This window comes from Saccostrea echinata, unplaced genomic scaffold (genome assembly GCF_033153115.1).
Source record: "Saccostrea echinata isolate AGI-Se365-2 ecotype Australia unplaced genomic scaffold, CSIRO_AGI_Sech_v1 ptg000001l, whole genome shotgun sequence".
Classification (NCBI taxonomy): Eukaryota; Metazoa; Mollusca; class Bivalvia; order Ostreida; family Ostreidae; genus Saccostrea; species Saccostrea echinata.
This window is the reverse complement of record NW_026889750.1, coordinates 33,423,699-33,495,787: the sequence shown is the minus strand read 5'-3', so window position 1 is coordinate 33,495,787 and position 72,089 is coordinate 33,423,699. Positions and strand designations below refer to the sequence as shown.

General features: G+C 34.5%; 3 protein-coding genes and 2 long non-coding RNA genes across 5 annotated transcripts in view; 4 read left to right on the top strand and 1 right to left on the bottom strand.

Annotated features, from left to right (window-relative positions):
* The first annotated feature begins 17,311 nt into the window (after window positions 1-17,311).
* LOC133178477 (uncharacterized) lies at window positions 17,312-20,894 on the top strand. The gene is made up of 3 exons (XR_009719982.1): window positions 17,312-17,364; window positions 19,240-19,327; window positions 20,786-20,894. It is a non-coding gene; the product is annotated as an uncharacterized LOC133178477 (long non-coding RNA).
* A 7,699-nt stretch (window positions 20,895-28,593) lies between these two features.
* LOC133178465 (beta-lactamase domain-containing protein 2-like) lies at window positions 28,594-32,918 on the top strand. The gene is made up of 8 exons (XM_061313164.1): window positions 28,594-28,743; window positions 29,128-29,319; window positions 29,680-29,779; window positions 29,891-29,996; window positions 30,151-30,273; window positions 31,182-31,378; window positions 31,575-31,826; window positions 32,557-32,918. The coding sequence occupies exons 1-8, from the start codon at window positions 28,601-28,603 to the stop codon at window positions 32,743-32,745; spliced, it is 1,302 nt and encodes a 433-aa protein (XP_061169148.1). The 5' UTR covers window positions 28,594-28,600; the 3' UTR covers window positions 32,746-32,918.
* A 2,357-nt stretch (window positions 32,919-35,275) lies between these two features.
* Window positions 35,276-61,606, top strand: LOC133190165 (beta-lactamase domain-containing protein 2-like). The gene is made up of 8 exons (XM_061325649.1): window positions 35,276-35,421; window positions 54,740-54,931; window positions 56,129-56,228; window positions 56,485-56,590; window positions 58,243-58,365; window positions 58,561-58,760; window positions 59,041-59,286; window positions 61,115-61,606. The coding sequence occupies exons 1-8, from the start codon at window positions 35,276-35,278 to the stop codon at window positions 61,301-61,303; spliced, it is 1,302 nt and encodes a 433-aa protein (XP_061181633.1). The 3' UTR covers window positions 61,304-61,606.
* Window positions 61,607-65,393: 3,787 nt separating this feature from the next.
* On the top strand, window positions 65,394-66,983 carry LOC133190155 (cholecystokinin receptor type A-like). Its single transcript, XM_061325637.1, has one exon. It carries the CDS (start codon window positions 65,492-65,494, stop codon window positions 66,950-66,952), a length of 1,461 nt encoding a protein of 486 aa, XP_061181621.1. The 5' UTR covers window positions 65,394-65,491; the 3' UTR covers window positions 66,953-66,983.
* Window positions 66,984-70,826: 3,843 nt separating this feature from the next.
* LOC133178459 (uncharacterized) overlaps window positions 70,827-72,089 on the bottom strand; it is a 1,777-nt gene continuing 514 nt past the window's right edge. Inside the window, exons 2-4 of the long non-coding RNA XR_009719981.1 lie at window positions 71,719-71,814; window positions 71,299-71,366; window positions 70,827-70,887 (exon numbers count right to left, since the gene is read on the bottom strand). This is a non-coding gene — a long non-coding RNA (uncharacterized LOC133178459). The remainder of the gene's footprint in view (window positions 70,888-71,298; window positions 71,367-71,718; window positions 71,815-72,089) is intronic.

Sequence of the window (72,089 nt, the reverse complement as noted above, 5' to 3'; positions counted from 1 at the left end):
AAAACGTGATGGAATTTTCACTTATTTTTAATCATACTATGTAATAAATCAAAGAACTGACGTCAAGAAAGTGGAAATAAAGAAAGATTTTATTTTATTTAAATTATTTTTTAACAAAGTTTTGTTATAAATATGCCACTTCAACAACAAAATGATTTGATTGTGGCATTTAACAATGAAGAAAACGATATTGATGTTTGTTTCTGTCAGATATTTGTAATGATACTTGGACAAAGAAGTGGTGAGTACCCTGACATAAGGCACTGAAGTCAATATCAAATTATTTCGATGATTTCGATTTTATGATTTGTGTAATTTTTTAATAAAAAAAAATTATATACTTCTGTTTTAAATATTTTGTAAAGTATTCACATTATATTATTCGATATGTTAAAAAAATATATTCTTCTTAGAAACAGTTTTCAAAGATTCTCAGTTCTAAAAGTCTGACCAATTCAAAGATGTTCACATCGTTGGACTGATCAGAATAAAGTTGCAATGATGCGTTAATTTGATCAGATTGAAGTCGTAATGTTGTTTACTTTCAGTTGAGGTTGTCCTCCCGGAGTAACAAGAGTTTTTTGCACTATAAATCCATGTAATACACCGAACAGGTGAACAAATATTCCAAGAGCCAGATGTCGGTAAGACATTATCCAATACTAATTCTCATCACCCATTTTTCTCTCATCTTTTCTTATGAAGGTATTGACATGTATACCATATTTAATTCTTCAATTAATCCCAGATGCAATGAATAGTAACAAATATTAATTTTAATCACATTTAGTGTAAAACAATGATTACATTTTGTGGCAACTATTTGTCACAATCTATTTATACATAGATGTAAATACCCCGGCGGAACCCAGGGAATCACTACCTGCCTATCGGGATGACCTCCCTAGATCCTTGGCGCGATAGCGCCCCCACAGGTGACTGTAGTATGAACAGACCTCTTGGTACCAACAAGAGTGAGTGCCACATCAAATGAATGAATTCAAGTTCTGACTCGGGCCCTAACTCTACACCTGCCTTCCCTGCAATACAACAACAACATGGGGACAATACCCCCAGGGGTAGGCCCCACAACTTGCCTTTGGTACCCACAAAGACCAAGCTGGTCCCTCAGGTACCGCTGAGGTAACCCCAAATTAATCCTCCCAAGTACTGAGGATAGATTACCCAGAGTTTTGAGCAAGCCTAGGCATGAGAGAACTCTTCATTTGTGGTAATCCCCGAATTCCGCCGCCCCCATCCCAGATTGTGACTTGAGAAACTTTACCATAATCCTAAGCCTAGAAAATTTCAATATATGTTTACAAGCTATTCTTGCTTGCGATCCTTATTAAAAGTAACACTGTACAGTAACACTGTACGCAAACACATAATCATCAATATTCACCAATGTCACTGAAGTACTGATTATGTATCACACCTTAGAAATGTCCAAATAAAACTCAGGATTGAATCTTTTACATTTGTTTCAACAGAAAATGCCCAATAAACACCAAATGGTCCCACCATATACATAATGACCACATCCTTCCATTGCTAATGATTCCATGCAACCGCTAGGGTGTTCCACATACACATCACTTTCCATTTAAGAATAGGCTTCTGTCACTGAGAAGAGAAAGCAGCAAAAATCTGTACACATATTTTAGGGAAGTTATTTTGCAACATGTCTGCCCTTCTAGCTTTTTCGGTAGATTAAGAAAATCGGGATCATAAGGTGCTTGATTATATTGCGTCATCTATTTAAAACTCATAGTCTCAATAATGTTTAAACACTACCAAGAACGCACGAGTTATCGTCCTTGCACTGATATGAAAAGCATTTATCACAATATGGTGATAAATGCAATTATTTTCATATAATTTGCTATTTTTCCCACAGGGCTTCAATTGTATCTCTTGATCTCCTCCTATTCTTTTTTTTTCAATTTATATCATTGAAGTTTCCAGCAGGACTACATTTCAAAGAATATGAAGAATCAGAACACACGCAAAAAAAATTCGTTGTAGTTGATCAATATCTAGGCACGGTTGCGTTTGCTTGTAATTTAAAAGTTTGGATTCAACATTTAGAGAGCATCAACGGAAAACACAGAGTATAAACTTCAATTTATAGTATATGGTAAACTGCAAGACTAAATTTTTCATGATTAAATTTGTAACTAATGTTACGGCATTTATACCTTTGCAAATTTCATGTCTAAGGGGCCGACGAAGTGATTAAGAATTGTTTTCCTCTGGTACACATGGCAATTTAAAGAGCCAGTGATGGGTACCATCCATAATCACACAAAATCTCGCCTGTATTCTGTTGTCGATGAACCCAAGTATGAACTTGCGTTAGCGTCTTCGAATAGTCCATTTGAAAATGCAAAGGAACAGAGTAAAGTTCTGTGCAAAAGTGATGTAGAACTGTTTATTGACATAAGCTAAAATCGAATTAAATGAGTAATCACATACTATAATCAATGACTATGGCTTCGCCTACGTTTTTGTGCATTGTAAAAGAGTCTAATGACATTCACTCTTGCTTGAAAGATTTCTCACATATTAATATGGTCATTGCTACTATATATAGAATGCATTCCCCCAGTTTTCGATCCGGTTTCTTCTCGTTATTAACGGAATAGAACACTGAAAGAACGGATGATTTTTTCTCCACAATTCTAATCCTTATGGAAATGATCTGCAAAATTAAAATATGTATATAAATGTTGATGGCCTTTCAAACCCATTTCTAGAAATTAACATCATGCAGTAAACCTTCGTTCCGACAAAAATGAGGTTACAAAGATTGCATTTGATTCGATAATGAGCAGCCAAAAAAGGAAGAGAGATATGTTAAAAGAAAAGACATTTATTTACATTGTATATCTGACTATATTGTCAATAAATATTTTGCGCATATCAAAATGATTATTTACTTGATATTTTTAAGTTGACATTCAGTTAAAGGTTACATTAGCACCTGTAGATTGGGACGGAACTTTGTGTCAAGAAAAATTATGTAAAACGATTTTGTTCATTTTACCAGAGAACCTTATAAAAAGAAGTGAAGCATTTATAATATTTTTAAAAATTAACAATATAAATATAACATATATAAAAAACACATGTATATTCATTTATATATAAACACGAAAATTACAGCATTAAGAATAATTGAATATACAAATCAAATTTAGTCTAAAAGAGTCATGATTGTAAATATCATCACTGATCGTGTTTTCTATCAGATTTTGCGTTCACCGAGACCGTTGTTCATTATATTTTGCGTTTATGACTGAGATTTGTTTTCGGATTTAGCCTTAATTTGAAGACCGTGTTTCTTAATGTACAAACCTAACGTTTAAGGTGTTTTTGCTATCCGGGACAGAGAAGGGGGAGGGGGTCATGTAAAGAATAATGTTAAAAGTATTGTAATTATCATTAATACATGTAATCAAGTATGAAATTTAATCTGATATATGTTGCAGTATTTAAGAAAAAAAAAATCAAATGAGCTGAAAGTTTTTCATAAAACCGAATTATCAAACGTTATCCTAAAAAAATCTTTGTAGAATTAATATTCAAAATGAATAAATAAATTAATCAATTAATGTGTTAGTCCGCGTCAATTTCACTTAGAATTAAATACAAATATGGAATAATCAAGTATTTGTTATGACTAAGTGTTTGTAAGGTTGAAATACATGTATTTCCAAGTTTATTTCCGATCAACTGACAGATCAATGCATAAGATTTTTTTCTCTTGTTGTGATTTTTAATATCTGATTTTGCGCTATAACTTTTATAAAATGATGATCATTTACTACGGTAATATCAAAGTTTGCACTGATTTAGGTATCAGTGAAATAATAAGGTAAATATCATTATCCTTTATTAAAAAAACAAATTCTAAAACAAGAAAATTACTATATCAAACATACGTACGCTTTCCCCAATCAGTACCTTTAAATTTTCACTAACAATAGTTTGGATGATTTAAAGCTATATGCAGTGGCTGAAAAAATACCTAAAAAAGAAAATTAAAACAAAGTTCGTCCTTTGGAATGCAACTTCTCATTCTTAAAGATCATAAAGATAAATATCCATCAATAATTTATACCTCCATATAATAATTATAACTAAGAATGTGTTTTCCTGTCAAAATGGTCCATTCACTATAAACTTTCACTTTGATTAAATAAAATAGATTTTCTTATTTTCAATAATTGATAGCAATTCCTTGATAAAAGTCCATTACCATATCACAAAACAAAAGACTCTGCACTTTTGATTTATCAAACATAACGGATTTTATCGCTTATTTACATTAACACAATGTTATAAATCAAACGATTGACGTAAAAACATGTAAATTTAGAAATTTTTTTTTCAGAAAACAGTATTATAAAAGCATTAGACGAGAAAATTATCTATATTTTGACATTTAACAATGAAGCAAATAATATTGACATTATTTGCCAGTCAGCTGGTCTGTTTCTTGGACAAGGGAGTAGTGTCATGATGTAATAAACTGAAATCTACATCATTTATTCTAAATACATTTTTCTAGATACTATCTACAGGTTTTTGTTAATATACTGTTGAATTTAAATTTTAAAGTACATGTACTCGTATTTTTATAATATTCCACTCTCTGTAATAAATATACAATTTTGATGCTAATTTCTAAAATTCCTGTTGTTCATACACTGTGTACTTTTGGTTTGACTAGATATAAATTGTACTATTATATTTTGAATAAAAAAATGTTCTCCCAGGATAACAAAAGTCAACTGCTTTAATTTGTAAATCTAGTGATATCCCTTACAGGTGTTCAAACACTTGAGGAGCTAGATATCGGTAATTCTCATCGCCTTTTTGCCCACGTAAGGTTCTTCCTTGATCGCTTTCTTTTTTTATTGTTTTGTTTTGTTTTTACATTATTGCTGTCCTTTATGCTATAGCAAATTCTTTCCCTGCAGTTTGTTCCTTATGAAAATATTCTTGCCAATATATTATTTCTGATCTTTCTCTCACGTGATTCCCTCCCGATTGCCAGTTTTTGTGGACTTACTAATTATGTTCTCCCAATGATCAAAATTCGAGTGACATGATTATATGATTTTTCTCAATCATATTAATTTTGTTGGTTCTTTTGATTATCTATTTTTATTCGAGATCTTTAAAAACCTAATACGAAAAAGATACGAAATCGCTTACAGATATTCATTCATTCTACAATAACACAACAAATCAAAGAGAAAATTTTCATTTAAAGAAAAACTGGAACAAATTAAAGTTTTTTAAAAACATGAAATGTTTTCAAGCAACGCTTATCGTTAAATTCTTTTCCGTACGTACTACTGGTGAGATTGTTACTCTTATTTGGTCTGATTAACGTTGCAAGGTAGTGTAGAGTAAGTGAAGCAGATTTCTTAAAAAAATTAATGCTTAAATGTACTTGATAATATTCATTAATTCATTGATTTGACGGGTCAAGTACGAAATAAGACAAAAATAGTCCCATCCAGATAGTTAAAAAGGTTTTGAAAAACAACGATTATTATTCAAAGGATTTTAAGGATCCAGTATTAAAGACGGCCCATTACAATAATTTTTTGAATTCTTAACAAATATCCAATCTTTTTTTCCTTTCTGATTTCAGCTTCGAAAGACAAAAAGTATGGGCCAAGGGGTGCGAATTGGATATCTTAATTGAGTTTAAGGGGTCTGAAAGTTCGTAGAATTGCAGATTTTCTGTTGTATTTCATGGAAGAGCTTTTTCCTTTAAAAATAAGAAATTATGACATAAAATGTGGGTATACTTTAAGTTTTTAACCCATAGAATGTGTACTTTCGGTTTAATGACTCTTTAAAGAATAAAGAATTCTTCAAAAGAATTTCCCATTTACTTCAATGTTAAATTGGGGTGTTCGTATCGTGATCGTGAGGCCCGAGTTCGATTATAGTTCGCCCCGCCGAGTCAATCCTAAGAAGTAAATATAGGTAGTGACTGTTCCTTTGCCAAGCGCCCGGCACTAGAAGTGAAAGTCACGGGTCTTTCGGATGAGACCTTAAAAAACAAGGTCCCGGCTCAAGTTGGCATTGTCACGATAAAAAAACCCTCACTGCTCAATGGCCCCAAGTGCTGAGTTTAGGTCTAAATTTAGAGCCCTTCACCGGTATATGGTTACGTCTCTGTATGAGTGAAAAATTCTCGAATGGGGCGTGAAACAATATACAATAAATCAATGTTAAATTGTGGGCATCTGTGCTCAGTTTTCTCATGTAGATTAAAATTATGTTTGATGCTCCAGAGAACGACAATATACTGACGTTGAAAGGGTTTCTAAGAAAATAACCACCGGAAGAAAATGACAGACTGTTCGGGTCTTGAAAAAACTGTTCACTTGAAAAATATCTCAAACTTTTTCATTCAGCAGCCAGATTTAAGTAAATACTTTAAGACATTTATGTTATAAGGTAAAGAATCTGATTAATTTTGACGTAAAAAAATGAAGATATTTTTGCAAAGACAAAAAAAAAAATATAAAAAGTTAATTAAGTAAAATGAGAATTTATTTTTTCTTAATTGAAAATCTTAGCATGTGTTGATAAGGTCAGTGTCTAATTAAGTATTTTAAAAAGGGTAAAATTGTGATGATTAAAATGTAAAACGACGTAAATAATTGGCCTAGAAAATGTACGAAAAAGAACATTAAACTTCTGGAGACAATATTATCTTTACAAGTGCGTGTTTTAAATTCAAAAACATTTATTAAACCAAAGTAGACTGCCCTAATGTAACCAAAAAAAGGTATTGGGGTCATGATAAATTGATTAATGTTAATGTTTTCCGCGTTCAGTAATGACAGTACCAGTGATAAATTAACTGATTTGTGTAAACGATTTATGGGAAATTCACTTAGGATTTTATAAAATGCACAGGTATAAAAAGCGAAACAACATGATAATTGGTCGTCTATTAAACAATGAAGCCAACAATTGTGATAATCGTCATTCTTCAATCAGCAGCACTGGTAATTGGTCAAAATTGTAAGTAAAAATATTGTATTGCTATTGACAGTACAAAATTTAAAGGATTCCTTTTAGGAAACAAAAGTCTCATAAAATGCTTTGAAAAGTTGGGAAAATTGACAGAGGATAGAGAAACTTTCAGGTAACTTATTTTCGTAATTATCTGTACTTTTGTTTTAATGTTTGATGTTTATTTCGATGTAATTGACAAAAAGTATTTTTTTAAGCAGGACACAATTTTGTCAAATCATAACTCACTTTCATTGGTATTTTGTTTAATATGTCCATTAGGGCTGGTTTTCTCCAGAAAAGGTTGGTACCTCTTAGAAATCTGTTAAAACAAAATTAGTTTTAGCAATATGTGAGCTAAAACCAGGCCTTTAAGCTTGGGTTAAAGATACATTTCAATTCTGATTTGATATCTGTTAGGACCATTTTTTTATTCTAACAAATATTTTCATGCAATATAAGATGTTACATCAAAAATTATTTCGTTTAATATATTAGAAGAACGCATTGAACTTATGAAGAATTACATTGATTATAAAAGTCTTATTCATCGTTTGACAATAGACAGATTTGTAAACGACGACAAAGAAACATTAAATTGAAACATAATTCAAAACACATTGCTTTAGGACAATAACCACTCTACCTGTGTATCACATAAAGAATCGTCATTTAATTATCTACTAGGGATTTTCCTTCAACTAATTCTGATATACATGTAATAAGCTTGCGACAGTGATCGAGATCTGATGCACTGAGTTTGGTGCGATAAAGCAAGGATATTGTTGAGTTGATACTTCTAAGAATGACCATTTTGGAAACTCTTAGAATTTCCCTTTCTTTCTTGCTAAACAAACTATTACATTTCTATAGTCTTACATGTAAATCACAATCTAAAACGGCTACATTAAATCGAAAATTAAAGAGTTTAAAAGGAGAAAAATGAACGCAGTAGCTGAACACGACTCGTAAATAGGCATACGCCATTTTCGATATTACTTTCTACGATATCAGCACCGGGGTATACTTTTCGCATTGTTACACCTGACTGCTTTATTGTCACGGGTATCGGCGTGGAATGGCGATTCGTGTTCGTAATGGTTATCTTGCATTACCTTTTTTACATTTTATTGCAGTATGTGTATTTGTGTTTGTTTGTATACTGCACTGACCTGTGCAACTGTTGTAAGTTTCAATGGTATCTTACACTCCTGCATTAGAAGAAGTACATAGTTATTTTTTGTCGCTACCGAGTGCTGTATAAGCATATGTACGTCCACACCGGTGACAATTGACTACGATGAACAGTGACTAAGTGAGCGGCTTTATACAGGGGTCCTCAGATATAGCGAGAGACCAATCGAATATGGCGAACACATTCATTTTACGAATTGTGTTCAGCTTTAAGATTTCCTCTTAAAGCTCCTTTTGTCTTTGATATACATGTATGTCAAATCTGCATTGTTGATATTTTTGGGTTGGGTGGATGGGGGGTAAGGGGTTTGGGGCAGTTTTATTATAACGAAGTTTAGCAGTCCTTACAATCTAATAAGTGAGATGTATTGTTTTTGTATTACAGTATGCCCTCCTTGGATTCCAGTAGCTAATTGCCTCGTAGATCCATGCAGCAATCCTGGTTGTACTAACATCCCTTATGCTACATGTCGGTAAGATATTAAGAATAATTTTAAAAAATTGTTAACCAAGTTGTATAACACTATAGTAATACGTCATATAAATTGTATTATAAGGCTAAGCTCATTTTATAAGACATACCCTAGCATATGCAAAGTTGTCAAATTAAGATCTACAACATAGTGTTGAACCAGTAGTAATTGAATATAAATACAGTGTCGTCATTTTTGTTGTATTTCATAGTAAAGTAATATTCTAGTAATGTGATACTGAACAGTACCTCTACTTGTACATTTTATGTGGTTGTGTTAATATTACGTATATTATTATGTAGTCGGAAAATAGCTCTTAAGAACTTATATTTGTGTTAAAAAGAACCCCGATCTTTAATAAAGATTATCTTATTGATCTTTATCTTATTGAAAATAGCCATTTCAAATCTTAAATGTATTTATATAAAATATTTTTTTTTTCAGTTCAAACTACTGCGGAGGTTGTAACAGGGATTACTATATAGGACGATTCAATGTAAATCGCTGGTGTATCCCAAGAGAGCCGGGGTCTCCTTTCCGATAGCCGGGGTCGTCTTCCTCATAACCAAGAGTTTTTATTCATGTATATATTTTTCTGATCAGAGATTGTCGACGATTTTACGAGAAAGCGAATTCGAGGTGTGCTATTTTAATAAACAAATGATAAAAGTTAAGAAGCCTTTGTAATTTATCAAAAAGAATTTCAAATTCTGTGTTCAAGAGTGTATTCCCGAAAAATCGGTAACGAAATTCGGCCTATTGTGATTTTTAGAAACAAGTTTCTCTGCTATTTGTCATGTCTCTAAATGTAGCTATATGTGATTAAGAATGGTCAGAAAATCAAATCTTGCCAACTAATTAATGTAATATTAAAGATACCCTGAAATCACTTTTTTGTAGAGATTTAATTTTCGTTGTTTTCGTGGTATAAAGGGACTTACGAATCCATGCCCCCCCCACCCCCCCAACGAAACGTTAAAATGTTATACCGTATCGAAATCATAATCTACAGCCATCTTTAGCGATCAGTCTCGTCAGGTATCGTCAGTCGGGAGAAAGAAAATTCAAAACATGTGAATTTATTTGTCTATAGAAAAGACTATAATAAAGGGTTAGGAGAAGGATAAAATATACAAGTAGGTAATACAATATGTCTAGAATTAAGGAATGAAAGGTAATTGATTGACCAATGCTGGAAAGTGAAGAAATACATCCCCCAACCGTGCGCAGAAAATCTTGCTCCATAAATTGCATTTCATTTACATTACGGGATCTGTAGAGTTATAGTCTACGTCTATAATATAAAACCATGACGCTACAGTTCTGTAGCTAATATTTTTCCTGAAAACATAAAAAAACTTGACCCCACGAAAATAATTGATTTCACAATATTGGTAAGATTCTCTCTCTCTCTCTCTCTCTCTTTTGTATGAATTATTTGAAGCACAAGAGAGGGTATTACCGCCATGTGATTTTATAGAGAAAAATATGCCAATTGATGGATAAACTGTACGACAAACGGGCAGTCTTTAGCCTTTCAATCGTCAAATTCCCTCTATTTAATTATTTCCCTTCATTACGTAGTAATATTCCAACTTCACCTGCATAAGATGTTTACATGTATGTCTTCCAACTGATTCGAAAAGCAAGAGCATACTCTGAGTATGATCATTTTTTTAACCGAGGCAAGCTATTGGCAAATAAATTGATGTTACAAGGATTTCAACAACCCCGTTTAAAGTCAGCTTTTCGCAAATTCAAAATTCGTTATAATGACCTTGTTTGTAAATGCAACCTAACGTTGGATCTTTTCTTTTCTGACAAGTTTGATAAAATTTGTTCGGTCTGACATTGATTTTATACTTAATTTGACTACGGAGTACTCCATATATCTGATCAATACATAGGGCTTACAGCGGGTTTAACTGGTCAACAGGAGATATTTACTCCTCCTATGCACCAGATCCCACCTCTGGTTTTTCAAGGGGTACGTGTTTTTGTCCTAATCACAATTCGTTTTGTTTTCCGGATTTATGAGATTGGTCACTTTTCGTTATCTTCACATTTTACATATTACATGCATTCTCGATCTGTAAGCATGGCTTGGAAAGGGCATGTCTCCGAATTTAGTGAAAGGACTATATTCGGTAAGGACCAATATTTGCCCCCAAAATCAAACTTTGACGGAGTAATATACACTTATGTTCTAAAACAGGGGGATATCTGCAGACCTCAAATCACTGAATATTTTCATAAGCCATGACGCTATATGTTAGATATGACGTCAGAAAAATGACGTAAATTCAAACTTTCCATGATTTATACAGAAAAAGGTGTATATTACGTCGATATTTTGAGTAAAAGTCACCGAGCGCAGGTCTGCTCCAATCAATATTTTGATATAATGTGTAGAATGATAATATCCATGAAATATGTAAATATCGTTCTGGAGCAAGCCTGCACTCTATAAATTGTATAGTAAAAATTGAACAAATTTTGTCCATTTTTGCCTCTTTCTGAAAAATAACACAAAATACGAATAGTATGTGACGTCATAGAAACAAAAATTGCCAATAACCTACTTTGAAACTATTATATTTTTTGTTAATTTAGATTTGTCAAACAATATATACAATTCAGCACATTTCAAGAAATTTTCAAAATATGACTTTTGTCGGGGTAAAAATATGCATATACCGCATATAGTTCTTTGTACCAAAGGTGTGTCTCTTTATTGAAAGGAGAAATGTTAATATTGCTTCATTTAAAAAAACAAATGTAGTGATTTAGCTTTCTTTTCTTATTCAGAATGATTTAAATCCGGGGCGATACAGCTCTACACAGACAGTTCGGGAGCTGATGGCTTCGGTTGGGGTGTTACTTCCCCATTTTGCACACATTTGAAATCAGGTATTTAAAAAAAATGCAAAAAATTTTTTGAAAAAAATGTTCAGGCAAGATAATAAGTACAAGTAATATACATAGTCCGCATCTTATTGAATTGGAGAAAGGTGAACTTTGGGAAAGAGTACTGTAATATATTTTTCAATTGTTTTACTTAATATGTGTTCTGAAACTTCTATATCATAGAAATTATTTATTTATCATCAATTTATTGTATATTTATCTGTTAAATGAAGAACATGTTAGTTCAAACTTAAATATTCAATAATTTTTCTTAACAATACATAGAGGTAGAATGCAGACTATAACGCTATCCACGCCTTTTATACTATACCTAATTATAAAATATGTGCAAAACGGGAACACGCCATTACTTCAAAAAAATAATGACATGTTTCATACTGATTGTTAATTTATTGTGTTTATACTAAATTTCACTACGGATCACCCCCTCTCCCCCGTCTACCTGATTAATACATAGGGCTATTGGCTGGTGTGACAGGTCGACTGGGGATGCTTACTCCCCATAAGCACCCGATTCCACCTCTATTGTTTCCAGAGGTCCTTAGTTTTGTCCTACTCACGATTTATTTACAGTTCGTTATCTTCACCTTGATATGTTACGATTTCTACTGCAGATTGGGAAAGTCAGGATATCATTACAGTGATTAAGGATTAAGAATCATATGTCATTCTTAATTATTTGATTCATGAAATATAAAAATAACGAACAGTAATCAAGCTCAAAAGACCATTGAAACAATAAAAAATTGGGAGCAGAGCAAACATGAACCTTTAAAACGTCAGAGGTAGTATCAGGTGCCAAGGAGAAGTAAGCATCCCCTGTCGACCGGTCACACCCGCCGTCTACTCCTTGTCATGATCAGGCAAACGGAAAAAGCGCTCTGAAAGTGCTGTTTAATTATTTCGAAGATAAAGAAGAGAAGAATACGAATATACTAAATGCCCAAATTTTTTGTGAATGAAAGTTTTTCGGTTTGATTTTCTTAAACATATTCATCTTTAGCATTATCTAACCGCCACCGCCAATGGTTCTTAAAAAGTTTTTCACAAACACCTGAAGCGGCAGCAGAGGTAGCGCCACCCGGTCTCAAACTGTGTACACCAAATTTACACTTGTCTAAACCAGTATTTTCAAGTGAGTCCAATATGATTTCCCTTGTCCTTGTATAAGAAATCGGACGATTATCCGATCTAAGTTTATACATGTAAGCATTGGATTTTTTACAAAACGACAGAGATCTAAACAAGTATTGAAAAGAATGCATGTCAGCGTTTGACAATTTTAAGAACTTTTCCAACATATTTACAGGACATGTGTTACAAAATGCTCTAGCAATACAAACTTTATGACCAGTTTTATAAACATCTGTTTTACTTTTAACGATGTTAATTTCTACACAATTAATCTGTATATCTGAATAACGAATGTTGACTATTTCTGAGAATCTCGAACATCCTGCAAAACCTAATAAACACATACACAATGTTCTTAAATTATATAAATTTTTATTCTCTCCAGTTGTAGAAACCACAGTCTTCAAATGTTCAGGCGTTATATATTGGCTCTTTTTGAATCACTGGCTTTGATGTCTCCCCAGTTACCCCTTCCTTAATAGTTTTTACAAGAGCAGAGTCACAAGGATCTATATAACCTGCTAGGTTATGAGCCCAACTGATGGCATGTATAGTTGAATTAATGCATTTTGCCAGACGATTTAAATTGCTTTGCTAAATGGATGATATACAGTGCAATGTTATTTTCCGAAGCAGGAGGAAATTGAATCTCAGGATTTAACTGCTGCACCATTTGCAAAAGGTGTTAAAAGCGTACCTGTACTGCTTTGCTGTATTCTCGGCTTTAGATGTTACACAATATCGGGGAAGTTCAGACGCAAGTTCCGCTAGACAATGATCCTGTAATCCACAAGTAATTCCAGTCCATCTGCTCACTTTAAATATATCTGAAAAATGTGTTTATTAAAGCAAAAAATTAGCATCTTCTAAAATTCAAATTACATATCGTATGCATATATATGGTGTATCAGGACCTTCATCATCTGCAATAAACCCTCTCTGATGTACCAGGACCACTTGTCGTCTGCAATACATCAATTACATTTGCCACAGCTTGGCAACAATATTGTTCAAGGTATACCAGGACCTAAACCATCTGCAACACACCATCATAAATTACAGATTTGTAGCATCTAATTAAGCATACCACGAGTATTCCAGAACCAAAATATATAGAACCAAATAGACGGTTCTTCTTCTGACCGTGAATGAGTATCTCCCTTGTATCTTTAAGCAATAATACGTCTTTAAAATAAACCTTATAATAAAAATCTACATCGAATAACATTGGCCAAAAACAGCTGAGGGCCAGTTTGGTACTATCAAAATACCGTTACGGTAGTCTTTGCAATCTAGTAAATGTTTTATAGAAGAAACTATCAAATGAATGGGAGGTACTAGCCAATTGTTTTCGCTTAACTAATTCTGTGTAAAGCAATCTACAGCTTCTGATTCAAGGTTAAAATATTTTGAGTTATATCTAACAAGAATATCAAGGGAAATTTTATTTTCGGCACACATTTTGAAAATATTATATGCTAAAACTTGTAATGATGCTTCATACTACCGAAATGTACTATTTTCGCACAACTTTTATTATCTGTAAATCAATTTACTGTCATATTTCGTAGTATTTCTTTCTTGAAAGAAGCTAACGCCAATTCTATGGCCTTCAACTCTCTCCATGTAGAACTCATACTTTTCACATGTTCTTTCCACATGGAATGGAACACCTTAGAATTAACTTCCACTGTATATGCACTTGATGCTGAATTACTTGCACCTGAATAAATGATAACATTTTTTCTTTTAATAGAATGTAGAAATCTTGTATTATCACAACGAATACATTCTATCCAAAGTTTTAGTCCTTCAAGCACTTGATCTTGATACTTGAAAAATAACTTAGAATCCCATGATTCCTTCACAGCAATTTCCATAGAAGAAAAACCTAGTCAAAATATTGCATATGTTACCCATTACTGGAGTCAAAGAAATGATCTTCCCCATTACTTTTGCAAGTTCCCTCTCTGTTATGTAGGAAAAACGAGTGATATTTTTTCTGCAGACAACAGACAGCATCCTTTATTTGTCTGTCCGGACCTTAAATAGAAAATAAATTTGAATTCCATGTTAAACCTAACCATTCAATGACTTCAGTTGGTATAAAATGTGATTATTCAACATTGTCCACCAAACCAGTTTCTGACGTTTTGTGAATAATTTAGAATCTAAAAGACATTGACTCTCAGTTGAAGCAAATGCCAAACCATCATCTAAATATAATACAATCATAATGCCATTTTTTCTCAAGAATTGGGTCTTGAACATTTAGTAAAAATAAATGGAGCTAACGAAAGACCGAAAGGAAGAACTAGATAGCAGTAATACTTGTTATCCCACTGGAATTCTAAATCTCAGCTATATCTATGTGATGATATCCTAATTTCAGATCTAATTTGATACAATTAAAACCCTTTTCGAAATAATCTAAAGCCGTCTTCCAGTCTTCAAATTTTATTTTTTTTTTCATACTTCACATATTCATTTAGCCTACTGAGATCAAGGATCAACCTGTTCTTGTTTTTATTTTCTGCAACGCTCAGTGGACTACACACAAATGGCTGAAAAGGAACTTCTAAAATACGTTTGTTTTCTATCAACTCTAAAATTTGTGAAGCAACAAATTCAACACTGTTAATAGCAGACTTATCATTTCGAAAACACATAGGAGGATTTAGACAAAAGGATTTCAAAGTCAGAGTCAATAGCTTTCAAAATAAATGAATTTGAACCAATTTCCTTCCATTTACCAACATTTCTCAGCAAACTATGCTTTTTTAATGACATTTGTTTTAATTCATTTTTCTGAAGGCATTGTGTAATCTGTATACTTATCATTGACTTTGTGGCTTGTTTTTGAGACAGTTGGTTTTCCAGTGCCCGTGGAAAAGCTGTTGAAACAAACATCACTGGTATGCCACGAAAGGGCTGCTGCTGGTATGTAAATGGTTGAAGATGCAGAAGTAAGTTGGACAGTCGAACCTGCCGCTGCCGCGGCTGGAAAGGTTCTGTAGGTGCCATACGGGTGAAAACGCTTGTTCTGCGCTTGCTTTTGCTGCCTGAGCTGAGAGCGCGGCTTTCAACTCTTCTAATTTTCTTCTCATTGTCAGAGTTGTCAGCAATTTCTCTGGATTGTTTCTCGTTTACTGTTTTCCACCTTGCGGGAGAGGAATCGACGATTCGAATGTGTTTCTAGCACGTTTTCAGTGTTTTTCCGCAATTCGCCTATAATTGACACCAGTCTGACTCAGTATCTTTATTTTCGAAAGCTCTTACTTCTAGTTTTTCTAGACCCTTGAGAATTTCAGCATTAAAATCGTACTGAGCACGATTCCCTTCACCTTCAATCTTTAGAATAGAGTTTTCTTTCAGTTTTCTAGCAATGGACTCCGGCTGTTCTGCTTTAAGCTGACCTGAAAGGTTTTGAAGTTGAGACTGCAAAACTTCCGTAAGAAGCTTCACCACGTCCGAAATATTCAACGGGGGATTGCCAGCAGTTTTCTTTGGAATTCACTTACTTTGGTTGGTTTCTAACAAAATTCCGTCTCCAGAATCGCCCATGACAAAATATTGAGAAAGACGAAAACGTGTGTGGACTGCACGAAACAGAGCTTTCGAATGGCTTTCTCTAAATAAAATTTCTTTCATGGTCACTAATAGCCCGTGCTGTGAATAATTGTTACCTGGCTAGGTGACAATTCTAACGGCCAATAGATGACGAGAAAAAACAAACACGAACAGGTATTTGGGTAACTTTAATAAATACGTAACAATTTGTATGAAAAAAAACATCAGTCATGCAACAGTTTGTATTTGCTGACAAGGTCATTGTATCGACCATAGAACTTGCAAAATGTTGACTTTAAATGAGACAGTTGATATCCATAAATAAGGAAAGTTGACTATAGAAAAGTTGATGTCATCACGTTATCATCAAGTGCTGATGTTAGGTAACCATTGACATCTTTTTTCAGTATAACATCCAAATATTTTAGTGAGGAGTAAAAACAGAGGCTTGATAGAACATATAAAGGAACCCGCTATATATCTTTTTTGCAAATAAAACAATTACTGTGATATTCTTCTTCTGATTCTATTTTTATTTATTCTTGTTTCAAGATAGTTTTTTCAATATTGTCAATTAAATAGAGAATTTATTTATTCCCCTATTGAAAATCTTAGCATGTGTTGATATGCAAATGTTTATACAAAAATGTTGATTATTAAAAAATAAAAACAAAAGAAGACATTGATTGGCATTTTAAACGGTAAATAAGATTACAATTCATCAGAAAACATTCAAGTAACAAATGCGTGTTTAAAAATCATAAATATTTATCAAACCAAAATATGAGTCATGGAAATTAATTTATTCAATGTTATCCTTATTCAGAACACAACACTAATAAATCAAATGATTGGCGTAGAGATTTATGGAAAATTGTATAAAATGCGGTTATTAAAAACGCCAAACATCAACCATTCTCGATCGTTCACATACATGTACATGTAACAATGAAGAAAGCAATAGAAATATTCATTCTTCTTCAGTCAGCTGCACTAATATTTGGACAAGGTTGTAAGTATACATATTGCATTGTTTTAACTATATAAAACAGTATAGTATTATAGTATTAAAGAACACTAAGATCAGTTCAGTGGAAGTGATAAATGTATATTGTTTCATTGCCTTATATTTATGTTTAAAAATAAATAAATAGAATAAATATCAAATAAATTGACTGATAACTTAATCAATCATTGAATAAAAAAAGATAATTAAATTATATTGGATAATGATTGAAAGCTTTGTATAATTTAACATCGGTGTGTGCAGCCTGTTGTTGTTTTTTTTTTTTTTGTGAACAAAAACAAAGTCTTCGCGACTTAACTGCATTAAATAATTATACGCGCTTTAGAATTTTATTTTAGTTTTTTTTTTATAAAATAAAAACACCAAAATTTAAAGTTGAAATTTAAAATTTAATTGATAAAATTACTTTCATGTCTTAATTTCGCTTATTTTAGATGAAACGATAATTGATTGACAGCTTTAAAGATAATGTGCAGCCTGTTAACCTTTTATTAACAAAGTCACTGTCTTTGCGACATAACTGCATTTAATAATATATTTATATCATATTTATATTATAAATATAATTTTAAATAATTAGAACTTTATTAATTTTTTCTTTAAAATAAAAACACCTGAATTTTTAACATTTAAAGTTTTATTGATAATATTAATTTCATTGGCAAAATTTATTGTCATGTCACAACTCGTCTTAATTCTGGTGGAATAGTTGGATTATCTGGGGGTTGTAAATAAAGAAATATATATTTAATTTAATTTAGTTTAATTTCTCGTGTTTAAATATAAAAATTTTCATGCTTTACAATGTTAAACTTAAATGTTCATTTCTTAAGCTTGATAAAGTAATATCATATGCATGAGAGAATGAAGTGCAATTCATTATAAAAGCATGTGTGGTATGTTGACTCGTTCCAAAAAAAAAAAAAGAAAAAAAAAAAAAAAGAAAAAAAAAAGAAAAGAAATAAACAAACAAAAAACAAAACCAAAAAAAAAAAAAAACATTTGTAATATATTGAAGGTATTTCATTCTCACGTCGAGTATCTGATTTCACCGTCTTATTGCAGGAAAGGATATATTTAAAATCAGGGCAAAAAAAAAAAAAAAATAATAATAATGTGGTTGAATTTCTTTCTTACTAAATATAAAGAGGGATTTAATATTTTTCAAAAAAAAAAAAAAAAAATAAAAAAAAAAATAAAAATAAAAAAAATAAAAAATTTGAGGAAAATTTTGGTCATTTTGTTGTGTACTACCTTAAAACGTCAGAAAATTAAATTAATTTATTAAATTTTTTTGACTGGACACTGTTTTTAACATAACATAAGTACATCTATAATCCATTGATGAAAAAATACTCACTTGCAAATATGAATGTTGCCAACAAGAAAAAAATAAGTAAGCTGTGAATTACGTACTGAAAATTCATGCGTTGTGCAAAAAGGTTCACTTTGCCTATGCTTTTAGAATCAATTGTTTGAACTTTACATGGTCTTTAACTGTGGGACGTAAAATATACAAAAATCAAGATATGCTGCAATGAGTGTAGTGCGATAAAGCTGATCCTTACAAATATAATTATGTCTACTTTGCCAAAACTGCTTTAAAAGATTTGATTTCCTTTTCTGAAAAGGAAACTAGTATATATTTAAAGATTAGTCAGAAAATGTTACACTTTTTTTAAAGATAAAATTGAAATCAGACCTTAAAACAACAAATCCCTTTTGGTGATTATTTTTAGATTGGTATTGGGGGTTGAGGCAGTTTTTTGGATGGGTATTGGGGGTCCTGGTAGGTACACAACTGCAAAACGTAATTGTGCGTGCAATTTTACTGCTGTTATCTAGTGTTCTGTATTTTAGTGTGCCCTTCTGGGATTCCAATATACAATTGCTTCGTAGATCCGTGCAGCACTCCTGGTTGTACAAATATTGACTTTGCAACATGTCGGTAAGACATTAAAATATGTTTTATTTGCAACAGAAATGTCATATTATTTTTTGTGTAATTTGATCAATCTTATTGGTTTGTTTACTATCACACACAAAATTATACTTTACGATATTGACGTGAGTTACTAAAAATAACACAGGAAAAATCCAAGGATGAGTTTTATCAAGGTGATTTTTTTTTCAAACAAAAATGAATTTGCCTCTTATTTATTAAAAAATGATATAACAAACATACCCCTTTGATTCGGTCAATCCATAGAGATATATATCGACTTCAAAGAGAACTGATACATGCATGCTTTTCTGTGAATTCAGTTATTTTCTTTAGAGAAGTGGACAGGCTTTCGCCTACATCCACTTCTCTTCGCAAGCCTTTATGTTTTGATTCTGGAAAACGTGTAAAATGTAGAACCGGTGACGGCCTACACTTCAACTAACATCTCGCCTAAAATATGTCTGAATATACGTAACAGACGTTTTCTATTCACAATTTTAACATAAATAAAATCAACCGTCACAAGAAAACCAACCTTTACATGTCGTTAATCCATTTTTACAAGTTCTCAATCCCGGATTCAAACTAATGCTTTTCTACTTATTAGAAAAATTTGAAAATTCTAAGTCGGATAATTTGGAAAAAATTGGTGAAGACGCTTTTTTACGTTCAAAAAAGATTTTGACAATTCACTTTTGATTTGGCATATTATTCAAAATAAAAAAAATTCTTGTATTTATTTGTACTATTACATGTATAATACAATTAAAATGTAAATTTGAGTTTAAAATATATATATTACATTACTTCCTTTCTTTTAATACTAAAAATCTTTTCTTTTATTCTTAAACAGTATTAATTCTACCTTTCCCGAGAAACGAGAATAAAGATGTAAAACAAAGATCAAAAGAATTTGAAGGAAACTTGAGGAAATAATACCTCGTTAAATTTAACATACTAGACGATTTCTACTATTTCATTATCACTTTGTAAAATATTTCCAGTTTTATCCAAATTAGACTTTTTTTAAATCCTTCAGGAGTTATTTGTACATAATTTAAATCCGGGATGGAGAACTTGTGAAAATAATAACAACTTGTAAAGGTTGGTTTTCTTGTGACATTTGTGTTTATTTATGTTAAAATTGTTTATGTAACACGTCTAATACATACATTCCTGCCTGTCCACTTCTCTAAAGAGAATATGAAGTCAGTACATGTATATCTATGGATTGACCTCAAATAAGAGCTACATAGTTGAATAATATCACTTTGGTAATATATTATTATTTAGAAATAAACTGAGGTCTAAAGTACTTTATAAAGACAATTTCTACTGTGAATAATTATACGAAGTCCTCAAGTTACAATCTATGTCGTACTGCAAACCGAATAGTACATGTAATTTAAGATTGTCACTAAAAATTCTAAAATATGTTAAAGTGTGATTGTTTTTATCCAGTTCAAACTACTGCGGAGGTTGTAACAGGGACTACTATATAGGACAATTCAAAGTCAATCGCTGGTGTAACCCAAGAGAGCCGGGGTCGCCCTTCTGAAGCTGAGGTAGCCTTTCTGATAGTCAAATGTTGTTTTCATTCATGTACAAGTTTGTATGATCAGAGATTGTCGACGATTTGAAGAGAAAGGAAAGTGAAAGTGACACTTTAATAAACAAATAAGAAAATTTAAGAAATCTCTTGGTTTTTTTTTATCATAATCAATTTCAAATTTTGTGTCTGAGAGTGAATTCCACACAACACAAGTCAACCTAGTTTAATTTTCATAATCATGTCAGTCTGCTATATGTCAAGTCTGAATTTGTAGCTTTGAAGTTGATGTACAAATTGTAGTTTGGAGAGGTCAGAAAATCAAAACATACATGTATGACCATTATTCAAGTTATCTTAGCCCCCCCCCCCCCTTTTCTTCCATTATCAAAAGCAAACGGATATCGCTGCACTTTAACTTATTTAGAGGAGGATTGGAAAATTGTTAAATGATGATGACTGTTGAAACCAATTTATGACAATAGTACGAAATGGCGAATCGAATCGGAACTTGTTAACATGACTGATTTGATGAAATGATACTTTTTGTCATTCATTTTCCAAAGATTTGATAAACTGATGTTTTATTATTTCTTCTATAGACTGAATATATATGTATATGTATTTTTTATGTAGATATCGACAATTCTGAATTAAAATTATTTGTTAATGATTACAAAACCTGTGGTAGCATGTATTCTGGCCCTTAGGAACCAGGAGTAGGGGGGCACGGGTTGTATCCCCTCCCAATACTCTTGCCAATATATGTATATATTTTACTGAACAAAGAGAGCTAGTTTACAGTTTTGCTCCCCTGTAAAATTTTGCCAATATATACGATACATTAGAAAACTAAGCTATTATAATTTACAGTTGTGCTCCATCAAAAACATCTAAGATCGCTTTTTTTTCATTTGCTTGTCGACAATTTCTGTAAAGTTGTGCCCCCCCCCCCCCCAACCGATCCTTGTGAAATTGCTTCCTACGTGTATGATACATACATTCATTTAGCTTAAATTAAACTCGGACGTCATATGTTTCTTTTATAAAATTCTTACTTTCGCCTTAGTGGCTAAGGCGTCATTTTGTCCTGAGTCAAATAAATACTTCTAGTTTTTCCCATTTTTTTCTGGATATGAAAAATAGTTGAGATTTTTTTGATAGAAAGCATATACATTGTAATTTAACATTAATGACTGATGAATTTTACATGGTAAACAGTGCCGTGACAGTAAACATTGCCTAGAATTGGCCTTTTTAAGTCTTTATCAGAAAAGCAAACACTTTCTTCACATTTCATTTTTTAAAAAGCTTTTTTCATAAAATTGATAAATAAGGGTATTTTAAAGCCTTGAATCTCATTTTTCAGACAAACTTTTAATTAGCTCACCTGAGCTGAAAGCTCAAGTGAGCTTTTCTGATCACCCGTTGTCCGTCGTCCGTCCGTCTGTAAACTTTTCACATTTTCAACTTCTTCTCAAGAACTACTGGGCCAATTTTAACCAAACTAGGTAATAGTATCCTTGGGTAAAGGGAAGTTTAAATTATTAAAATGAAGGGCCAAGTCCCCTTCCAAGGGAGATAATTAAGAAAAGACAAAAATATGGTGGGGTCATTAAAAAATCTTCTCAAAAACCATTTGGCCAGAAAAACTAAAACTTATGTGAAAGCATCCTGGGGTAGTGTAGATTCTAAATTGTTCAAATCATGGCCCCCGGGGGTAGGGCGGGGCCACAATAGGGAATCCAAGTTTTACATTGAAATATATAGGAAAAATCTTTAAGAATCTTTTTCTCAAGAACCACTGGGCCAGAAAAGCTTAAACTTATGTGAAAGCATCCTGGGGTAGTGTAGATTCTAAATTGTTCAAATCATGACCCCCGGGGTAGGGCGGGGCCACAACAGGGAATCCAAGTTTTTCATTGAAATATGTAGAAAAAATCTTTAAAAATCTTCTTCTCAAGAACCACTGGGTCAGAAAAACTGAAACTTAAGTGGAAGCATTCAAGGGTAGTGTAGTATGGAGGGTAATCGCGTTCAAAAATCCAGACTTGTAAGTTTGTAAATCCAAACTTGTAAGTTTGTAAATCCAAACTTGTAAGTTTGTAAATCCAAACTTGTAATCGTATCAGTTTAATAGTATACATATGTAAGTAGGTAATTCCGACATCCTAGCATGTAGTTCCAAACATACAACTGTATTGACTTTGAGTTTATACTATGAATGTTGTATTTTTGATGTTGTAAACTCTGTTTTCCGGAATTTATATTTCCGCGCTCTGAATAAAACACAAAGACAATTGACAAGTCTACAAATGTAAAGTCTACACGTTTGTCGAATTTTGATAATGAGAACCTATGGAGGGTCATCAATGCCACAATTATTTTTAATGGTCTTATTTTCTTTTTTATTCTAACTTTTTGTTTTTCAAATTAAATTTTTCATTTTTTATTTCTCATTTTATTCTTACTTCTTGAAGGCGCGGAGCTAGTAGGGGGTCCGGAACCCCCCCACCCCTCCCCCTGAAATTTGCAGGCTTATTAAATGTTTATACTAAACGAACTAAAAGTGACCTTGGACCCCCCTCGAAAACGCTAATCTGTGTTAAGTTGACGACTAACCCCCTCCCCCAACACACACACGCGCGCGCGCGAAATAGGTTTTTCATGCTTGGGAAAGGAGTTTACTTTTTTTTTTTGCTTGTCAAGAAATTTCTGGGTTGGATTTTTTGGACTGGGATGGACCCCCCTGGATCTGTGTCTGTTCTTGTTTATATTTTCCAGTTTTATTTTATTTTATTTATTTTATTATGGCAATTTTGATTCCTTTCGTATTTTATTCTATCTTAAAATTTCAATTATGTTTCACTTCACCTAACTTAGTTAATACTTAATTTTTTTTGGTAATAACTATAAGCAAAATCGAAAGTATGTTTAAGAAAGTAGAACTTACAGAGTTAAACTAAGAAATCCGAATAAAATTTAAACGAAAAGAGGCCCTACGGCCTTTTATGTACAGGTACACAGAGATCTTGGCGAACAGTCTACAGGTAGCTACGAAACGTAGAAACATTTCTATGGAACATTTTTTTTTTCATTTTAAAAACCATATGATATCTTGCGTGTTTTCTCTCGTTTTCAAGCCCGTAGAAAGCATTTTCATTGGGTGGGGGTGGAGCAGTGGGCACAAAACAAAAATTTCTTGATAAACCCCTCCCCCAAACGAAACATTCCTGTTGAGGGGGCTCAACGATGAATTAGCCTTATTTCTTTTCTTATGTATTTACCGGCAAAATTATTGAGGGGGCACAATCAGAAATTGCTTTTTTTTATTGGTATAGTATATACTGGCACCCTCACCCCTACTTGCTACCTACGGACCTGGTTCGGGGCCATAACACTTACAATGTAGATGAGCTCACTTTTGACCCCAGTCTCTTTTTTCTATATACTATTAATTCCTTTGGTAAACGTGAGACTGTGATCAAAAATGAGCCCGTCTAAGTTTTATGGCCCTGGTGCAAGATGTTTCAAATATGATAAATATGACCGCCATTTTTGATTGCCCGCTTATGGTACACAAATATCAGATATCTTTAAATTGATATTGTCATCACATTATTTTTTTAAAGTAGGACAGAGAAAATTTTTTTTTCACTACATGTAACAAATCTCAGGTCCAAAGAAGGAGGGATCGAAAGGTTGGGCTCCCACCTTTTTTGTGTGGAGAATAATCTTTTGCAGCTGTTTTAATATGAGAATCCATTTATAGGCTGTATGCCTACCCCCCCCCCCAATCCCCCTTATTTTGCAGTATCATTAAACTCTGGCAAATTCTTGCTTTGAAAAAAAAGTTACTGAAAAGTTAAAGATATCCTAAACATCGCCTCCCACGAAGGAGGAGTTTGGGCAGTTTATTTATTTTTTTTTTCATCGTCAATTTTTTTGGAACCCCCCCCCCCCCCCGGTAAACATTGATCTTCATCTACTGAGTTGTTGTTTTTTTTTTTTTAAATGCTATCATTGCAGTTACATTGGTTCTTAATAAACTGAGGCACTGATCACAGTAGCCTAGTGGTTGGGCGCTAGCTTCGTAGGCCATTGGAGGGTAAGAGTTCGCTTGTCCTAAGTTCCTAGTGCCGGCCGACAAAATGTAAGACGTTAAACATGGTACGTGTTGGTAATGACTATTCCTTCGGCATTGAAAATCAAATTGAATAATTTTTCGGTTGAGACCTTAAAAACCGAAGCCCCTCTAGATCCGCGCAAGCCGTGAATAAGCGGGTAATGATTCATGTCACATCGTCAAATGAAATAAAATTAAGAAGATAAAATAAAATTGGAACATATAAACAAAAAGTTAGAATTAAAATTAAATAACAAATTCAAATGAAAATATTAATATAAAATTGGAAGTTAGAATAAAAAAGAAATAAAATCTAAATAATTTATTTCAGTTGGAAAAAGAAGAAGTTAGAATAAATAAAAAAGGGGGAAATGTGGCACTGATGCCCCTCCATAGTTTCTCATAATCAAAATTCGACAATCATGTAGACTTTACATTTGTAGACTTGTCAATTGTCTTTGTGTTTTATTCAGAGCGCGGAAATATAAATTCCGGAAAAAAAGTTTACAACATAAAAAATACACACATTCATAGTACATGTATAAACTCAAAGTCAACACAGTTGTATGTTCGGAACTACATGCTAGGATGTCGGAATTACCTACTTACATATGTAGACTATGAAACTGATACGATTACAAGTTTGGATTTACAAACTTACAAGTTTGGATTTACAAACTTACAAGTCTGGATTTTTGAACACGATTACCCTCCATAGTGTAGATTCTAAATTGTTCAAATCATGACCCCCGGGGATAGGGCGGGGCCACAAAAGTGAATCCAATTTCAACATTGAAATATAAAGGAAAAATCAGTGGAAGCATCCTGGGGTAGTACAGATTCTAAATTATTCAAGTCATGACCACAGGGGGTAGGGCGGGGCCACAGTAGGTATTATCAGGTGAAAAACAGCAAGGCCAAAGTTACTCAGGTGAGCGTTATGGCCCATGGGGCTCTTGTTTATTTATCAGAAGTAGACAATTCTTTACATGAATAAAAGTTAACAATTATTTATGAGCTTAAAAATGTTATTTTAATTTTTAAAACAATGTATGACCTGCAATTTCAGTGTCAGAAAAGACAAGATAGGCTAAGACCCTTAATGGCCCCTGTTTGAGGTGCCCCCAAGAATGATGCAATATAGTTCATCTTTAAAAACCTGTTGTCATCCCTATTACAAAATGAGTATTGATTCTGATTAATAGGATACACATGTGTCACAGGAAGATCACAAAATATGTCCTTTTCCTATATGTTATCATTTTTATGCAAATTTTCATCAAATTTATACCACATCTTATTTCAGAAAACATAGAGTACAAACTTGCCTATCTACCTAACATATATTTCATGCACTGTTGTCAGATGCATCTTGTGTATCCAAAGTGAACAGTGTCTAAAGTTTGACGAAATTCCATCAGAATTGAGAAAATTCGGTAAAAATTATGGAAATAAATTAGAAGTATTGATACCATTCTTTAAAATAAACTGTTTAAATTAATCTCCGGACAACACTACACCGAAATTTTACCCCAGATAAGCTTGTGCATATGGATCATTTTACCCAAGAACTGTTACACTGCAATTGATTACAAAAGAAATGAGCATGATAATGAAGCATGCACCCAAAACATCTTGAGGCAATAAAAATGCCACAATCTTACTGTTTTAAATTTCTTAATTTCGATAACCTTATGATTTGCAAAATAAAGAGGCCCAAGGGCTTAACCTGTTAACGGTCACCTGAGTATAATACAACACTGTAAAGGATCCACAGAAGTATAAAACAAAATTAACTGACAGATACGATGGCCGATATAAGCCTGACTGAAATAAAATTACACGGCTTATAATTTTGTCTTTTGTACATGTACATTTCTTGAAATTTGTACATGTACAAAAATATAAAAAATTACAATTTTCCTTAAAGACAAAATGTACATGTACAATTCTTTAAAATTGTACATGTACAGACAAAAAAATCTATAGCGGTATATAAAAGAACTTCTTGAGTTCAGATCACACCTTCTAAACAGAGAATACGAGGTAACTGAGACTGACCCAATTATAATGAATCCTTGGCTTTAAACAGAGTCATAAGGCTACATTAAGCCAAGAAAAACAAAGGAAATACCGAATGTTCCAATAACAAAGTATGACCCAAGAATCAAAGGTCTGAAATCCAAATTATCAAAATACTGGTCATTAGTTTTAAAAGATGAAACATGCAAATAAATCTTTCAAACAAAACTAATGATTGCATATGCTATACATAAAAGTATTGGTAATTTGCTGACAAAAGCTATTTTGCCATATAGAAATTACGGTTTGATCCCTGATGAAGGCGGAACCTGATATATATTTTTAATACACCATTACGATATCAAACCGCCGAAACACATTGTTGTCACATAACAATTAATACAGTCAATATAAAAAAGGAAATAAAAAAATCGCAGCACTGTGTCGGGTCCTCTAAATTTTGAATGGCGTGTCTGATGGATGTTGCCTAAATGCACCTGCTACAGATTTTTTTGTCTGTACATGTACAAATTTAAAGAAATGTACATGTACATTTTGTCTTTTCGCGAAATTATAACTTTTTATATTTTTGTACATGTAAGAAATGTACATGTACAAAAGACAAAATTATAGGCCGTGTAATTTTATTTTAGACAGGCTGATATCGGCCATCGTAGACAGACGAAGCAATGTTGGCAAAGAATTTCAAAAATCTGGTAAAAATACCCTTGCTTATTAGTCCCCTACCGGTGAAACCGGAGGGGACTATAGGTTTCCTCTGAGTCTGTCCATTCGTCTGTCCGTCTAGCTGTCTGTCTGTCTAGTTGTCCGTCTAGCTGTCCCTCTGTCTGTCTGTCTGTCAGTCTGCCCCACTTGGTTTTCCGCAATTTTTTCCTAAACGCCTGTAGATATTGAGCTGATTTTTGGTATGCGTCGACTTTACCTTGATTAGTTATAGATCAAGTTTGCATTTCGTTCCGCTTCAATGATTTTTGACGGAATTATGGCATTTTCTATTTTTAACGGGAACCAGATTACACTTGCCGGTAGGGGACTAGTATTGCTAATGCAATACTCTCAGAATGCTTGTTGCACATGTAACGTGCTAGACCCGAGTGATCTCCTTGAGATCATACTTTTCCCAAGTCTTATAGGGATGGTAATGAATGCAAAATATAAAAATACAATGGACACTTGCCAATTGTGTAAGGTATTCGATATATACAGATATGTTTTGTCAATTGCCTAGTGCTACAATTCAGTACACACAGACTTGGGTATTTGGCTATTTGCCACTTGTCACTAATCATAATAAGTCACCCTGGCTCTCTGTGATTCATTGATCACTTTGATAAAGTGTAAACATTGTAAAATTGTAAACATACACTATTATTTTTGGACAAACTGTGTGTGTATCTCTCACTCTCTTCCAAACATAAACATGATAAATGTCCCGAGATTTCCTTCCTCCTTTCCTGTAGCCCCGAATCATACGTCTTTTCTTCTATACAAGCTATCATGAGATACAGTCTGTATTTACCCTGACCTTTGACTAGATTACCGTCCACCTTTATTTGCCATGGGGGTTTTCAAATTATCACTTTTCGTTCTGGTGTTGTCCGGTTTGTTATATATTTATAAATACAAACATACACAGAATTTACAAATACCATTCGATGGACGATTTCATCCGGATTTTAAAGAAGTTGTGGATAATTTCAGGTACGATTTTTAAAATGCTGATAAATTAAATCTTTTATATAATTTAAGTGTCATTAGATAAAAGTTGCTTATAGTTTTTGATTTGAGGGTCAATAAGAAGGACATATCTACTCATTGATTATACAGCAATAATCTTGTCATAGTGCTCTTCAATCACATTTTCGCCAAATTCTGAAATTCTTTTGCTCTCATTTTGAAGGCACTGATCTGCAAATCAAACTGCTCAAAAAGTAGTTGTGCATAACGCATTTGGAAAAAAAAAATCAATTGATTACATGTATTTCTAATAAAGATTGCTTCAGTCATGAAAAACTCCCCAGTCATCGAGTTTCATCTACATGTGTTAACTGAAATGTTTATCTCTTGTAACTAAATGCTTGAAAGGGAAAACTTCGAACGTGGAATTGAGATCGGAGCCTCTCTTTCGATTTTTCATGAGGGGAAACCGTTAGTGGACGTATGGGGTGGGTATGCTGATGTAACCACAAAGAGACCCTGGACGGAAGACAGACTTTCCATTCTCTTTTCCGCCACTAAGGGAGTAACTGCTTTGTTGGTAGCAGTTTTTGTAGACAAGTAAGTCAAATAAAGCTTCATCGATCAGTTAGCGAATCCAGATTAAAATGGAGCTCTTGTTTCCTTGATCTTCTGATTTCGAAATAATTTTTCCTAAAATTATCCTTTTTGCTATTCCAAAATATTTGACAATGGTATTGAAACCAAACTCCTTTAAAGCCCAATAGCAGACTAACAGTCTTCTACTCTTTCTCAGGTAAGAAATAGGTACATATTAATTATGTTGTTTTCAGTGAGTGCAGTTACATGTACAAATTATATGCTAATCTACTTAAAGATAACAGAGCCCAATGCTTTGAAATCTCTCTTACTGTAATATGTACTTGCTATGGAAACTAGTTAAATTACATAATTTTTCAGAGGATGGTTAGATTACAAAAAGCCTGTGACGTATTATTGGCCGGAATTTGGGAAAAATGGAAAACATGAAATAACCGTAGAAATGCTCCTAAGCCATCAAGTAAAAGTTTCGAAGAAATTTAACTTTTTCTAATGATTTTTAACAGATATAAGCATTCTAACATTTAAATGTTATAAAATGGCTTAAATTTGGCTAAATATATTTCTTCAGGGAGGTCTATCAATAACAAATGGCACAATTCCAATGCAATGGATAGACGAGCACCCAGAGAAGGTCTACAGATTTCTAGAACAGCAGACCCCTTATTGGAAGCCTGGTACATAAATGTCTCAAGAAAAAAAAACCCCTCACATTTATTGCACTTTAAATGTCATATTTATTAAGTCCATACCGAACAGACCGGATTTACAGGGGGGGGGGGGATAACAGAAATATATTTTTTGATGTCTTAAGTTTCTCTCTATTTTCAGGAACTATGTATGCTTACCATGCTATCACATATGGACTTTTTGTCGATTCCCTTTTAACAAAGGCGGATCCAAAACACAGGCGTGCGGATAAAATTTTTAAGGAAGAAATAGGAGATAAATTTGGTAAAAATATATCAATTAAACCAAAATGTTTTCAGATATAATTAATTTTTTGTTATGATATAAAAGAATATGTGCAATTCATGATTGTGATTATTAACAAGTCTAAATTAATGGTAAATTCTTCATTTTTTTAATTAGGTATTTTTTTTTACATCCAAATTCAATTTTATAACATCCAAAGCAACAGATTAAAAATTCTTTTAAGGAGGGTAGATGGTCTTGACATTTTATATACTTTTCCACCTCCTGAAAATTTACAAGTTTAATGATGCAACTGGATAAAAGTGTTCTTTTTTTTAGTCCCCTACCGGTGAAACCGGAGGGGACTATAGGTTTCCTCTGAGTCTGTCCGTCCGTCTGTCTGTCTGTCCGTCTGTCCCTCTGTCTGTCTGTCAGTCTGTCCCACTTGGTTTTCCGCACTTTTCTTCTAAACGCTTGCAGATATTGAGCTGATTTTTGGTACGTAAGTGTATCTTGATGAGTTACAGATCAAGTTTGCATTTCGTTCAGCGTCATTGATTTCTGACGGAATTACGGCCTTTTCAGTTTTTAAGGGTTTTCCGCAATTTTCTTCTAAACGCGTTCAGATATTGAGCTGATTTTTGGTATGTGACTTTACCTTGATTAGTTATAGATCAAGTTTGCATTTCGTTTCGCTTCATTGATTTTTGACGGAATTATGGCATTTTCAATTTTTAACGGGAACCAGATTACACTTGCCGGTAGGGGACTAGTATTGCTAATGCAATACTCTCAGAATGCTTGTTGTTTTTGTTTTTGTTTTACTGTGCAAAATTGTCAAATATTATAAGCAAAACAAAATTATTAATGTAAATCAATTGTTAATAATCACCAAGCCTCCATTTTTGCCAGAAAAGTAAGATTGATATAATAAATCTTCTTTTCAGGTATTGAGTTTTACAATGGACTTCCATATCACTTATATTATAGGAAGGCCAGGTATGGGCCCACTCCATTCACTACCGTATTGTGGAAGACTCTTACTTCTCTAGATCTGGAACCACTCCTGATCACATACAAATTAATGGACCGGGAATCCATATTGTCTAAAGCTGTAACTTCTGGAACTGATGCAATCCATCTGGTATATCTTGAATTTCTTGAATGAAATTCTCTAAATGTATCTCTTTCATTCGTCATTTTGTGAATATACCTCTTGCTCGGTCGGTAGCTTTTCTATGAGATAGAGGGTGTCTTTCGATATCTTCAGTAAATATCAAAACAAAAGATAAATGAGTATTTCTAGAACATTCATTAAGAATATTTTTTTCTAAATTTAGGATACAGCATTAAATATCCCCGAGTATAGTAAAATTCCACAGTCTTCTGTAAACGGATATAGTAACGCTAGAAACCTTGCCAAGCTGTATGGAATCATCGCAAATGGAGGAAAAACCGATGAAGGAATTCTTCTATCAAAGAAGATAATTCGGGTACTAGAAGAACCTCTAACTTCTGGAATCGGTCTGGATGGAACGATAAATCCCACATTTGGTCGTGGAGTTATTGTTTTTACGGAGGACAAGCAAATGGTAAAAAATATACCATACTAGTGAATTATCAGATTTATGAGCGTCAGATATCATAAGGGGCAAGATCAAAAGTTCAGTGTCTGACAAAAAAACTAGATTATGTATTTTCCATCTTGAACAACCCCCCCCCCCCCCCCAAATGTGATTAAATTTGATTCAAATTAGATTATTAAGTACCAGTATTTATTACACTACACATAGCTTATGTTTCTTTTGTCTATTCAAAAAATTTTCAATTCAATTTATTGGCATCACCATGTTGGTGTACAGACAAAATAACGAATCAAATGACAGACAACAGAAAAAGAAAAGAAAAATAATATTTTAACAAATTGCTATAAAAAGAAGTGTTTCAATTAACAACAATTTAAAGTTTCATATATGTAATATATGTGAAGTCGGACAGCAAAAACTTTAAGGGCTCTTGACACCCCCTATCTATTTGAATTAAGACATTGATCTTTTGATCCCACCCCTATATACATGGACATGTATATGTAACATTAAAAGTTTAAATTTTATCAAGTTAATCTTATCTATAACAGTCAGACTGCTATATTATTAGATGTGTTTAACTTGGTAAAGTCTAAACTTTTATTGTTTAAACTTTTAAGATTTGTCTATAAATAAGGAATAATGTTTCAAATTTTAGCCGTGTTATAATTTTTTATTGATGTTTAAAAATTCAGAAAAAAATATACCATTCTATTTACCTTTTTTCTTGACTAAGATTGGGATTGGACATGGCGGGTATGGAGGACAAATTGCGTACGCAGACACGCAGAGGAAGACAGGATTTGCTTACGTCACTTCCCGGCTAAAGGAAATAAAAATGGAGGCCTTTTATAAAGAAGTCAAACAGTACAGAGATATATATTACAAATGTCTAAAGAAACATCTGCTAAAGAAAAAAGCGTAGCATTTAAATTGAATAATAATCTTACTAGTGTTTTAAAAGAGAAATAGCGATTGTGCTAAACTGCTCATGTATGTGTGCTAATTGGGACGGGTGAGTTTGTGAACAAATACCCATTGATCGGTATAACAGTAAAGCAAAGATAATAGATCAATAAATAATAAAGTAAGCAGAGATCTGACTGATGTAAACATTTCTTCAATGTAATTAAATAATATTTGAAATATATTTGTTCATTTATTGAAAATCCCAGAGAGAGAAAGAGAGAGAGAACTTTTTTTTCAAACAAGTCAGGGACGTGATCAGAGTGTTTCGGGATAATTGGGAGAGATTTGCTAAAGCTTGATGTCAGATTACTTTATCGGTTATTTGTGATGGATAGTTTCTATCAATTAATGTCTTGGTCTATGTACATATACAAGTATTTGCATTCTTTCCATCCACTACTCACTTTCTGGAATATCTTTGTACACATTTGATATTGATGCTCTGATTTTTATTCTAAGTTGTTGTCCCCTCTGTGTCCCCGGTTTACATCTGGACGCAATTCTCTGGCCACCCCTTATAACTTCTTATTAGGTGTGACTTAATTTTTTTTTTGTGTAGAACATTAAACAAAGTCGTTCTTATGCGATATAACAAGCTTCCACTAACTTTCTCAATAACATTTTTCCCCCGCTTAGATACAAAGTTTCTCTCATTATCACTGAAAACTTCTTCAGCCTCTCCCCCCTCCCCCCATAGGTAAGACATAAAGCTTTTTATACCTACTTAGCTGAGACGTAAATTTACATTGCTCCCCCCCCCCCCCGCTGATGCTGGCACCTTGCTGTGAATTAGACACTCGTGTCTCTTTCTACCTTGTGTACTTGGGCAGGACACCCACCCCAGCTGCTCCTTTGAATTTCTTTAATAACTTTTTATACGTATACGTGTAAAACAATGGAAATTGTTTCCTTTTAAAACACATAGGAAAACTGCTTTAATTGCCGTGCCAATTTTTGAGACTCGTGTCACTTTGTTAGATATTTAGTGCTTTATGGCCGGGCTTAGCATATGTATCTCATTTTACTGAGAATTCACATCAATTTTTAAAGTTTTACAATTTTTTCAACACTCTTGAATATCTAGCAATTGAAATATGATCCATCTTCCCACATTGTAAATTAATCTTTAAATGCTGGACATCTAATATAAACTTTTTTTAGCAAAAACTTTGAATAGACTGTATGTGAATCCTCCGATTTCCAGTATTTAGTAATTTGTAAGTTGTGGGCCATAGTCCGGCAGGACCGAGATAGGGACGAAGTTGGTCAAATATTTTAAGAATATACATGTATCAATAAAATAATGTATATACTTTTCTTTAAGTCTAATCGGAAGAGAGTTTTTCAGGATACCGATAAGCATGGTACTGATGTCCATACTTCAGTTATAGGATTAACCTTCCAAGACTTGGGGGGGGGGGGTGCAAGAAAAAAAAGTAAAATGTTCATAACATTTAGAATTTCTGTAATTACACACTCGGTCTTTGCAAATTAAATAAGGGGGTTATATATCTCTAAAAACTCCTTTGGCACAAACCTTTGCTCGGTTATATAGCTTGGAAACGTAAAGCATACTAATGCTTAAGACTACTTGCTGCAACAAACTTAAAAAAAATATGAAAATTGGCACTAAATCTAGGTTTATATCTTCAAAATTAATAAGTTTAACCAAAAAAAAAGTGTATTATTATTTCACAATTTCTCAATAATGTCCTATATCATGATAAAAAATTGTATAGATTTATAATGGGAATGATCGACATCACATGAGAATTAAAAGCATTATAGAAAATTTACAATTTCTTTTAAAAAACATTTCAGGAATTTGATATTGCATCATAATGCAATCAAAATTTGCTAAAAAATATATTCATGTACCAATCCATGCATCCACTATTTTGTTTGTAGCAAGTGTCCTTGCATAATAGTTAACAATGACCAGTGTTCCTAACCCCTAAATAAAAGCACAATCGGGGTTCCTTATGCATTAAATGATCTAAATTCTCCACACACGTCAGCGGCGGATCCAGGAATTTCATAACGGGGGGGGGGGGCAGTAGAAGGCAGGGGGTCTGAGGGCTGCATTGAATCCCCCAGCGGGTCCAGGGCAAAGCCCTGGTGGGGGTCCGGAAACTGGAAACTGACGAATTCTAACAAATAAGAGGTGTTTTTCCCTTGATTTTAGGATAATACAAACAAAATTTCAAAGAGAAATTCAAACGGGGGGGGGGGGGGGGCACGCCCAGCGCTGGATCCGCCTTTGCACGTCCTTATAAACGGCAACTTTATTGTGATTTTAACAAACAGCACAGAAACTTCACGATAACATATTTGAATTTGAGTGTCCTACATTACAGGTACATTACACGATATCAAACATTTACTTTTCTACGCACTGACACTGGTTGACAGTAAATAAACAACTTGTACGACCTACATAATGTACCAAACCTAACGAAAGACAACTCTTTTATTAAGTAAACAACATGACAGGGCTGAAGAAAATAAGCGTGCTGGCCCTCGTGGTGGCCGTTCTGGCTTATGTGTATAAGACGTTCATCCAAAAACCACTACCGCTCAATTTCGGTGGCACATTTCATCCGGACTTTCAAGAAGTTGCAGATCTATACAAGTAAGTAAAGTGTTCGCAAATTAATCCTACACTCTATATTTAAAGCTGGGGTGGATCCAGGTTTTTTTGTTCCTACAAGAGAGGAGGGTATTCCATTTTCAGTTCAAATTCTTCATTTTTAATGCACCAAAGTAAAACATGGCACCTTGCTCCTGTCACAGCCTTGTCGCTGGTTTACTTGGGGCTTCCGCTGTTTACATGAAATAACATGTCTATTAAAAGATTTAAGATTAAAACATCATATTTTATGTTCAGTGTCCCGTGAACATTACGGTTTTGCAGGTACTTTTAACAGGGATATGAAACACTTAAAATATAAACACTAAAATAATTTATAGTACAAGCTATTCGTAGTTGAATAATAGGAACATTGACCCTGACATACACTTGAACGATGGTGCTTACTAATCAATATTCCGATGACGCGCTAAGAAATCTAAAAAAAATGGGATTAATTTGATTATCTTGGCTGGTGATTACAGTTATGAAAGTATTGAACATTAGAGAAGAAAAAAGAAAACATGACTAAAAAGAAAACAGGGTGAATACATGTATATATTTAGATTGTTTAAACAAAATATTGATTGTTCAATTCTTAATTATTTTAAAGTCAGTAAAAAGCGAAATATATCATATACATGCTAGACAAAATTTCCCCCTCTGTAAATAATGTCTTTTCCACTTTTAACAATGGCTTTATTTACAAAATTTTTAATCGATCATTTATGATTCACGAGACTTGACTTTCAGTGATGTTCTGAATCATATACATGCATTTACATACATGCAGGGACTAGACTGAAGCTAGCAGCCAATAACAGCAGCCATTAAGCCCGTATAGAAGCTAGCAGCCAATAAGGAATTTCATCACAGGACTGAGAGTACTCTGACGCAATACTGTTTAATGCCTCATTTTCGACAATTGATAATTAATAATTAGATAATTAATGCAACACTTAATTATTTAATAATTCAAACACTTGGAGGCAGTTTAGCTCACCTGCATAAGGAAAATTATGCGGTTTCAAAACAAACAAACAAGAAAGAAAAGAAAATGTCACCATCTTTGACCGCTTAAGAACAAACCAACATTGGAAATAGATTAAGTACTTCCGGGAGAATCCCTTTTAAGCTCTTTTACGGGTCTCAGGAATATGATGGTGCCAAAAGGCTAACCTGAAATTTGCTTACTCCTAATATTTACATTGATAAGGGTTTGAAGGTAATTTAATCTATTTTAAGTTATGATCCTTGAAGTGTGCTTCGAACAATTACTGGCACAAGGTAAACGATCCACAGTGCTATTATATACGGCCATGAAAATTAGGCTGAAGTGGTACCACCATGTGGAGCCAAGGGCGGGTTACATATTTCAAGCAGCTATTATACCTCTTATCTTATAAGTGTGTTTTAAATCAATACTCTGGCAAGATAGAAGATTTCTAGGACTATCATTTCCCGCAATCGGTATGAGGCTGTAGTGGCACCACCAAGTAGTGCCAACGGTGGGGAACATATTTCAAGCTTTCATTTTTCAACTATAGTGGACCACTAGAAGAAACTAACACTAAACTGGAAAAAAGTTAAGGGCCATAATTAGGTAGTATCCCTTGTCAACTTTTTGACAGGTTTCAATGACTAGAAAAGGCCAGTTAGGTAACCTGAACTTTGTTGTATTTCACTTTGTCTATTGATATATGGATTAAAAGTCAGATGTTATACCCCTTATCTTTGAAGTGTGCTTCAAATCATTACTGGGGCAAGGTAGAGGGCCCCTAGGACTATCATTTCCCACTATCAGAATGGGGCTGTAGTGGTACCACCAAGTGGTGCCATGGGTGGGGGACATATTTCAAGCATTCATTTTGAAAGCATCTTTGGCTACTAGAACAAAGTAACACTAGTGAAAGGATAAGGACCTTAGGGAGAACCACTTGCCTGGTTTTTGAAGAGTCCCTGGGAAGAAAAAGGGTCAGTAAGCTAACCTGAACTTTGTTGTTTTTCACTTTGTGTTTTTAATATACAGTTTAAATGTAAGCTATTATATCCCTTATCTTTGAAGTGTGCTTCAAATCATTACTGGGGCAAGATAGAGGGCCCCTAGGACTATCATTTCCCGCTATCAAAATGGGGCTGTAGTGGTACCACCAAGTGGTGCCATGGGTGGGGGACGTATTTAAAGCATTCATTTTCAAAGCATCTTTGACTACTAGAACAAAGTAACACTAGTGAAAGGTTAAGGACCTAAGAGAGAACCACTTGCCTGGTTTTTGAAGGGTCCATGAGAAAGGAAGGGGCCAGTTAGCTAACCTGAAATTTGTTGTTTTTCACTTTGTGTTTTTAATATACAGTTTAAATGTCAGCTATTATATCCCTTATCTTTGAAGTGTGCTTCAAATCATTACTGGGGCAAGGTAGAGGGCCCCTAGGACTATCATTTCCCGCTATCCGAATGGGGCTGTAGTGGTACCACCAAGTGGTGCCATGGGTGGGGGACGTATTTCAAGCATTCATTTTCAAAGCATCTTTGACTACTAGAACAAAGTAACACTAGTGAAAGGTTAAGGACCTAAGAGAGAACCACTTGCCTGGTTTTTGAAGGGTCCATGAGAAAGGAAGGGGCCAGTTAGCTAACCTGAACTTTGTTGTTTTTCACTTTGTGTTTTTAATATACAGTTTAAATGTCAGCTATTATATCCCTTATCTTTGAAGTGTGCTTCAAATCATTACTGGGGCAAGGTAGAGGGCCCCTAGGACTATCATTTCCCGCTATCCGAATGGGGCTGTAGTGGTACCACCAAGTGGTGTCGTGGGTGGGGGACGTATTTCAAGCATTCATTTTCAAAGCATCTTTGGTTACTAGAACAAAGTAACACTAGTGAAAGGTTAAGGACCTAAGAGAGAACCACTTGCCTGGTTTTTGAAGGGTCCCTGAGAAAGGAAGGGGCCAGTTAGCTAACCTGAACTTTGTTGTTTTTCACTTTGTGTTTTTAATATACAGTTTAAATGTAAGTTATTATACCCCTTATCTTTGAAGTGTGCTTCAAATCATTACTGGGGCAAGATAGAGGGCCCCTAGGACTATCATTTCCCCCTATCCGAATGGGGCTGTAGTGGTACCACCAAGTGGTGCCATGGGTGGGGGACGTATTTCAAGCATTCATTTTGAAAGCATCTTTGGCTACTAGAACAAAGTAACACTGGTGAAAGGTTAAGGACCTAAGAGAGAACCACTTGCCTGGTTTTTGAAGGGTCCCTGAGAAAGGAAGTGGCCAGTTAGCTAACCTGAACTTTGTTGTTTTTCACTTTGTGTTTTTAATATACAGTTTAAATGTCAGCTATTATATCCCTTATCTTTGAAGTGTGCTTCAAATCATTACTGGGGCAAGGTAGAGGGCCCCTAGGACTATCATTTCCCGCTATCCGAATGGGGCTGTAGTGGTACCACTAAGTGGTGCCATGGGTGGGGGCGTATTTGAAACTTTCATTTTAAATCATTTTAGGTCCATGGAAGAAACTAATACTGGTTGAGGATCATTGAAAAATTTTATCGGGTTCTCTCGGTCCTGATGGGGGCCAGTTCAACTTTGTCGTTTATTTACATTGAATATTGAAACACGGATACAGATCTGTTATTATGTGCCTTTTTTTGGAAGTGGATATGCATCATACCGTTAGTATGGCATGGTAGGTGGCGTATCGGGCTATCATTTGCCGATCTCAGATTAAGACTTTATGGGAACCACCTAGTTGTGCTTTGGTTGAAATCCCTTTCTGAAGTATTTATTTTTCGCAACATTTGAACACCATAACAAACCAACACAAGGGAAGGATAAGGGATCATAGGAAGTATTCCTTTTCAGTGTTTGGAGGGTCTTTATGACTGGACATTGCCAATATTCTGAGAGAAACCTTATTTTTTTTTCTTGTTCATTTTTCAAGAAAATTTAAGATTCGTCTATTACCCCCTTATCTTTGAAGTGTGCATGAAAGTACTTTTGTGGCAGAATGGGGGGGGGGGGGCTTATCATTTTCGCTTATAAGTTGGAACTGTAGGGGTTCCACCAAGTGGGTTGTTTCAAGCGTTTTTTTTTTCTCCGCCATCTTTGAATAATGTAACAACACTAGGCAAAGGAAAGGGATCATAGGAAGTGCGCCTTGTTATGTTTTAAGAGAGTCTTTGAGGCAATTATCTCATCCGAACCATGTCACATTTTAACATTACATTTGGAGATGAGGTTGTTCATTTACTCAGGTGACTTATTGCTGTATGTTTCGTTTGTTGTCATTTGTCGTCCGTCGTATGTTATATTTAAACATATTCAGCTTTTTCTATGTGACCTTTATATATATTTTAATCAATTTTGGTATATAGCATGTGTGATAAAAGGAGAGGAAAGTTGTGAATTTCATGTTCCTGGCTCTTTGGAGCCCAGTTATGTCCAAGACAAGATGTAGTTACGATATCGACAGATTATTTTTTCATAGTTTGCTACAATATTTCTTTTTTCTTGTTCGTATGTTACAATATTCAATATTTACAAAGCTTTTCTTACTGTACGTATCCACGATATCGCATTGATATTCAGTCATGATTATTCAATGGATATTGGTTACCTCCCTCAATGTTATGTTACCTGAATGCTATCATTTTCTGAAGTTCCTCCTGTAGTTTCGATATCGTCGATATCATTTCGATGTCGATTCATGTTTGCTCAAGCATTTCAAACTGCTGTCCTTGCCATTGTGTATGTATGTTTAAATACTTTAAATTTAGGAAGATTGTACTTGCTATCGATATTGTCGATATCGACGATATCGTATGGATATCAAATCATTTTCGACATCATTTTTGTGGATGCATTTCTTTATGGTACAGTTATGAGTACGTTCTTTCTGATTATTAAGTTTGCCCTAATGTCGAAATCGTACCGATATTGATTTATGATTCCGCAAACCATAATATTTTTACCAACGTTCACCCTTACCCAAAACCTTACCTTAACCCCAACCTCCTGAAAAAACAACCCCTTGCCCTTTATTTGTCATCCTTATTTATTTAGATACTTATGCCAAATAATGAATGCACATCGACATCATACTTGCGACGTTCTATAAATATGTTTCTTCCTCAATTTGGAAATAAACTGTACAGATCTGTATCGATATCGATGATATTGTCGATATCAACGGTGTCGAAATAAAACTAAGTTTAAGATTTATCCAGTATTTCCAATTCCATAGAAATGATCAGGATCGATAGCATTACAATATCGATGTTATATTGTCGATATCGACATCAAATTTGTTGGAACCTGAGGGGTGGGGTTCAAACTATCAAATTTAATGTAACTTTTAAAAGTCTTATTTACTCCTAGACATCAAGCAGTCAGACTTTTAGCATTTATAAGTTATGAGAATTACGAACAGTCAAAGCAAACAATACAAAATTGTTAGTAGAGCCACAAGGACCTCTGAAAACAGAGGAGGGACCAGGTACCTTAAATGAGTAAGCATCCCCTGTCGTCCGTTCAAATCCGTTGTTTGCTCTTTGTCATTATTGGGAAACTGGAGAATTCAGTAGACAATTCAGTATAAAAGTAATGGACTTAACGAGAGATTGTAGTTGCAATCATAGCCATTGTTTCAACCATAGAATTTGCAAAATATTGTGTATAAACGAGATTCATTATATCCTTGTATAATCAACTTATTCGTTACATGCTTGCTTATTTTATGAATTCCAATAAGCAATGATACCCCAAAAGCAAACTGTGAAATTCATGGTCCTTAGATTTGGAGTATTGATGTAAGAGTTGGGCTTTGTACATGTTGATCATATAGGTAAAGTAATATTCTTTAAAGTCTTCTTCTCTCAGCTGTATATTTAGGAGACAAACTAAATACACAGAAATGATAAGCAAGTGTGCCTCTTCCAAAATTTTGAATTAAGGCCTCTTGGTCATGGTCATTTTGTTAGGGTGGGGCTATATTGGTCATACATGTATAGTGAAATTGCTTCAATTCTTTGAAAATCTTCTTCTCTGTTCCTGTGTATTAAGCTGACAAACTAAGTGCATGGTTAAGAAAAGAAACAAGGAAGGGTGACCCTTCCAAAATTCTGAAACTGGTCCTATGGATCAAGTGTTCTGGTTCTGAGCAGGGTACCATTGATCTTATGAGTAAACAGAGAGAAGTTAGTTTCTATTGTTTATTCAGTTATGATAATTAATAACTGTAAATACTGTAGTTGATCAATAAAAATAAAAAAAAATAATTTATACTCAACAAAAAAGCAAAGGGTCATGGAATTAAGTCTTATTTTTTTTTTTATACAAAAGTTTTGTTTTAAGAATAATATTTATGTGGCTGTCGTACATTCTGCTTTTTATTAGCACAAGTTCGATAACCGAGTTTACATTTACAATATCCCCCTCCCAAAATGAGAAACAGCTGTCAAAGGTCAAGGGTTTTGTGTAACACTATAATTTTCAATAAGAGGCCCATGGGCCACAACGCTCACCTCAGTAACTTTGGCCTTGCTGTTTTTTACCTGATCCCCCACCCCTGTAGTACTTATTGTGGCCCCGCCCTACCCCCAGGGGTCATGATTTGAACAATTAGAATCTACACTACCCCAGGATGCTTCCACATAAGTTTCAGCTTTTCTGGCCCAGTGGTTTTTGAGAAGATTTTTAAAGATTTTTTACTACATATTTCAACGTAAAACTTGGATTCCCTATTGTGGCCCAGCCCTACCCCCGGGGGTCATGATTTGAACAATTTAGAATTTACACTACCCCAGAATGCTTCCACATAACTTTCAGCTTTTCTGGCCCAGTGGTTCTTGAGAAGAAGATTCTTTAATCACCCCACCCAAGTTTTGTCTTTACTTGATTATCTCCCCTTTGAAGGGGACTTGGTCCTTCATATTTACAATTTAAACTCCCCCTCACCAAAGGATGCTTTGTACCAAGTTTGGCTAAAACTGGCCCAGTGGTTCTTGAGAAGAAGTTGGAAATGTGAAAAGTTTACAGACGGACGGACGACGGACAACTGGTGATCCGAAAAGTTCACTTGAACATTCAGTTCAGGTGAGCTAAAAATTTCTTTAGACTTTGAAATTTGACAATTGTTGACCTTAATAAATGTCAACATACCGCACAGGCGACATATGGATGTACACAACGGTTGTGCCAAAGGGTTGTTGCACTTGGGTATGCTCAACGACAACTGGTTCGACAGTTAAACGTCAGTCAATGCGTATCAAGGAGGTAAAGGGAAAGGTCCCAGAACACAGGAGGGGGGGAGGGGAGGGGTTGCAACAAAGACTTTAGTAACAGGCCAAAAAGTACGACAGCCCGTCAGCAGTGTGAAATTTGCTCTTGCCAAAACGCATCGGTTCATGTCTGCCGAAATCTTGAATAGGAAGTATAAGAATGTTCATGGGTTGCAAAAACCCACTCAGACGTTAAGAAATAGGATACCTGCAGCAAATTTGCATGTTTACAAGACAGCATATCCGTCCATGTTTGACTGTAATACCTCGCAATGCTTGTCTTGAGTTAGCAATAACCATGAACATTGGCAATAACGAGACCCGATTCTGTTCACAGATGAATCCAAGTTTTGTGTGGGCTTCCATGATGGTCGTCTCTGTGTGCGGCGCCAAAAGAATTCACAGTACCATAACTATTGTGTTGCTAAGCATAACCGCTTTCTGTCATGGTTTGGAGTGGGTTATGTTCCGATAGATTAGGAACAGTATTTCATTCGGAATGGTCCGTTAACTGGTTTTATATACAGGATGAGATTTTTCACAACATTGTTTGTCCTTATACAGCTGCTACTAGTATTGGTCAAGATTTTGATCTCATGGATAATAACGCAATACCAAACACGGCTCGAGTTGTTGAACAATATATTTCTAATGAAACAATTGAACAAATGCAATGACCTTCATGTTTGCCACACTTAAACCCAGTAGAACAAACTTGGGATGTCCTTCAGCGATGTGTACGACTGATCATGATGTGCCTCCAACAAATGTACAGGAATTGGAAAATGCTCTCTGTGAAGAACTGAGCAAGATCCCATTGCAAATAATTAGAACTCTTATTCGGAGTTCTCTGAGGCATTGTCATGCTGTTGTATCAGCGCTTGGTAGTCACACAAAATATTGAAGCATTTGCACAGCGAATTTGATCAAATCTTGTGACATTTAAAATCTCTATAATTTGCACTTCCATATTGGATTTATGAGACTGTACACTAGGAAAAAATCGAATACTAAATAAAATTCATTTTTTATACCCGAAATTTCTAAATGAAATATATGGAGATAACGAAAAGTATTCAAACTCAAAAGTCCATTAAACATTACAAAATAGAGGCAGAGCAAACGAGGACCTCCAAAACATCAGAGGTGGGATCAGGTGCCATGGAGGAATGAGCATCCCCTGCCGACCGGTCACACCCGCCGTGTGCTCCTTGTCATGATCGGGAAATAACGGAAAAATCCGTCGACAATTCAGTGTGTAAATAATGGCCTAACAATAAGTATGAAAAACGTCAGTCAGTATTTGACTCAATGATAAATTGTACGACAATCGACAATCATGTAGACTTTACATCTGTAGACTTGTCAATTGTCTTTGTGTTTTATTCAGGGCGCGGAAATATAAATTCCGGAAAACAAAGTTTACAACATCAAAAATACACACATTCATAGTATAAACTCAAAGTCAACACAGTTGTATGTTCGGAACTACATGCTAGGATGTCGGAATTACCTACTTACATATATAGACTATGAAACTGATACAATTAAAAGTTTGGATTTACAAACTTACAAGTTTGGATTTACAAACTTACAAGTCTGGATTTTTAACACGATTACCCTCCATAAGTGTTCTCTTCTTTTCATGTATACGATTTTGGACAAATTCTGCTTCATATGAATATAAAAAAGGTCTGCTTATAACGGGGCGCAATTGGTACCCATGGGAATTTCATCTTGTTAAACAAAATAAGACGAGCTAATAGTTGTAAGCTCGCAACATAGAGAATATTGATTCTCTTTGACAAAATACATTGTCTCAATCATTGACTTATATTCGAAAGCATACAGCTTAATTTATCGTGGGGAATGATTGTGTATAAAGTTCAAAAGTCTTAAGTTTTTAAGCTGATGATTTTGGTAAATTCTTGTGATTTCAAATTTTCATAAAGTTCTTTAGAATTTTTAAGTATCCACATCTGATTTACATCACTTCTCTAATATATTGTTGCACAGTACTCCTGAAGTTTCTCCTTCACTACTGTTAATATCTTTGTGAGGAGTAAAGAAAGAGGCTTGGTAGAACATTTACTGGAACCCGTTATGTATCTTTGTTTGTAAGGATTTTTATGAAGTTTCGGAATCCAATATAGATATGGTAATTCAAATTCATTATGGTTGTTTGCAATATTAAAGATATTCAAAACTGACATATATGATTTTGAAGAATTTCTTCTTTAGAAAAGGAACTATGAGTATAAGTTGGATTACCACTTGTAGAATTAAATCCAAGTTCCTCTAAAATACATTTAATATAATGAGCCTTACAAACAAAGACAATGTTGTTACCTGAGTTGTCACCAGGGACCAGTACGTACTGATCATATAATCTATTTCTTTTTTCACTTCTGGATTATTGAATACAGAAGGATAGATGGTTCTCACATGGTTCTCAATCTTTTAATGCGCGATTTTAACATACATCTGATACATTTAATCCATTCTGATAAAGTGTCAAGGTCTTCTTTTTCATATCTGGCCCATCGCCTGGCGTAATCCTCTACAGAATCCATGATATTTAAGAAATTTCGACGCCAGTTGAAGGATCGGGGTTCCCTATATTTAGGACCTTTTAAAATTAATGATCTAAGGTCCTCATTATTAACTATATTTACGTTACCAGTAATAACGTGTCCAGCAGGACTATAGTTATAGGGTGAAGAAGAACATGAACACAATGCAGGATTATGTTTCAGATATTTGATATCCAGGCCCTGTAAAGTTTTCTTGTAATGTTGTTACCCTATTCCGTCCGTCTGTCACATTTTCTTCTTCCTCAAACTCCTCTTATATTTTAAGCAGTAACCAATCAGTCTTTTGGAATATGATAGGCGGTGTCCTGTAGGTTTGCAATAAGGCTTTGAAATTTTCAATTTTACCCTTATCACCTGCATATGTTGTTTATGTCTCTCAGTTGATCCGATACGCATGAGCATGCTCTACGTATGAACAATTTCTAAAACGAGGCAAGCTATTAACAAACAAGTTGACGAAACAAGGGTATCAACAGTGTCATTTGAAGTCATCTTTTCGCAAGTTTTTCGGTCGATATAATGACCTTGTCAGCACATAGAACCTATTATTGAGTCAAATGCTGACTGACGTTTCTCATACTAATTTTTTATGCCATTATATATACACTGAACTTTCTACGGATTTATCTGGGTTTTGTTTCCCGATCATGACAAGGAGCACACGACGGATGTGACCGGTCGGCAGGGGATGCTTACTCCTCCATGGCATCTGATCCCTCCTCTAATTTTTCCGGTCCGAGTTTGCTCTGCTTCAAATTTGTATCGTTTCATTGGACTTTTGAGATAGGATACCGTTCCCAGAACTCCTCTTACATTTAAAATAGTATCCTAATCATCTTTTGGAACATGGTTGGTGGTGTCCTGTATGAGCATTAATGTCACTAGTGACCCTGGGGTCAAATGGAGGTCAAAAATGCAAAAAATTCCTGGTTCCTAGAACTCCTCTTACATTTTACACAGTAGCCTCATCATCTTATGGAAGATGGTTGATGTGTCCCGTAGCTGTGCAATAAGGTTTTGGAATTTTCATTTTCACCCTTAGGGTCATATGGGGTCGAAAAATGACGTTTTTATGCAAAAAGCCCCTGGTTCCCAGAACCCCTCTTACATTTTAAGCTCTTCTGATCGAAATTTGTCCGTTGTCTGTCGTCGTTGTCGTTGGCGTTGTCGTAAACTTTTAACATTTTCATCTTCTCCAGAAGTACTTGGCCAATTTCAATCAAACTTGGCACAAAGTATCCTTGGGTGAAGGGGATTCAAGTTTGTTCAAATGAAGGGATAATTAGAGAGATAATTACAAAATAGCAAAAAAGTAATGGCATTATTGAAAAATCTTCTTCTCAAGAACCAATGGGCCAGGAAAGATGAAACTCATGTGGAATTATTGTCAGATAGTGTAGATTCAAGTTTGTCCAAATCATGACCCCCGGGGGTAGGGTGAGGCCACAATGGACAATCAAAGTTTTAGATAGGAATATATAGGAAAAATCTTCAAAAATCTTCTTCTCAAGAACAGCAAAGCTATGATTGGTCATATTTATATGGAAGCATCCTCAGGTGGTGTAGATTCAAGTTTGTCCAAATCATGACCCCCAGGGGTAGGATGGGGCCACAATGGACGATGAAAGTTTTACATAGGTGTATATAGGAAAAATCTTCAAAAGTCTTCTTCTCAAGAACAGCAAAGCTATGATTGGTCATATTTATATGGAAGCATCCTCAGGTGGTGAAGATTCAAGTTTGTTCAAATCATAACCTCCAGGGGTAGGGTGGGGCCACAATAAAAGTTCAAACTTGTAGAGAAAAAAGTCACAGTCAAAAAATTATGTAAGCATCCTGAGTTAGTGTAGATCTTATTTTGTTCAAATCATACCCCCACTCCCTTTTAGGGGTAGGTTGGGACCACTTATGCATTCAAGCTTTTCAATACTATACTGATTTTTGCTTTTTTCCTAGCCACAGTGCTCGGGTGAGCGATGTGGCCCCTGGGCCTCCTGTACACAGTAGCCTAATCATCTTATGGAAGATGGTTGGTGTTGTACTGTAGATGTGCAATAATGTTTCGGAATTTTCATTTTCACCCTGGGGGTCAAATAGGGATTCATGAATCCACCTAGAACATGTATAAATTCAAGGTTATCTCGATTCATCGGATATCTCAAACTTTAATAGTGGTCCCATATAGTTTGAGATAATGAGGTTTGACTGTATCTACCTTACTAACCATGACAACACTGTTCAACTAAATCTCTTTAAAGAAGATAAACAGAATTATGTATCTTAGTATAATCTACTTGTACAGTCTCATTCAAATTAGATAAAACGGTAGGAGGAGTAGTGCTTTGTAAGAACAATTTTGATTCCACTCTATGTAATGAAGCTATCACAATAAGTTTCCATTGCTCTTGCCAAGTGGGTCTTGAAAAGTTTTTATTTCTTATACGTTCCAATGTAAAACTTTAATTGCCTCTTATGGCCCCATTCTATCCCCAGGGGTCATGTGTGGACAAATTAAATCTACACTATGTTATGAAGCTTTCAAATAAATTAAACTCTTCTGACTCAGTGGTTCTTGAGAATAAGACTTTTGAAATTTTCAGTCATTTTATATCTCCTTAAAATGAGCTTTACCCTTATTTGAACAAACTTAAATCCCCTTTACCCAAGGAAACTTTTGGGCGATTTTGTTTTAACTGGTCCAGCAGTTCTTGAGAAGATAATATTGTAAAAATTTTACGCCAAAGACAACAACAACAACAGAGATTTTAATCAGAATTGAAAGCTTATTTGATCCGTCAGATCAAATGAACTAAAAATAAAGGCTGGTGGTTGTGGTGGTGGTGGTGGGGGGGGGGGGGGGTGCAACACTTGCTTAACAAAATACTCAATATAAAGCTGTTCCCAAAATTTTGCATTCATAGGATATGTATATGTTAGCAAACTTTTTCAAAGTGCCATGAGATTTGGTTCGACGCAAGGAAATGGTTTAACAACATACAAAATATAACGTTTTACATAGAAATTAATTCTTTGTTTCTCTATATATTTTATCACACCTCTAGTGTGTTTCTTGTTATTTTGATTAGAATAATGATGATTAATTGCTGCCTAGTCCAATTTTGTACAGGCCCATATGGTAATTATACCCTGTTTACCCGTCTGCACAAGTCTGGTGAGGGTCTATGTGAGTAATTTTCGAACATAATTTAGTTCATTTTTGCATACTCAAGATATGAAAACAGTCATGTATTTTGTAATGGATTTAAGCCTTGAACTCAGTTGTAGTTTTCTTTGTGACCTGGATGGAAGAAAAAATGGTCAAGAAATTTATTTGCAGAGGTTTTCTATAAACTTGATCACCATCCTAGAAAATAAATGTTTGATCCAGGTAGGACAAACGGGAGAAAAAATAAACCCTGGACAAGGATTGTACAAAAAGAGTTTACTTTGACCTTTCATCTATTAAAATTAGAAAGAACGTTTGCTCAAGACAAGTATATGTTGATGCAAAGAGATTTTCTGACCTTCACCTTTCATCTAGAAAATTGATTCAATGTCACCGCAAACCCTCTAACCAAGAGGACTCTATGTATAAAGTATGAGCTCAAAGGAGCCAAGCGGGGAGAAAATATGCTCTGAAAAGGATTGTACACAATGAGGTTTTCTTTACCTTGACCTTTGTTTGAAAAAAATGGCATTGAACACCCTCCGTCCATGGGTACTCTATGAGTAAAGTTTGAGCCAGGTAAGGCCAAGGGGAGAGAAGACATACTCTGAACAAATTTTTCTTATGCAAAGCTATTTTCTGACGTTGATCTTTCATCTAGAAAATTGATTCAAGGTCACTGCATAAACTCTACCCAAGGACACTCTATTGTTTGAAAGAGTTAAATATCAGCTATTATCAACCTTGCCTTTCAATAGTGCATTCAACCATGACTGAGGCAAAATAGGGCTTTCGTTTCCCACTGTCACATTTGGGTTGAAGGGGTACCATTAAGTAGTGTTAACGTTAAGGTTTGGGACCAAATTGTTAGCATTTTTTTTCTTTGTCATCTTTGGATAACATTTAAAATAGCACTGCTATGGGTAGGTATTCTTATTTAGTATATCTTGTCAACTTTTTGAGGGATCTCCAGCTCTCTGGCCCTGGAAGGGACCAGTAGACTAAACCAAACTTTTTTTCACATTGCATTACTATCTCCCTTACCTTTGAAGTGTAAAAACAACAAAGTTCAGGTTAGCTTACTGGCCGTTTTTCTTCCCAGGGACCCTTCAAAAACCTGACGAGTTGTTCTTCCTTTGGTCCTTAACCTTTCACTAGTGTTACTTAGTTCTAGTAGCCAAAGATGCTTTCAAAATGAATGCTTAAATACGCCCCCACCCATGGCACCACTTGGTGGTACCACTACAGCCCCATTTTGATAGCGGGAAATGATAGTCCTAGGGGCCCTCTACCTTGCCCCAGTAATGAATTGAAGCACACTTCAAAGATAAGGGGTATAATAGCTGACCTTTAACCTGTATATTAAAACACAAAGTGAAAAACAACAAAGTTCAGGTTAGCTAACTGGCCCCTTCCTTTCCCAGGGAACCTTCAAAAACAGGCAAATGGTTCTCTCTAAGGTCCTTATCCTTTCACTAGTGTTACTTTGTTCTAGTAGCCAAAGATGCTTTCAAAATAAATGCTTGAAATACGTCCCCCACCCATGGCACCACTTGGTGGTACCACTACAGCCCCATTCGCACAGTTTGCCCAAGTAATGATTTGAAGCACACTTCAAATATAAGGGGTATAATAGCTGACCTTTATCCGTATATTAAAACATGAAGTGAAAAACAACAAAGTTCTGGTTAACTAAATGGCCCCTTCCTTTCCCAGGAACCCTTCAAAAACAGGCAAGTGGTTCTCCCTAAGGTCCTTAACCTTTCACTAGTGTTACTTTGTTCTGGTAGCCAAAGATGCTTTCAAAATGAATGCTTGAAATACGTCCCCCACCCATGGCACCACTTGGTGGTACCACTACAGCCCCATTCTGATAGCGGGAAATGATAGTCCTATGGGCCCTCTACCTTGCCCCAGTAATGATTTGAAGCACACTTCAAAGATAAGGGGTATAATAGCTGATCTTTAACCGTATATTAAAATATAAAGTGAAAAACAACAAAGTTCAGGTTAGCTAACTGGCCCCTTCCTTTCTCAGGGACCCTTCAAAAACCAGGCAAGTGGTTCTCTCTTAGGTCCTTAACCTTTCACTAGTGTTACTTTGTTCTGGTAGCCAAATATGCTTTCAAAATGAATGCTTGAAATACGTCCCCCATCCATGGCACCACTTGGTGGTACCACTACAGCCCCATTCTGATAGCGGGAAATGATAGTCCTAGAGGCCCTCTACCTTGCCCCAGTAATGATTTGAAGCACACTTCAAAGATAAGGGGTATAATAGCTGACCTTTAACCTGTATATTAAAACACAAAGTGAAAAATAACAAAGTTCAGGTTAGCTTACTGACCCTTTTTCTTCCCAGGGACCCTTCAAAAACCTGGCAAGCGGTTCTCCCTAAGGTCCTTAACCTTTCACTAGTGTTACTTTGTTCTAGTAGCCAAAGATGCTATCAAAATGAATGCTTGAAATACGTCCCCCACCCATGGCACCACTTGGTGGTACCACTACAGCCCCATTCGGATAGTGGGAAATGATAGTCCTATGGGCCCTCTACCTTGCCCCAGTAATGATTTGAAGCACACTTCAAAGATAAGGGGTATAATAGCTGACCTTTAACCTGTATATTAAAACACAAAGTGAAAAACAACAAAGTTCAGGTTAGCTTACTGGCCCCTTCCTTTCCCAGGGACCCTTCAAAAACAGGCAAGTGGTTCTCTCTAAGGTCCTTAACCTTTCACTAGTATTACTTTGTTCTAGTAGCCAAAGATGCTTTCAAAATGAATGCTTGAAATATGTCCCCCACCCATGGCACCACTTGGTGGTACCACTACAGCCCCATTCGGATAGCGGGAAATGATAGTCCTATGGGCCCTCTACCTTGCCCAAGTAATGATTTGAAGCACACTTCAAAGATAAGGGGTATAATAGCTGACCTTTATCCGTATATTAAAACATAAAGTGAAAAAAAAGAAATTTAAGGTTAGCTTACTGGCCCTTTCCTTTCCCAGGGACCCTTCAAAAACAGGCAAGTGGTTCTCTCTAAGGTCCTTAACCTTTCACTAGTGTTACTTTGTTCTAGTAGCCAAAGATGCTTTCAAAATGAAAGCTTGAAATACGTCCCCCACCCATGGCACCACTTGGTGGTACCACTATAGCCCCATTCGGATAGTGGGAAATGATAGTCCTATGGGCCCTCTACCTTGCCCCAGTAATGATTTGAAGCACACTTCAAAGATAAGGGGTATAATAGCTGACCTTTAACCTGTATACTAGTATTAAAACACAATGTGAAAAACAACAAAGTTCAGGTTAGCTTACTGACCCTTTTTCTTCCCAGGGACCCTTCAAAAACCTGGCAAGTGGTTCTCCCTAAGGTCCTTAACCTTTCACTAGTGTTACTTTGTTCTAGTAGCCAAAGATGCTTTCAAAATGAATGCTTGAAATACGTCCCCCACCCATGGCACCACTTGGTGGTACCACTACAGCCCCATTCTGATAGCGGGAAATGATAGTCCTATGGGCCCTCTACCTTGCCCCAGTAATGATTTGAAGCACACTTCAAAGATAAGGGGAATAACTCTGACTTTTAATCCATAAATCAATAGACAAAGTGAAAAACAACAAAGTTCAGGTTACCTAACTGGCTTTTTCTAGTCATTGAAACCTGTCAAAAAGTTGACAAGGGATACTCCCTAAGGCCCTTAACTTTTTTCCAGTTTAGTGTTAGTTTGTTCTAGTGGTCAATGATGGTTGAAAAATGAAAGCTTGAAATATGTTCCCCACCGTTGGCACCACTTGGTGGTGCCACTACAGCCTCATACCGATTGCGGGAAATGATAGTCCTAGAAATCTATCTTGCCACAGTAATGATTTAAAGCACACCACACTTATAAGATAAGAGGTATGATAGCTGCTTGAAATATGTAACCCACCCTTGGCACCACTTGGTGGTACCACTTCAGCCTAATTTTCATGTCCGTATATAATAGCCCTGTGGACCCTTTACTTTGTGCCAGTAATTGTTCGAAGCACATTTCAAGGATAATAACTTAAAATAGATTAAATTACCTTCAAGCCCTTATCAATGTAAATATTAGGAGTAAGCAAATTTCAGGTTAGCCTTTTGGCACCATCATGTTCCTGAGACCCGTAAAAGAGCTTAAAAGGGATTCTCCCGGAAGTACTTAACCTATTTCCAATGTTGGTTTATTCTTAAGCGGTCAAAGATGGTGACATTTTCTCTCTCTCTTTTTTTGTTTTGTTTGTTTGTTTGTTTTGAAACCGCATAATTTTCCTTATGCAGGTGAGCTTAACTGCCTCCAACTGTTTGAATTATTAAATAATTAAGTGTTGCATTAATTATCTAATTATTAATTATCAATTGTCGAAAATGAGCCATTAAACAGTATTGCGTCAGAGTACTCTCAGTCCTTTGATGAATTTCCTTATTGGCTGCTAGCTTCTACGGGCTTAATGGCTGCTGTTATTGGCTGCTAGCTTCAGTCTAGTCATGCAGGGATTTATCAGCCTATTTTGGGAAACGCCATTTTTGGGGAATTGGGAAAAAATTATCGGCTTTTTGATGAAATTGGGAAAAATTAAAAATGTTGCTTAAATCATGTATTCAGGTGTAATTCATTTAATATTTCAGCATGAACTCTAATTTGGGCAATGAAACAGACAATTATACATGTATATGATCCAACTTCATACATGATCAATTATGAATAACAGACTAATAAAAGTAAAATTGACTTCAATGAGTATAAAGTGTTTATACAACTTAGGGTAGTACATGTGTGTATGAGATTCCAATTCAGGTCATTACAGAATCTGTTTCTGGAAAATATAAACATCCTGCAAGTACATATTTTCTCAAAGTCCTCTTTTAATATGTATAAATGCATTGAAAATATATTTTTCTATTTGAAATAATGCCTACAGTCCTTACCATTCACTTGTAGATCAATTGAGTATGTAGACATAACTTAATAAATCTATATAAATACACAATATCACCATTTTCAGAAAAACGGAGGAAATTCGGATTAAAAGTTGGCGATGTTTTTACAGTGTTTTTAAACGTGTTATGACTGTAGCTTTGCTAAATGACTTAAATAGAAGAAAATTACAGACGATCTGACAATTTTCCTTGTGTTTTTCCAGGATAATTAAATATAAAAGCATTGTTCACCAATTGGGAAAAAATACTGCCAAATTGGGAAAAAACTGAACTCATTTTCAATTGGGAATGGGGCCGAATTTCGGCCCCTGAGAAGGTACTGATAAATCCCTGACATGGTACATTTTCTTTCACACCGCCTGTATGCTAGTATTTCGTTAACTTGAACATTTGCAGGCCTCTCATGATAATGTAGGATTCTTACAATTTTTAACTCACCTGAGCCAAAGGCTATACAATTTGATCTTTGACAGTTGCCTGTCGTTGTCGTCGGCGTCATCGTGAATGTTTCAGATTTTCTACTTTTCCGCAAGAACCACTGGCCTATTTCAACCAAACTTGCCAAACAGCATTCTTGGGTAAAGGGGATTCAAGTTTGTTTAAATGAATGACCACGACCTCTTTTAAAGGAGATAAAAATTATTGAAAATTAAATGTTATCTTTCAAAAATCTTCTTCTCAAGAATCATTGGTCCAGAAAAGATTAAACTTATTTGAAAGCTTCATAACACAGCTAGAAGATTATTCAGATCATTAGCTCTGGAGGTAGGGTTGGGCCACAATAGGTGATCAAAGTCTTAGGAATATAAAGGGTTTTTTTAAAAAAAAATCTTCTCAAAAACAACAAAGCCCTGAATAGTCATATTAATATGGCAGCATCCTCAGGTAATGTACATTCAAGTTTGTTCAAATCATGACCCCCCAGGGTTGGAGTGTGGCCACAATAGGTGATCATAGTTTTGCATAGGAAAAAATGTACACTTCACGAGGATCCATATTAACATGACTAATCAGGGCTTTGTTTTTCTTGAGAAGGATTTTAGAGATTTTTTTCCTACATGTTAATACGGGAGCATTGTCAGGTAGTGTAGATTCAAGATCGTTCAAAATATGGTCCCTAGAAGTAGCGTGGGGTAATAATAGGAAATAAAAGTTTTACATAGGAATATAATATATAATGGGAAAAAATATTCTACAGATGCAGAAAAGCAAATCCATCTTGATTCCGATGAGGGTTGTGACCCATAGGACTCTTGTTTCAGTATTTTTTTCTTCTTTTTATGCATTGGTTATTGGATATGCATTGGATATTCCAGAGCCAAACTGAGAAGTGGTGTAGAAGTGGGATCGTCCTTCGCGGCTTATTATAAGGGAGAACCCTTGGTGGACATTTGGGGAGGACATGCTGATGTGGCCACAAGGAGACCATGGACAAAGGACACATTGTCTATCATCTTCTCCTCAAGTAAAGGCGTCACCGCTCTATTAGTGGCATTGTTTGTAGACAGGTAAGGTTTACAACCAACGGAGTTCGTACTGTCAGGTTGTAAATTTTGAATTTACGTACCTGATGGCAGTAAATTGTCATGTTGTATTTTTTTTGTTTTTACTGCCACCCGTTTAATTCAAAATTTACATAAAACAGTACAACTAAATAGGAACCACCAAACTGCTTGTTGTTCTGAATGTAGACAAGTAGATGACTAGCTTCAATTAACCCTAACAAAAAATTCTATACTTAACTATAGTATACTATAGTTAACCATAGTTTACTATAGAATGAAAGTTTTACTACAATCAAAGTTTTTACTAACAGTGAAAAGTTTTTTTAACTATAGTAAATCTAAATTTATTATTATGATTTTCAGATTGCTTTATTTTATTTTCTCTAAGTCTTACATGCAATTTTTCAATATTAAAAGGAAATATTGCTTATTTCTTAAAATATTATTATGTTTAATTTAAATCATTGGTGGTTAATCAAAGCGATATTAAGGCCCTGAAACTCCCAACAAAAAAAAATATATATATAGATTAAAGTTTCATAGTAAATGAAAGTGTCAAAGTACTTAATAAAGTTACCTATAGTTAACTATATATAGTAAAGTATAGTTAACTATATTCAAGTTTTTAAAGGAAATCAAACAACCACTGATGGGGTTGCTGTAAGAGTCCCAATTTGCTGATGCCACTGTTTGTAAGCATTTTTAAAAAAGTAAGGTTATATATTGGTATATACAAACTTTTGAGACAAAAAGATAAATATATGCATGAAATTTTAAGATCCAGAAATTATATTTCTGAGAAATCCTTTGTAAAGTTAAAATTAAAAATCATAAATACCAATTGCTTAAACAAAAAAATAAATACCTCAATAGTAGCCAACTTTATTCAAGAAATCCATTGGTAACGCAAGATTTTAAAGTTTCGAGGTGTATAGGAGGAAATGGGAAACAGAGGATACAGGTTAAAGAATTTTCACATGTGTGTGTGTTTTTTTTTTTTTTTGTTAAAATGTTTACTTGACTTACATGTATTTCAGTGCATAAATTGTTGTAAGGCAGTAAGATGTTTTGAATCAAACAAATGAATAAAGCTTTTGACTACAGGTACGAAACGATAATAAACCTAATACTTACGTCTAGAGGTGTAAAAATCACTATTCAATCATTCATATCATATCAATATACATGTATATATTATAGAGGATGGTTGGATTACAATAAGCCAGTTGCCCACTACTGGCCGGAGTTTGGACAGAACGGAAAAGACAACATCACGGTAGCACTGCTAATTAGCCATCAGGTACAGTACTAATAAAGCCCCTTTTCATCCCATCCCCACCCCCACCCCCCCCCCCTCTGAAACAATAATCGTCAGATATTTTGGGGAAACATGGTTATAACAAAATTGATTATCTAAAACTGTAGCTGGGGATCAAGTGAAGATAAATGTTCTCTCCAGGTATAGAAATTCCATAAGTCACATTAACTTAACAGTATATTTTGAATAATAATTATATACCTACATGTATTTGTACTGTTTCTTTCATTTGAGATAGGGAGGTCTCTCTGTTACCAATGGCACAATACCAATGGAGTGGATTGTTGAGAAACCAGAAAAGGTTTGGGAATTTCTGGAAAAACAACGGCCAATATGGCCACCAGGCAAGTTTTGGTCGTCTTTTTAAAATAAATTCGGCATTAAAAAAGTTCTTTTTTTTTCATTTATATCATCGTGTCTTTACACTCAACTAATACTGACTATGCTTTGAATGGTTTAAATGAAGATGAACATCCCATCTGACTTCAAGCATGCCTATATTCACGCTCGATAATATACTATCTTCAATCTTGCTCATTTCAATAATAATTTTTAACCACTTCCGTTTCTAATGAATACGAAAGCCTATTAGGATCAAACTACGGTAAAAAAAAAAATTAAAAGGCGTTATAACGCCTTTTCAAAAGGCGTTATAACGCGAAAAAAGGCGTAATAACGCCTTTTGAAAAGTCGTTATAGCGCGGAAAAATTCGTAATAACGCAAATAAAGGCGTAATTACGCCTTTCCAAAAGGCGTTATAACGCGAAAAAGGCGTTATTACGCCTTTCTAAAAGGCGTTATAACGCCTTTCCAAAAGGCGTTATTACGCCTTTCCAAAAGGCGTTATTACGCCTTTCCAAAAGGCGTTATTACGCCTTTCCAAAAATTTATAATATAATTTATAATATTAAAACTATAATCTAAATATTGCATAAATAAAGATGGCTTTGGTTCAATCTTTCATATATTTAATATTTTAAAAAAACGCCTTTCCATTTTTGGATACAACTCCTTTTCAAACAGGCCGGTAGTACGAATGTGAGTGGGGGTCCCCCCCCCCCACTTTTTGGGAGAATAGTCTTGCTATAGTTTAAATATAAAAAAATTATTAATTGATTGCTTGGTCCCTTAATTAACATTTTGTTGCAGTATGGTTAAACTCGGGCAAGTCATTGCATTTAAAAAAAGTTTTACCGAAAAATTAGAAAAAGTTTCCCCTCAAGTTGAGGCAGTTTATTTTTTTTCGGGGGGGGGGGGGGTGTCTTGTTTTTTATGTTTGCTTGTCAAATTTATGGGACCCCCTCCCCCCACTTTAAAAGCACGGGCCTGTCAAATACATAATAATGGCCCTTCAAAAGGCATAATAACGCCCTTTTGAAAGGCGTATTAATGCCTTTTAAAAAGGCGTAATAACGCCTTTTGGAAAGGCGTAATAACGCCTTTTGGATAGGCGTAATAACGCCTTTTAGAAAGGCGTAATAACGCCTTTTGGAAAGGCGTAATAACGCCTTTTTTCGCGTTATAACGCCTTTTGGAAAGGCGTAATTACGCCTTTATTTGCGTTTTTACGCCTTTTTCCGCATTATAACGCCTTTTCAAAAGGCGTAATAACGCCTTTTTTCGCGTTATAACGCCTTTTGAAAAGGCGTTACAACGCCTTTTAATTTTTTTTTACCGTAGTTTGATCCTAATAGGCTTTCGTAAATGAAAACAATGACACTATCCACTCGGAAGCATTTTCAAGAGCACGTGTGCGAGATTTCGGTCAGATTGACACATAGAAAGTGGTAAAATATTATAAAATTTTGGATGTGAAAAGTATGGAAAATTGAACTTGGACCTCAAAAAAAAGTTAAATAAATATCTATATTCAAGTATATTTCCTTACATGCACATGGGTCAAGTAATAAATGTATGATTTGTAATCAAACTAATTGTTGCACAAAATTTATATGAATATAATTGTAATTAAAAAATGTGGAACTGTTTTATCAGGCACTGGCTATGGATACCACGGCATTACATTCGGGTTGTATGTAGATTCGCTTCTTACCAAGGCGGATCCTAAGCACAGAAGGGTGGACAAAATTTTTCAAGAGGAGATAGGCGATAAATTTGGTACAATCTACTAATCCATCAAAAATTATAATTCACTGAAAATATTGAATAATCAGTTTCTTCATTCTTAAAAGGAATGTCATTAAATATTTCATAAATGAAAGACTAGTATTGTTTTCATGGTCCATAGGTGATTTTAATCAGTGATTCAGTTTCATGATCTAGTATGTTGTACATTATGTACACGTATTCCAGGAATCGAGCTGTACAATGGTCTACCAAACCATCTGTTTTACCGGGCCACGAGACACGAACCAAATCCTCTGTACGTCACTCTCTGGAATGTTATTACGTATATGGATCTAGAGCCAATCAGTTTAATAGCGACTTTGGCTCTTTCGACAAATCCCCTTTTGACGAAAATGGCGAGTTCTGGAACAGATCAACTCCCATCGGTACAGTTGAATGAATTAAAAATTAATGTAGTTTTTTTTTTTTTTTGAATTAAAAAATCGAAGATGGTATAACTCGTACACAAACATTAGTTGGATTAAATTGAATAAGTTTGAATAAGAATTGTTTCTGTATTATACGCATGTTTTGCTTTTTTGTACGTCTTATAACTATGCTATTATTGTGTTCTCCAATCCAATTATTACGATTAATTTTATACATTCAATAATTGGAAATTTTAAACGGCTTATAAGTGGCATAAATTATCTGTTTCATTTTTAGGACCTTTCTTTTAACACACCTGAATACAGTAAAATTCCCCAGTCCTCCATGAACGGATATAGCAATGCAAGAAATTTGGCCAAATTGTTTGGAATCGTCGCCAATGGAGGAAAAACAAAGGAAGGGATCTTACTTTCAGAAAAGGTCATAGAACTGCTGAAACAGCCTCTAACCAGTGGAAAAAGCATGGACGGTGTCATAAATATAGAGTTTGGTTATGGAGTAGGGATTGGTAAAGACGATAAGGTACTAGTAAATTAATTAATCAGATTTAAATATCGCAATCATAGTATTACTTAAACCCCATACACGGGGTAACTGCAGTGGAAAAAATTATGGGTGCTTATATATATTTTACTTTATTAATACTACGGTGCAATAAAAAATTAATTCTATCCTCCTCAGCCCATCCTATATTACGATGACGACTCTCTGTTTACTTTTTAGCTCACCTCAACGAAGTGGGGGGGGGGGGGGTTATTACCCTCGGCACCAGTGTCGGCGTCCTAGGTTAAAGTTTTTGGAGCAGATTTCTTTTCAAGTATTTCTATGCCCTATATTAGTCAGAGATGCATGGAGGATGCTTCTAGTATGTTTCATTGTACATCTGCCAGTCAAGGTTTCAGATGATGTCTTTCATACGAATTGTTAGACCATTTTTTTTTCCATTTACCTGATAATGACAAAGAGCAGACAAAGGCAGTATTGACCAGTCGACAGGGTATGCTCACTCCTCCTTGGCACCTTATCCCACCTCTGTTTTCACTTTTCAGAGGTCCGTGTTTGCTCTGCTCATAATTTGTACATGTATTGTTTAAATTGGATTTTGAGCATGATTTCTGTTCGTTAATATTTTCGCATTTCATTAATGATACTTTAAATAATCTGTATGTATTTGAAAAGTTTTTCGCCTTATCTAAATCAACAAAGCCGCTTACAACTTCATTTGATATTTTCATCTTTCCTTGGTGAGAAGCACCAGTCAATAATGGGCTTTCATAAGTTAACATAAAACTTAGGTAATCAGATATTACAGAGCTCACCTCAACGAATGTTGTCTTTCAGTAAGGCAAAGTCCCAAACTAATTATCTAGTAGTTCACATCCCTAGATGTAACGTTTATGCAAGTTTGGTATGATAGGGCTTGCAGTTACTTGGGAATGGACTTAACTAAAAACTTTAAACTAGTTACTCATCCAGAAATCCAAGTCAAATGCAGTATCTGAAGCAAGTTTGAGAGTGTTCATCCTGTGATGCATCATCCATGCAAGTTTGGTTCAGATACCCCTTATAGTTTCCTGGTAATGGAGCTGCTCCAAAAACTTTTACCTGGTCACTCATCTGGAAAATCCAGCATCCGAAGCAAGTCCCGTAGTGTGCATCCTTAGATTATCATTGATGCAAGTTTGGTCAAGTTAGGGCTTCTACATGTAATAGTTACTTGGAAATGAGACCTGCTCCAAAAACTTTAACCTGGTCACTCATCCAGAAAATGTAGGTCAGATCCAGCATCCGAAGCAAGTCCCGTAATGTGCATCCTTAGATTATCATTGATGCAAGTTTGATCAATATAGGGCTTATAGTTACATGTACTTGCAAATGAGACCTGCTCCAAAAACTTTATCCTGTAAAGAGCCTTACCCTAGTCCAAGACGGCGACAGGCAAATACGCTTCGATTATTTTGCACTTTAATATATTAATTTAGCATTATACAAGCTTACATTATGAAATGGGTGGTTTTGTTTTAAATATTTTAAACAGAAGTACGTAACTATTGCAAAAATTTTGCATAAGCTGCGCTGATTTAATTCAAATTACGGGTAGAAAATTTAAACAAGGTTAGGGTAATGCAAATTTAAGACTACGGTAAAGATTTTGTGACCTCTTAAAATGCTATTTCAGAGTAGTTTATGTTTCTGTTTATAACACAAATTCAGTTCATGGAAACAGGGTCCCGGGGGCACGAGTGGGTTCGGGACCTCCGACGTTGGTGGACGGTGGGTTTAAGTTTATTTTTTAAAGACCGATAGAAAAAATAGAAAAGTTCTAAGGAATTTATTATGTCTGTTACAGGGGAATATAGTGTTTGGACATGATGGCGCTGGAGGTCAGTCCGCTTTTGCGGATCCTGCCCATAAGACTGGGATGGCTTACGTCACATCGCGGTTGAAGAGCATGACTATATCTGGTGACAAGGAGTTTCTGCAATATAAAGCTGCTTATTATCGCTGCCTAGAAAAGTTCCTACAAAAAACAACTTAGCGCTGGCTGATACTTAGAGTTTTATTAAAATTATTTACTCTTAATGAGGAACCAGTTGATTACGGGTTATATGGCCTTCCTGTCGGAGTTTCCTGTTTTCCCCTTTTCTTTTTCGTACGCTATTTCTTTCCATATACACATGTAGACTGTCCTTGCATGGATATCAAACCCGAAACTTAAGCCTTTCAGGCTTTGACTAGAGTTATTTAAACAATGCCACATTTGGATCAGTTCCTTTTATTCCATGGCAGAAGACGTACAGCATGTAGGAAATTGTATCTTGAAATAAAAATTGAACTTCAAGATGTTTGTTAAAATATTTTGTAATGCCCCGAAGAAGGAAAATAAAGGACATTATGTGTTCGGCCCGCCTGACCAACTTTCTGTGTGCTAAAAATTTAAAATGTGGTTTTAACTTTTGAACTGCAGTACATGTAAGTAAATTTTATAAGTTATAAATGCCCCTTCCATTGGTATCATATGTTCATAATTTGTCCAATATTGATATACAAGTACATGTACATAAGTAAGTGCACGATCGGGATGACATACCATGTACTGCTATCACGCTGTAAGTTTTGTATGTATTATATTTTAAAATAAGATAAATGCAAAATTTATAATATGACACCACAGTGTGGAACATCCCGATGTTCCTGTTTAACAGAAACTGTAGTAGTTTAGGACTTGATTGGGATGACAGACCGAGAACATTTGTATTTGTTTGCTTTTTGTGCATTTAATGGTGAGCAAAATGTTTATAATAATGCGGGCTTTGGTTACGAGTAAGAATGACGATATAAAAGCATATGAAGGATAATCAGTATAAACCGGATATAAATGCTACATGTACATGTATATGTCAAAAATACCATGCATCAAGGATTAGTATTTCTCACAGATATACCCAAACTGTTGCTTCCAAACTTTGTTATTATAAACAAACCTTACAGTGCTTAGATATTGAACATCTAAAACAGAATCCTCTTAAGTGTTCTTGCTCTTCATTTTCTTTTACGTACAGTCCCGCTGGGCAGGACATTACCGGTAATGTTACATGTAATGTACAGTGTAGTTGAAAATGAAGTCCTAAAAGCAATTATTTTAAAAGGTCCTTATTATGAATACAAGGAGTCCCAATCTTTCAATTGCGATAGAACCCCATTTCTGTTATGAATTCTGTAGAAGATTTTTGCCAGACGTTGAGCTAATTAAGAAAGGGAAGACCTGAACACTTTGTCAGAATGGATTAGGTGTTTTAGAAATACAGTGTACATTAAAGACCCATATTAGAAAGTTAAAAGGAAATACATGTTTGCGGACCACCAATCCTTCAGTTTTTACGAAATCGGAGGTGATAAGAGTTCGAAAGACTACATGAACAATATGTTATGATTCTAGCAGACAAAGCTTTTAACAATGTCGTCTTTGTTTGTAAGGCACATTGTTCTAACTGTATTTTAGAAGAACTTGGTTTTAAATTCTATATCTGGAAATCCAACTTATACTCACAGTTCACATTCTAAGGATGAAATTTTTCAAAATCACATTTCAGTGTTTAATAATTTAAATTTTAACGAGTCAACCAAGGTGAGTGCGATCTACCCTACTTACATTGTACTTGCAAACAAAGAAACATGTAAAATGCTGATCCAGCAAATGCTCTACCAAGCCCCTATCTTTACTCCTCACAAAAATATTAACCGCTGTAAAGGGGAACTTCAGACGTACTGTACTACAGCATATTCTAGAAGTGATGTAAATCAGATGTGGATTCTCAAAGAGAACTTTTAGAAAATTTAATATCACCATTTTTTTTCTCAAGTCAATATCATCAAAATGTACGACTTTTCTACACTTTATACAACCCTGCCTCACGATAAATTAAAAACTAGGGTTTTTGATATCATATATAGACAACTGCTTTTTCAATAAAAATGGAAATCGGAAATTCTCATATCTTGTGAATGGTCATCAGCAAAATTACTTTGTTAAAACTTAGACCCGATTCTTCATGAAAGTACTCTGAAGTTGATATTATAAGGATACAGGGTTCCTCATTAACACCATTTATGTAGTCTTCGGAGATCAGGTCTTCCAACAAACTGTTGGCTATTACGATGGGCACTAATTGTGCTCCTTTATAAGGCGACTTGTGAAGCAGAATTTATTCAAAAACTTCTCATGAAAAACGAAAACACTTATATACTGTGGCCTTTAACTCGACATTCAGATATCGACAATGTTTTATCAATTAACAATAGTAACTTCTTCCATTCAAGTGTCGACTCTGTATATTCCATGCCAGTGAACTTGAAATTATACACCACAGAGTCTGCCGCATTTCTTTCATATTTGGATGTTTTACTGACTATAGACGATAAGGACCAACTAACAATTAATTTGTAAGCAATTGTAAGCAGACATAACCTAGCACTGGGTCGTATTTTGATTGATATATTTCATTGTTAAGCCTTTGTTTTATACTAAATATAACTACAGAGTATTCCGTCTGCCTGATCATTACATAGGGCTCACTGCGTATGTGACCGGTCAACAGGGGATGCTTACTCCTCCTAGGCACGTGATCCCACCTCTGGAATTCCCAGGGGTCTGTGTTTCATGCCCTGATCACAAATTTGTATTGTTTATAATTTTTTATTAGGTCGATCACTTTTGTTATCTTCACCTTTTTCATACTGATGTAGCAACTGAATCTTAAATTCACTTAAATTATTATTCGAATATTAAGTTACCATCTTGCCAATTATTATAGTTGCAGAATCTATAGAACTGCACAAATATTGTAAATTGATAAGATGACCGCTTTGATAAATACATGCATTATTAATTTGAAAACTTTAAATTAAATACAACACACTTCTCTCTTCAAAAATTTAGAATTATCACAAGCACATTTGTCAAGCAACTATGCTAAAGTGCATTACAACAAAAATTAGAAGTCGGAAAACATCCCGAATTTTACATATTTATTTGTTTATTATTAAAGTAAACTTTGATAATTACATTAAGAAGTTGTATAACATGGATGGTAATCATGGCATATAACAATAGTCAAATTTAGTGCCAGGAAAAAAAAAAACGGGTCTACGAGTAAATGCCTGTCGTTTAATGGACTAAATTTGGCATTATTGATAAATACGTTCATTTCAAGCATTGAATTCAAGTTTCAGCTAATCAATTTTGATATGTTCTTAACAGTGTTGGCTAATTTAACGTTAACGGAGATATATATCGTCTTTTAGATGTCGGCATATCCTCAGATATTGCTTAATAACAAAATGAGGAAGTGGATGAGAAGAAATTTAAATATACATATGCTCAAGAGGCCGTGATTGCTTTGATTAGTGGACAGACCGCAGTATAGACCGTCCTGCATCCGCATTGTCCCCTGCATAGATATCCTACAATAAGTTCATAATGATTTTCACTAAATCACTTCCTTGTGTTGTATATTGTGGTTTACATTGCAAGTATTTCATTATCAGCTAAATACTCGCACTGTTCTCTCATTTTCGTCCCTTAATTGACAAAGACATTTTCAGTCTTTTTGTAACATATAAATAAATTTCATTATACAGTATTTAATTGAAGGTATTTATTGATTATTTTAGTGCAACAAGGTGTTACAGGATGTTAAGCACTTATTATATTTCTTCATTAATTTAATAAAAAAAAATTAAGCATCAGTAAGTTTGCACAGAGTTATTGTTTTCAGGTACCAGTTTAATCACTGATCATGATAAAGGTGCTCTGGGGGGTTTCAGATGTTTTATAATAAATGAAATCGAATAAAACCCGCCGTATTCAAAAACTGTTTATCGTATAGCAGGCGATTGTCTATTTTGCCACATTACCCGTTACCTTGAATATTCATCTACTCGCGGACCTTAATTCTGCTTTTTTTATATTCATACAAATCGTATCGTAAGGTAGAGAAGCATACTTTTTTGGGAAGCCCAGTATAATGCTCGCTGTATCCGTTTTCACTTACTGTTCTTGCTAAGTGTAAGAGGCTCCAGCGACAGACTTATTTGTGTTTCCGTTATATTTCCTGTTAGTTTTCACATGGCTGTCATATCCTTTATGAGCATCTGTATTGATTGCGCGTCAATTAATCATATGCCCTAAGGAATGTAATTAATTGCCAATCTTTGTCCGATCGCAATGGACGTAAACAAAACCATAGGAAACCCAGAGATCTCCAAGAACTCCTCCGTTCTGAACCTGACTGATCTTCAACACCAGAAGGAGGCGCTCCAGAGGCTGAACGATCAGCTGGCACACCTGCTAACTCCAGTAATTGCCTTCCTAAGCCTTCTCATGGTGTTTGGAATACTGGGAAATCTGCTAGTTTTGTACGTATATGAATTCAGATTTAAACGTTCCAGCTCGCGGACTTTCATTTTATGTCTTGCACTACTGGATTTTGTAGCCTGCGTAATTGGAATGCCTTATCATATATACGATATGTACCATACCTACACGTACTACGACGAAGCTTCTTGTAAAGGACTGTCCTATATTCTTGGAGTTACGGTGACAGCATCATCTTTTGTACTGGCACTAATTTCCATAGACAGATATCGCAAAATATGCAAACCGTTCGGAAAACAGATCTCAGATCTTGGAACTAAGAAAGCTTGCTTTGCTTCAGTTATTTTTGCAAGTCTATTTGGTATTCCAAATATTATTATGTACGGCAATTCTTCAATAGAGGTACCCGGTGAAAATTTTACTGGTGTGGAATGTTATATAAAAGACGAATACGAATCTTCGGAGTCCTACATTTACTTTGGGCTTTTCTTTTTTCTATTCATTACTACAACAATTGTGCTTATCGTTCTTTATTCTCTGGTGGGGTTCAAGATCCGACAACGAGCGGCTAATATTTCCACAGATTCTGGAAGCGTGAGAAAAGAGAAAATAACAGCTAAAGGCCGGAGGTCCTTCAGCTTCTGTGGGGGGTCGGATCCAGAAACAACGGACGAAATTTTATCTGAGACCGACGACAGTCTGTCTACCATCAAAGTAAAAACGATTTCCTACAAAAAAGGAAGCAACGAAACGCACTCCGAGTGTAGAATGGAGTATGAAACCGCAGTGACACCAATTTTTAAGGGTGTTATAGAACAAGAAAAAGAGTCAAGTTCTAGTCAGAATTCCCACACAAGGTCCTCAATGATTCGGAATAAAAAGAAAGGTGATCCAAGGAAGAAGAAGAGTTTGCTAGACTTTTACAAACGACAAACAATGTCTATGAGTGACGATGACAGCGAAGAATGCAGGCAATCTGTTCGGGGTTCCTTATCTGTCAAGTCGCTTTCAAAGAGACAGAAGAGAACCGTACGGATCACTGGAATGTTGTTTATGATCACGTTGATCTACATTGTCAGTTTCTTACCCCATCTTGTGCTCTTGGTTCTTGAATTTATGGACCCTGACAGCTTTGAAAACCTTTCCCCGATGGCTTTTACGGGGTATAACTTTCTTCTCAGATCGTATTTCATAAATAATATGGCTAATCCTTTTGTCTATGGATTTCTGGATCCTAAATTTAGACACGAAGTTTTGTTTCTTTTTAAAAGTATTGTAAATTGCAAACATGGAAGAATCTTTCGAAGATGATTCTTCACTTCCAAATGAAATTAAATTGCATTTGTAGTTATTGAAAAAGTAGATTCTAAAGCCATCAAAAAGCTCTTTGACGTCTTCTGTATGCTTAATGGCGTATTGTTTGTTTTATGCTGATGTAAGTTTTTGTCTTTCAATTCTGTACTGATTTGATAATTCTCCAAAAAATGAAAATTTAAGGTAGATGCATCAATATTTTAATTTTGTCATTTTTAAGTTTCTTCACACCTTTGCTCCATGGACTGTCAACATGTGAAAGTCTGCAGGCCGTTGTGATTTAAAAAAAAAATAAATATCAGTTGAGGAAGTTATATATACTTGATATGCAGTAGGCTTAATTATATAAGTAAAGAGGATTTTTCAAAAAATTGAATACGAATCTTAGTCATAAAATGTAGTTCAATGGTTTTTAGTGGAAAATACAATGTAATATAATACAGATAGTGACATTGTATTCCCAAGTGTTTAAAACACTACTTCAAAGTTTAAGTGATACCTTATCACATGCACATCCGAAATTAAGTCTGAAACAAATATTGTTTCATTGTATTATATTTTAAGCGCTGCTCTTTTCTTAGTTCACACTGCGTATTTTCCATTTTATATATTGATCTTCTGTTATTATTCTGTTATTTTTCAAAAGTTACAATTAAGGAATTACTGATGAATTTTCCCAGTGCAGTTTTTTATAACCTACACAATTTATTGTTGTTCTGAAGTTTGTTTTGAAATAAAATGTTTAGGAAAATTTGTGTGATATTTTTCCTCATGTAAAGTTAAAGTATGTACTTAGTACACCGAGGGCAAAGGCATTATCTCCATAACATGTCATAAAACAAACGGGATGTTTTGCATGTAAAGTAATGATACCCCCGGATAAGGATTGTTTGTACATAAAAATAAAACATACAACTGTTTTTATTGTATATAAAATGCCGAGATATCAATATGAAATATTTAAACAAAATGTCCGTCATTTTTATCATTTTGTACGTAAACAAATCGAAGCACATCCTATTGTTGTTATTACAGACATTGTGACAATCAGCCGTTGTGTAGATTGTACGAACTGACGCAAACCTTCAGGATATTATCCGATATAATGAAGGTAATCTACGTTAATTAAGCTTCCTAACTTGCTGTTTCACCACTACTGATGTACAGTCAAAATTTTTGGGTGCGTATACATTTTCAAAATTGTCATTATCGCTACATACTCATTACCGCTACAAAAAAAGGTTACATTACCGCTACATTTAAAAGTATATATTACCGTTAGATTGCCTCTTTCGTTAGCCATCGGCTTATGTATGTACAGATTGATTCAAAGTACAACATATACATGCACAAGACCTTTTCCCCCTACTCATCACGGGGAGGTGAAAGTAGAACTTTGAGCAGGATTTTTTAACAAAAATTTTTCTATATAAATAATGAAACATTTTAGAAATATTTTAAAGCTTTAGAAAATTTTTAAACACACAGTCTTGACGTATTGCTGTCTGGAAATTTCATCATTTTCATGTTTCGCTCAGATCCAAAATTCTGCGATACTACATTCGCAGTACAGTTAAGGCAACATTTTCTTTCAAAAGGCACCAGAAACGAGACACTTAAAATTCAACTGTCTTATTTTTTAGCACGAAACTCTATTTGAAATATCTTAATGGCATTTTGAAGAGTATGTTCATCGCTTTTCAGATCAGTAATTTTTTTCATCATGTGACCCTCTACAGTCACGTGGGATCCGATTTAGGGTCAAAATATGAAATGTCAAATTTAACCAAAAAGTGCAAGGGCAAGGCAAACAAAAAATAAACTGCACAATGTTTCAGTGTGTCCCTTGATATCTATCCTATCTCAAAACTGATGCTCAGTCAGTTAGATTTCTGAGATATTCAAGTTAATCATTGAAAACAAACACCAGTATTAAAAAAATAGGGTATTTTCATAATTCCATCGGAAATTATAAATTATCTAATGAATTACAAAGAAATGAGCACCACTTTTTAAAAACTATACAGTAAAATAAAGAATTTAAAATAAAAACCTACCTCTTGGGTTGTCGCCTTGCCCTTGCACTTTTTGATTAAAAATTGAAATCTTGACACATTCATTCTAAATATAGTTTTCAAACGCATCATTGACCCAGCATGGGAGATAACTCTTTAGTTCTTAATAGAGTTTGTGTACCTCGCAAAGTTTAAACAAATAATACCTACGGACTGTGCTGGGCTTTTTTTCACTAAATCAGAACGGTATGCATAAAAAATCCTTGACTTGACTTTGTTTTGTATGTCTTCGTTCTTTTATACGCTTCACAAGACGTCTTTGACACCTTCCGCATTTCCTCCATGCACAGGCCTCTGAATTTCTATCAATAAGCCGTTATATGATTCGGAGTAATATATATATATATATATCCCCTCTATTATATATAAATATATGTATTTATATATAGAGGGGGTATATATATATATATATATATATATATATATATATATATATATATATATATATATATATATCACTCTGATCAATCATATAACGGCTTATTGATAGAAATTCAGGGGCCCGTGCTCCACGATATATAAACGTTTTTTCACAATAGGCCAAAAATTTGCCGCACTACAATCATACCCATGGTAAAAAATATTGAAAGATTCAATCATTTCTAATAAACAGTAGACAGGCCCTATCAATTAATTAAATATTTATATCCCCCTCCCCCAGTACACAAATAAAAAAAATCAAAACTCAATCTGACAGAATTAAGTTTTTTTTTTTTTTTTTTTTTTTTTTTTTTTTTTTTTTTTTTTTTTTTTTTTTTTTTTTTTTTACATATATTCTATGTGATTCTCGTAGTAGCTATCAAACCTTCTACTGTTCAGGGATTCTAGACTAAGTTAAAAGTTTTGTAGAACCAGGAGGAAGGGATTGGAGTGCTTACACCTGTAATCAGTGATGATTCTGTTCCGATATTTAGCGGAATTCCGCTAATTTGAATCCAAGAATCCGATATAATTTACGAGTGCTTTCCGATATTTTGGAACTTTCTATTTTTGCAGTGATCCCTTTCCAATTTGTCCGGGTTAAAAAAAAAAATTCAAATTGTTTAGTGCGTGTTTCGATCTAATCAGCATTATTCTGAAGTTTCCTTTCATCTCCAAGTAAGGTAAACACAAACAATAGGGATGATAAAGACGTCCTTACAATGGCGATGCGGTTCATTCAGCCAGGTCATGATGTAAAAGTTGTTTGAACACTTATATTTTTTCACTCAATTTAACCTATTTTGGGCTTGCTAAAGCCCATATTTTGTCAGCCCTTCAACCCCTAACCTATTTCAGATATTTTAGCCAATTCACGGAATCATCACTGTGTAATTAATAACCGTTTCCCTTTCTATAGATCTAACCCCCTCCCCCTACCCCAACCACCACCAGTTTGCTTCTGGCTACTTTGATACCATATACCGTACTTGCATGTTAAAAATAAATTATTATACCGAGTTTATATCAGGTTTTACTTCTTTGGGTACTTTAGCACAAATCACATGGGGGGGGGGGGGGTAGTCTCCTTTTTTTTGAGTTTCTATCAATCCATGCACAAACAAGATAAACATAGGAAAAAATTTGTAATCAAGAAACAGATACTCTGTTAAAAAAACAAGTGGACACAATATTCATGCTGAAATTTAGATCTTTTTGGTATACCTCAAACAACAAAATACATGCACGTTAAGGTTTCAAATCTTAATACCCTTCAAACTTTCACACCACTGTACAGTTAAAAAGTCAAAGTATTATATTTGTAGAAAATATATTTAATAAACACAGCTCTTCAAATTCAAAGGCAGGCTGTGAAGGTAATTCTGAGCAGGTGCAAAATTATTCCGTTCACGAATGTTCCTTTGGATGAAATCAATTCTGAAAACAAAATGAAATACCATTATGGAAAGTTCATTGGTGTTGAGAAACATAGAAAGCATATACATCTATATATTTTAATTCTACTGTTTTTATTATCTAATCATTTCAACAATCTTGCCAGGAATATGTATAATGGTTTATACATTTAGCTAATGTGGAGCAGGCCTGTAGGAAGCAATTACAGTTGGGGGGGGGGGAGCATACATTTTTAGATGGGGGGTAATATCAACTACCAAAAATTCCTTGACAAGAAAAAGAAATAAATAAATAAAAATTAAAAAAAAAAAATCATCAGGGTTTATTACTGAGGGTGCACAAGCATATAGCTATGGTTTTTATAGTATTCTATATGTCGGTAAAATTATCCCCCCCCCTCCCCCACAGTTCCTACAGCCTTGAGGAGCATACCTTTTTACTTGATTGGTGAAAACATGTGCTGCCTGAATGAATGAATTGCTCAAATTGTTTGGGAGGAGCTACAACACAATATATATGTAATGAGTGAAATCCATTATGATTACTATTGTAGAATGAAATGACATTGCATTGTGCAAAACATTAACCATGCTACACTTTATTTTCTGAAATTCCTAATTTAAATGGAAACAAACTTTTCATACATAATTTTTCTGGAAAATTGAAACCTATAACATTGGCAAGAGCAGATTGGTAGCTATAGTTAAAGTAAAAAAAAAAAATAAAATCAATATACTAGAGGTAACATTTGATTCTTTCACCTAAACAAAATTGAAAAAAAAAATATTACACTGGCATACTATATAATGAATGTGAGATTTTTTTTTTACTATTTACTAGTAGTGATCATACCTAGTGGAGAAACTGATGCATCGATCTATTTTGATAATTCTGGGTGATGTAATGCCAGTTTTATTCATTCTTCAGCCTGTAGACAACACTTAGCAGCTACAATGAAAAAAAAAATGCACATATAAACAGTTTATAAAATTAATACATGTATATACATATAAGACTGACTTAATTTATGTGTAGTCAGACTAATGAAAATTCAAATATTTTATCTTCATTAATATAGAAATTGTACAAATTTACAGCCTAGTGATCTACAGATAGATACAAGTTGTAAAATAAATTTAAAATATGAAGCACTGGTAAAAAACTGAAATCTTAAATTTCATTTATTTTTGATTGGTATTTTTGATTGTCAGAGGTATAAATTA

Coding starts and splice junctions, on each gene's coding strand:
- LOC133178465 (XM_061313164.1), top strand. CDS start 28,601: ATGGGGGTTTTCAAATTATCACTTTTCGTTCTGGTGTTGTCCGGTTTG. Junction 28,744..29,127: donor GAAGTTGTGGATAATTTCAG/GTACGATTTTTA, acceptor AATGCTTGAAAG/GGAAAACTTCGAACGTGGAA. Junction 31,379..31,574: donor GAACTGATGCAATCCATCTG/GTATATCTTGAA, acceptor TTCTAAATTTAG/GATACAGCATTAAATATCCC.
- LOC133190165 (XM_061325649.1), top strand. CDS start 35,276: ATGACAGGGCTGAAGAAAATAAGCGTGCTGGCCCTCGTGGTGGCCGTT. Junction 56,229..56,484: donor CACTGCTAATTAGCCATCAG/GTACAGTACTAA, acceptor CATTTGAGATAG/GGAGGTCTCTCTGTTACCAA. Junction 58,761..59,040: donor GAACAGATCAACTCCCATCG/GTACAGTTGAAT, acceptor TTTCATTTTTAG/GACCTTTCTTTTAACACACC.
- LOC133190155 (XM_061325637.1), top strand. CDS start 65,492: ATGGACGTAAACAAAACCATAGGAAACCCAGAGATCTCCAAGAACTCC.